Source organism: the organism of the source record quoted next, unplaced genomic scaffold, assembly GCF_019419815.1.
Source record: "Pyrus x bretschneideri cultivar Hongxiangsu unplaced genomic scaffold, Pyrus_bretschneideri_v1 Contig40, whole genome shotgun sequence".
In the NCBI taxonomy this organism is placed as follows: Eukaryota; Viridiplantae; Streptophyta; class Magnoliopsida; order Rosales; family Rosaceae; genus Pyrus; species Pyrus x bretschneideri.
In genome coordinates, this window is record NW_025999724.1 from 3,268,701 (window position 1) to 3,323,625 (window position 54,925).

The 54,925-nt window shown below is 36.3% G+C and overlaps 4 protein-coding genes, 1 long non-coding RNA gene and 1 pseudogene across 9 annotated transcripts; 2 read left to right on the plus strand and 4 right to left on the minus strand.

Annotated features, from left to right (window-relative positions):
* Positions 1 to 677: 677 nt before the first annotated feature.
* Positions 678 to 2,669, minus strand: LOC103957397. Of its 3 annotated transcripts, XM_048566195.1 has the most exons (5): positions 2,517 to 2,669; positions 1,580 to 1,717; positions 1,366 to 1,485; positions 1,213 to 1,289; positions 678 to 1,132 (listed from the first exon to the last, which is right to left on the minus strand). In XM_048566195.1, the coding sequence occupies exons 3-5, from the start codon at positions 1,379 to 1,381 to the stop codon at positions 881 to 883; spliced, it is 345 nt and encodes a 114-aa protein (XP_048422152.1). In that variant the 5' UTR covers positions 1,382 to 1,485; positions 1,580 to 1,717; positions 2,517 to 2,669; the 3' UTR covers positions 678 to 880. The 3 variants fall into 3 exon arrangements, with proteins under 3 accessions (XP_048422152.1, XP_048422153.1, XP_048422151.1); XM_048566196.1 differs by lacking the exon at positions 1,213 to 1,289; XM_048566194.1 differs by lacking the exons at positions 1,366 to 1,485; positions 1,580 to 1,717; positions 2,517 to 2,669 and having other exon boundaries at positions 1,213 to 1,359.
* Positions 2,670 to 5,005: 2,336 nt separating this feature from the next.
* Positions 5,006 to 7,414, minus strand: LOC103957395 (aquaporin PIP1-1). The gene is made up of 4 exons (XM_009369549.3): positions 6,987 to 7,414; positions 5,999 to 6,294; positions 5,395 to 5,535; positions 5,006 to 5,293 (listed from the first exon to the last, which is right to left on the minus strand). The coding sequence occupies exons 1-4, from the start codon at positions 7,312 to 7,314 to the stop codon at positions 5,198 to 5,200; spliced, it is 861 nt and encodes a 286-aa protein (XP_009367824.1). The 5' UTR covers positions 7,315 to 7,414; the 3' UTR covers positions 5,006 to 5,197.
* Positions 7,415 to 14,548: 7,134 nt separating this feature from the next.
* Positions 14,549 to 19,316, plus strand: LOC103957394 (annotated as a pseudogene).
* A 369-nt stretch (positions 19,317 to 19,685) lies between these two features.
* LOC103957392 (receptor-like protein EIX2) lies at positions 19,686 to 50,874 on the minus strand. 3 transcript variants are annotated; one of them, XM_048566159.1, is made up of 3 exons: positions 49,490 to 50,874; positions 20,048 to 22,126; positions 19,686 to 19,937 (listed from the first exon to the last, which is right to left on the minus strand). In XM_048566159.1, exons 1-2 carry the CDS (start codon positions 50,702 to 50,704, stop codon positions 20,051 to 20,053), a joined length of 3,291 nt encoding a protein of 1,096 aa, XP_048422116.1. In that variant the 5' UTR covers positions 50,705 to 50,874; the 3' UTR covers positions 19,686 to 19,937; positions 20,048 to 20,050. The 3 variants fall into 3 exon arrangements, with proteins under 3 accessions (XP_048422116.1, XP_048422115.1, XP_009367821.3); XM_048566158.1 differs by having other exon boundaries at positions 19,686 to 22,126; XM_009369546.3 differs by lacking the exons at positions 19,686 to 19,937; positions 20,048 to 22,126 and adding an exon at positions 47,334 to 47,633 and having other exon boundaries at positions 47,744 to 50,873.
* Positions 43,100 to 45,056, minus strand: LOC125469137 (receptor-like protein EIX1). Its single transcript, XM_048566163.1, has 2 exons — positions 43,505 to 45,056; positions 43,100 to 43,394 (listed from the first exon to the last, which is right to left on the minus strand). Exon 1 carries the CDS (start codon positions 45,024 to 45,026, stop codon positions 43,755 to 43,757), a length of 1,272 nt encoding a protein of 423 aa, XP_048422120.1. The 5' UTR covers positions 45,027 to 45,056; the 3' UTR covers positions 43,100 to 43,394; positions 43,505 to 43,754.
* LOC103957390 lies at positions 45,608 to 47,876 on the plus strand. The gene is made up of 3 exons (XR_007251507.1): positions 45,608 to 46,025; positions 47,571 to 47,647; positions 47,735 to 47,876. It is a non-coding gene; the product is annotated as an uncharacterized LOC103957390 (long non-coding RNA).
* Positions 50,875 to 54,925: the final 4,051 nt, after the last annotated feature.

Consider the following 54,925-nt stretch of genomic DNA (forward strand, 5'->3'; position numbering starts at 1 on the left):
TGAACTGATAGAAGTTGATTGTAATTGAATGTGTCGTTTATCAGCTGCTATTTTTTTACTTTAATATCATCACTGGTAAAAAAGCACTAGCTTCTGACGGTGAATCAGCTTATGAAATGATAAGACATGCTGATGCACAATCTTCACACATTAATGGAACGCATACAAAACACATTCATTAGCTGGATTCTTTCTGTCGTATCTATCCATTAACCATGAGAGTCGAACCAAGACGCCAAGGTGGTGGTATGTCAAGCCCATTACCCGATGTCATGTGTTTTAACTTGCTCACATGACATAACGTGATTTAGTTGGAAAACAGTCACCTTGGCGTCCCCAATTAGATGGTTCTCCAATGATATGTTCTACACTGTCCCCTTATTTACTAGCATAGAAGTTGTACCATCTTCAACAAGTTTGGATGCAAGTCTACGATAAATATGGTATGATTGATACCTAATGATTTATTGGAAATGAACCCGAAGCTCTATAACTATTGAATTGCCATACTGCAAAATAGTTAGAGAGAAGTGCAGATGGACAAAGAGTTTTTGGTCGCATATTAAAACCAAGTGGCTAACATTTCGAACGCTGGAAATGTCTATTATTGAGTATGGGATTACGAAAGACATTACCAGTGGTCTGGAAGGATAAGCAGTTCATAAAAACACACAAACTGGAAAACGGAAAATGCAGCATTCACATACGGTGATTTTCACAAATGTATAGCATTTCATCGACCATAAATGGATGCAAATGAGAAGTACCTAAGAATCATTTCCAATGCACTATGCTAATACTTGATCAAAAGCTAGAGCAAATCAGTAAAAATCTCAGGAAGCTAACCGACAAAATTATTATCAAAATACGGCACTTTAAGTTACCAGGAACCTCCTCCTGCTCTGAATCTCTCCTGCGCTTCAGCTGCCTTGTCCTCTTGCAATTGCCTTACAAGTTGAATAATTTTGGGATTGTAAAAACGGTCGCGAACATACTTCTTCTCCTCAGCTTGTATTTCCTTGATAGCGCTGGGATATGGGTTGGGAGGAGGCCTCTTCCCTTTAAGGCGTGCAATTTTCTTCAAGCGGGAATATGCCTTCTTCTTCTCTTTTCTCTCCATCCGGTATTCCATCTAGAAGACAACGTGAAACAACAGTCAGAAAACAACTTAGAAAACGCACACATTTAGGGACAGGAAATCCAAATACATACATCAGCTACTGCCATTGCTTCTTCCTCAGCAACACCTTGCTCTTTCAACTCAAGTACCCGCAAACCAAATATACGGGCTGGAGGATGACAAGACCAAACAACAGTAACAAGACAACAACTCATATTATACCAAAAAACAAAGATAAACCATACTTGATGGCATCTTCATGTTTGGAATCTGGATGCTTCTGGAAAAACTTCTTTATGTAAACATCCTCTGGGAGAGTGATTTTCTGAATTGCGTTTGCACGAGGAAACGTTACAGGCGGTGCCCTGAAAAATTCACAATACATGATGTTTTTAACAAATAAGTAAAACGAAAAGGCATTCCAAGAATTACAAAATGGTGAGAAAGAGAGGGGCAAACTTTTCCATGGCTTTGAGCCAAACAGGCTCGGCCTTGGCCAGGCCCTTCACCAGCTTTCTGGTTCTCGTAAGTAAATCTCCTTTTATGAACGACATAGTTGCCTCCCCTTAGGTTCTCCAACCAATGATTAATTTCTACCTAGAAACAAGAAAGCAGTAGATTAGCAGAATAAAAATATTCGGAATCAAGAGAACAATCAAGTATTACAACAAATTAAAGATTTAAAATTTTCCAAAACGAGTAGAATCTGTAATCCAAAGAACAACGAAAGGAAGATTAACACCGGGAATTGATTTCAACACAGAACTGAATCATTAAAAGAAGAATTCATCTTTCGAACTTGGATGACTTACAAAAACTACATCACAAGGAGAATTTGACGAAAAACAAGTTCCATTGTCTACTAAAACCTTATTTAAACTGCCCTTGACATCAATTAAATTTTATTTTGGTACTAAAAGAAAAACTAGTTCACGGATAACCCAAAGATAAACTAAACACAAAAACCAGCAAAAGCCCATTCAATCCATCATTGCTCAAAACCCATCTAATTGATAACAAACTAATCAAAACCCACCAAATCCCATATCCAGAATCCTAACATCATCTAAAATTTCAAATTTTTGGGCAAAGTTGAGGGGAACAAGAACTACCCACTTTAGCAAATTGCTCTACCAAGCTACCAAATTGAAAGAAAACAATTCAAAGACTGGAACTCAAATCAAAATTGAAGCTTTATATTATATCGGTTTTATTAACTTAGCAGAGATTGCTTCGCAGCACAAATCAAGGCAGAAAGGTTCATTTCGGAGAATTGGATATGCACTGATCGAAGCCATATGAATAGAAAAAAAATACAAAAATTGAACTTATTCCGATAAAATAGCTAGAGACTGAAAAATCAGCAAGTGCAGTGGAGGATGAGTGGCGGTGTTACCTGGTAGAGGTGGCGTGAAGGCTGACAACGGGCAGAGAGAGATGGAGAAATGTCGAGGGAGAAGTGGGAGAAATGGTGATAGGAGAGTTTGGGTTACTCGAATTTGGGCTTTTCTATGGGGAAGAATTAAAGGGCGGGCTTTGTGTCTGTTTTTGGGTGCCCTCTATTGCCACCCAATTTATCTGCCTTCAAAACAAAACAAAAAAACAACTTTTGATAGAACACGTGGATGTGGATGTGCCACTTAATATTACAGTCTAGTGGTATTCTCCGTCATCGATAAGTGATATGTTTTAGGTTCAATTCTTTCAAAAGTGAATTTGAACCACTTTCTTGCTAGCACATTATAAGGCTTAAACCACTTTCCCTCTCTGTTAGTGTAGATAATATCGTTTGTTCGAAAGAAAAAAATTGCATTGCAGTGGATCTCAGTAAAAGTCGAACTATGAAAAAGAGAGCACGACACTTATGTTTAACAAGTCAAACAAAGGATCTTGTTTATGCCAAGGTATCTTCAAATAAAATGCCTCCAGTTAAATCAACAATAGAAAGGAAAAAAAAATGCCTTAATTAAATTCGTGTAAAGGGTGCTCTCAGAATCAACTAAAGATGCAGCCTAATCTGAATTACCTGAAAATCTTATAAGTGCACCACTCGACAGCATTAACTCCAACTACCAATTACCAAAGCTCAGCCATTGAAGTCTACCGTATACTCTTAGAGTATCTCTTAAAGAAATGTTCAAATCAGTATTAACAATAAAAAAAAACTAACAACAATGTTTTCTAACGAAGAGCCAAATCTAATGTGGCATGACATTTATCATAATGCCACTAAGTACTACGATCTAGTAGTATTTCTCTTCATTTGTAAGTGAGAGGTCTTAGGTTTGATTCTCGCCAAATACGAATTTGAACCACTTTATTGTTAGCTCATTGTAAGATTAAGCCTACTCTCCTCCTCTTCAATGTTAAATATAATTTGTTAAAGAAAAAAAACATTTATTATAATAAAAATATAGTTTAATTTGACATATTGGGTGGAGAACAAAACTTTAAAAGATATCAATGTGTTATATAAGCTGTTAAATTTAAATTTACGTTTGAAATTTGACATCGTGGAGAACAAAACTTTAAAAGATATCAAGGTGTTATATAAGCTGTTAAATTTAAATTTACGTTTGAAATTTGACATCTCCTTTGAAAATGCTCATAAGCTGTCACAATGTTCGGCATTATTCGTTCTGATGTCCTTTGCTGAATCATAATTCTGATATTCTGTCATTCCCAATCGAACGCTTTATTCAATCGTTGTCTGCTGAATAGTATGGTGATATTCAATTGTCACATCCGAACAACTTTGTTGTTTTCCTTTTTTTATCATTTTATTCAAGACTATAATAGGAAGTATGAAATTCATCCATTGTGAATGAACTTCAAGAAAACTTAGGTGCCACAATAAACGAACAAACAAAACATATTTTAAGTATAAACACGGTCTAACAAGTTTTTTGACCTATTTACTTAAAATATAATATTTTTTCCTCTCTTCTTTATCCCTCTCGAACAAAACGAATCATGAAACCCTAATGTCTAACGATCTAACCTCCTTTGTAAAAATAACGAAGAAATTAAGTAAAAACTTTTTTGGAGAATCAATAACCCTTCTCTATTGTTATTAACTCGGTTTAAGCATGATTTTGTTGATTAAACAATTTAAACCAAGTCATTAATTAAATCAACCTTTCGAGGGCCAGGGATCTGCTCTCCCGAATTTGATGTCTCCTTTGTATCTCGTTCTCAATTTTTTGACACTTGTCTATTAATTTAACACCAAACTTAACACTGCTAATTTTTTATAAACTAATTGAAAAATTAAAAATTAAAGAAAATAAAAACCCACTCGATAGCTATCCACTGCAACTACAGAATCTCATCGCCGATGGCCACTGCAACCACACCAGTGACACCACCCCATCGCCGCCAACGCTACTCCTCACAGCGGAGAAGCTTTATTTCCTTTCCTTTCTCTCCTTTCAAATTCCCGTACTCTCGTCAATACGTGTGAAGTTTGAAGTTTGAAATTTGGGATATCTAATCGATCCATCTCGTCACAGCCGGCAAACAGTGTGTGAAGTTTGAAATTTGAGGATGCTAAAGGGTTTGGGGGTGGTGGCTGCGGTGATAGATTGAGAATATCTAATCTAATCGATCCATCTCGTGGCCGAAATGCATGGTGGGGAGGCTGGGTTTTCATCAGCTCTGGTGCCTTTAATTTTTCAGTTTTTTCTTTTTAATCAAATTCTATGTAAAGTAACAGTGTTAAATTTACAGTTAAGTAAAGGATCTTGTGTCAATTAAAAGGGATATAGCGGAGACACATTATCTCCCGTTATTAACTCGGTTCGAGAATAATTTTGTTGATTAGACAATTTAAATGTGGCTAACCAAGTCATTAATTAAATAAGCCTTCCAATGTAAAAACAAGGATTAACATAATAACAAAGTATAAATAAATTAAATAAAGTTTTCCACTAATGTAACAGGATAAATAACATATATGCACATTAGCACCTCAAATACTCCACTCTCGACATTAAAACACAACGAACGAAATAAACACAATCGCAGCATTTAGACAGAACAAGGCCCCGACGGGGAGACCCGAATGGGATTACTATGTCAATCCCTGGTCTTGAATGGGATGGCTCTGATGACTATCTGATGGTAGAGTGCAGCAAGTGCAGCTCCGATGAATGGTCCAACCCAGAAGATCCACTGCAAACAAAACAAAATCATTGAAAATGTAAGACACGCATCCTAGCTCGCACATTTAGATCGATGCAACTTAATGATGTAAACAATTTAGTTTTACTCACGTGATCATCCCATGCATGGCCCTTGTTGTAGATGATGGCAGCCCCGAGACTCCTAGCAGGGTTGATGCCAGTTCCGGTGATGGGGATGGTTGCCAAATGCACCAAAAATACAGCAAACCCAATGGGGAGTGGAGCCAAGATCTGCATTTCCATTCGTATATAAGAACAAGTTTATAGACATAGCTGCAAAAGGGATACCAGTTGCTACTACATGGAAGAGTTTCGTGTGATGCTCGAGTATTGTAGATAAAGTGTTCCAACAAGCACTATGTTGTAACCTTGAAGAATTTCATCACGTTCTAAATCACAGAGAAGATTGACTAATCGGCATGGTAATTTTGGCACAAAGAAAAATTTGTAATCATGTACCAGAGCCAAAAAACACTAACTTTCAACCAAAGACATTGCAATTAGCAATGACGATTGAGTGGCAGGTTAGCTAACAGTCAATCACAATATACTCAAAACTCAATGAAATCTATGCCTTAGTAACCATGGCATTACAATGATACAAGTAGACATATGCATAAATACAACATTTACAGAAAATAGTTAAGAGCGCAGCGTGTAAACAGGTACTCAAGCAAAGGTGAGATATACTTACAGGGACATGAGAGTCTCTGGCATTTCTCTTGGCATCAGTGGCAGAGAAAACAGTGTACACAAGAACAAAAGTGCCAACAATCTCAGCGCCAAGGCCGTCACCCTTGGTATAGCCATGGTTCACCACATTAGCTCCACCGCCGAGCAACTCATACTGCTTCTTTTGGAACCCCTTCACCACCCCGGCACCAGCCATTGCGCCAAGGCTTTGCATGATGATGTAGAACACGGATCTGGTCAGGGAGAGCTTCCTTGCTAGGAAGAGACCAAATGTCACAGCTGGGTTTATGTGACCACCTGCCCAACATATCAAAGGTTAATATAATGTTACGACGAAATATGAAAATTGGTGAGGAACCATATGGTTTGAATTCATTTTTGGCTGTAATTATACACTGTCAACTTTTTACAGCAAAATAAAGATGCAGATTTCATTTTTCCAGAAATTTGAATTTGTGAGGTAAAGTTATAAAAGACCAGTAAATCCAACAAGAAGATCAGGAACAAAGTTGATATCTTTAACAAGTCGAAATTTTTTTACTCTACTACTCTGATTACCAGTAAAAATCGCTAACTATACAAGAATTTAAGAAAAATAACCCTTACAGTTAATCCCAATAATCTAAAGTTCTCACTTTTTTCTTCTCTTTTTGGAAAGTGGTTTATTTATTTTTCATCAATTTTCACACACCCAAGTAAAACAGAAGTCCTCCAATCCTCCAGTTGGTTCTCTCAGAAAGCTAAAGTAAAAGAAAAAGAAACTTTCTTTCTCCACTATTACTTTTCTTTCCCTCATTTTCCTGGGAACCAAACATCAACTTAAGAAACAACTCAAAACCCAAATATTCGTGTACGTATCTGCACATATTTAACCAAAAACTTACCAAAAAACACCAAAATAAAAGGAAGCACACCAAGCAACAGATCAAGTCAAAGAAACAAAAGAAAAAACAGGAGAGAAAGAGAGAGAGAGAGAGGGAGAAGTATACCTGAGACACCAGCAGTACAATAAACAAGGGCAAAGATGGTCCCACCAAAGGCCCATGCAATACCCTGAATGCCCACAGAGGCACACTTGTTGGGTGCCCTGGAAACCCCCATGACAGTGAGGACAGTGATGTAGAGGAAGAGGAAGGTGGCCATGAACTCAGCAATCCCAGCCCTCCAGAAAGACCAGGACTTGAGCTCGCCGGGCTCGAACAGCGGCGCCGGCGGTGGCTCCTTGTAGTCCTTGTCTGTCTGTGCTGAGGTCCCTATGGGCTGCCTCTCTGAGAATTTGTTGGCTCCCAGCTTCACATCCTCTTCTTTACCCTCCATGGGTTTGTGTTTCTCTCTCTAGAACTCTCTGGTTTGGGGGGTTGTGGGGTTTCTCTCTCTTGAAATAATGCAAGGGTTTGGTTTTTGGATGATTGAGTGAGAAATGGAGTGAGATTTATAAAGGAAAATTGTTTCTGTGTGAGCTGTTAAAGTATGTTAAACAAATGAAATGATGAAAAGGCGTTTTATTCCCTTTTTTCTTTATCCACCTAAAATATATAAAATAAATAAATAAATAAATTAGATAATAACAACATTCACGCTCGAATCTTTGCGGTTTACCTTCTCCACTCTCAGTTCATTCTTAATGTCTAACCGATCGACCAAATGTTTGATCACTATTGTAAAAACATATTATTTAATTTAAAAACATGATTCGTTTATTTATTAAATAACTAAAATCTTATCACACGCATACACATGTGCAATTAGCTTTTTTATATTAGATTATGTCTTTTAAATTTTTTTAAATAACTATTTTATTAAAAAATTATTCAGAAAAAAAAAATGAAGCAAAACCATGAAACCACCCACTAACATAGACGTTTTTTTTTTAAATTAAAAATTCATTCAAAATTAAAATGTGGTGAACTACTTTAAATTCTTATGGTTCAATTGTAATTTTAAGAAGCCTTGGAAGACAATTTTTGGTATTTTGAATGTTTCATCTTTTTATCCTTCTCATTTTATATATATCTCTACTAATTAATAAAACACTCATTGTCAACCAAAATTCTATGAAATTACCAGTTTAACCCTCTAATTAAAACAGAACATGAATAAGAAATATGGGGCATAAATGTCACAATCAAATTTTGTTGTTTTTTTTAAAGCCTCACCTGCATGTAATCATAACATATCTCTAATTAATTATAATAAATATAAAAAAAAACTTCTCACTCTCACATTCTCTGTCACTCTATTCCTCTCTCTCCTTCTATTTCAAAAATAAAAATAAAAAAAAATTCCACACACTTTGTGTGTGTCCATATGCTAGTATGGATTATAAAATGACTAAATGATTTCAAACTTAATTAATTTTTTTCAAAATGATCTAGTAAATAAATAATCATTCTACAACATTATAAGATAAAATGAGGATATTCAAATCAAACAAGTCAACAGTACTCGAAAATAAAATCAGTTTCATTATATCAGAGAGATTTTCTTCTGTATTTCTTGTGTTGTTAATTAATTAATAAAATCAAACATTCAAGCATAAAACCAAGATATACATGAGTTACATCCTTTTCACATTTTGGTAGGTGAATTATTTGGAACTATTCTCAAAAGGTCTCTGCTTAATCTTAACCTCTTTGCCTTTTTCTAGTAAATACAAGTATTAGTGGTGATGGATGTTTATATGCGGATTAATTAATCAAGAGATGTTTCTGGAGAGTGCAGGAAAGATGAGGACAACGTCGCTGTCACCAATCCATGTCGTGAATGGTGGGTTGTCTTTGTCTTTCCAGAGACCCGTTGGACAATTTAATCTTATTTCCCGCCACCTTTTCTTTTCTTCTTCGCTTTGATTTATTCCTTGCCTTTTAATCCACTTTTCCAATATTTTAAAGCTAAGTTTCATTTTAGTTATTTTAATCCACTTTTCCAATATTTTAAAGCTAAGTTTCATTTTAGTTATTTAAGAAGAACGTCTATTTAAACCATATTTGATAAATTATGTAATTTAGTTATCGATAATTGAATTATTATTTAAGTATAAATTAGTGTTGGGTAATGATAGAGAGATTAAAATTTTAAACTAAATTTACAAATCAAATGATGTGTTATCAATAGAAAATAAGTACGTTAATTAACGCTTAAGTAATAATTTAATCATTAACAATCACATTTGGTTTGTAAATTTGGTTTAAAAAATTTGTTCTCCCTAGCATTACCTTTTATTTTGTATTGATGGCACATTATATAATTTATAGATATGATCTTAAAGGTTGGCCTATCGAGTACATTCACATTATGTTTCATTAATTTTATGTTTGATTCTTGTGAATGACGTTCTAATATTAAAATTTTGTGTGTTTATATCGACGATACTTTGTACATGTATTTGCATTTCTCATCATACGAATTAACGATACATAATTTTGTTATAGTATAACAATTTTTCTTCTGTAGTATTTAGTAGTATGAAAAATCGACAGTCATGATTGAATCAAGAAATTACTATCTTTCTTAACATGCTAATTAATAAATAAAAGATCGGACTATCTTGTTATCCGGACTAGTGATGATAAACTAATAGCACCCAGTTAAACTAAAAACAAAAATGCGTTGGATGATAACGATAAGTTTAAAAAGAGGGAAAAAATAAGACCCTATTACCAAGGTATTTGCTTACAAAGCAAAGGGCAACTTTGGGCAATGAGATAATTTAATCCAACGGTATAAAACTGTCCCAATTGCTAACTTTTGGTTGTGAATTAGAACACAGCCCACAGAAAGAAAAAGAGAAGTTATGAATTTTGTAGAGGTTTGAGGAAATTTGGAGGTTTTGAGGACCGTTGAGAAAGGGACGGCAGCCTAAAAAGCATCAAACGACAGGTGAGGGTCTTCTACTTCTAGTAAAGAAAAGTGGAATATTTTGCAATAGCATGGAACACAACGGTCACAATTTTATATTTTAATAATTTTTTAATTAAAATAATTTTTGAAATTAACATAATTTTTTATTTTAATTTTTAAATTTAAAATTAATATAACTGGTTCATGAATTTATCCATTATCAATTACTTTAATTATTACGTAAAAAATCTTCATTAAATAAAAATAAAATGATAAAAAAGATCAAAAAAGTATGTAATAATGAGGGTATGTCCCTCGATGCTAGAAAAATAAAGAGCGCATGCATAGTGCAAAAGTCGCTACACTATAAAACAAATAAATTATGTACTAATGAAGTTCGAATTACTTAAAGACGAAATGAAGAACGTTGTGGTTCTATCATAAAACCAATTAGCAATATGATGAACAACTCAATTATTTATCAGCATATGCAAAGTCTTTTGCAATAATTCTAAATCTTGTGCCCGTCCAATTTTTACAATTTTTATTAAATCATGCACCATGCATGGACTTATTTGACTTCTTTTTTTTTTTTTTTTTTTTAATATTGAAGCGAATAGCTTCTCATACGTTATGACTCGGTCCCTCTATGGCAGATGTTGATGCACAAACTTTATTTTTTTAATATATTGATAGAAGGATAATTAGTATTCATCTATTCGAAGCTGTCATTGGTATGTGAATGATGCATGATCATTTTCCTATCAGAGGTAGTAGCCGATCTACCTCAAGGCTGGATAGATAAATGTTTGAATTTATGCAATTATTTTTTAACAACAGTTGTTGAATATAAAAAACTTATTACACGAGGTGTGTGGACTTATTCAAATTTGTATTTAAGGGAAAAGAAATTTGAACATACCATAATACTAATTTTCAACTCATACCGTAATTCTAATTTAGTGTCACACATTCTCCCACCACTTGAGCTAAGACCAAATACTTTGGTATCCCAATATATTACTAATACGAATATAATTGATTAAACCATTGATTAATAGAATTATTATCTATCTGTATGTATATATCCACAATATCCATGCCCTATTTATATAAACAAAAAAAAAAGATAGTAGGAATGAATCATTGCTTAAAACACACACAAATGAGTAGGATCGAGGAAGAGACCATGAACGCTGAGAAATTTTTAGTTGTGAAAGAAATATAAGTGATAAATTATGTGTTTTAATATGAATAGTGAGAAATTTATTTTTTAAGTTATTAACTTTTTAGCACATATATTCTATCATTTATTTAGTGACACGTAGTGTACCATCCTGTGTACGGGTCACATTAAAAAATCTCTTCATGAATGCTTTTGTTTGAAACTCCTCTGAAAATCCTGTCTCAAAGGATTAGCCGGTCATTCACTCAATCCAACTCATACCATTGCTATGATCCTCTGGTGCCTGTGACCTAGTCACACGCCTCCGTGGGCACCATCTCGATCATGCTGACACTTCACGTTTTCAACCACCACGCACTTTTCATCGACCGTCCATTAACCCTACAGTCCACGTGGCAGCCATCGGATGTCATGTTGTAGAAGACTTACATGAAATAAGTTTATTATCATCGTAATGTCTCTGTTTAATAAGATAATGATATATTTAAGTTTATCTATACACATAACATTATATTATTAATCCAGGACGTTACGATGACGATAATCTTTTGTCTAAAATGTCACGATTACAATGAATTTGTTCCATCAATTGCTTTGCGTGGTGCATGTTTTCATGATCCATTATTCTAACAAAGCTCAGGTGCTTAGCCGACCAACACATGAAGTGTCTCACGTGTAAGTCATGTGACTTAAAGTGACAAAAATATGCGTTGGGGCCCAAAAATCTCACGTACAAGCTCAATCACATCTCGAAGCCCGATTGTCATAAAAATAGCCCTCGCCAAGCTTAAATACATGCAAATGTGCGAAATCAAGAAGGAAGTGTATTTACAATCACATCACGCCAATAAAATAATAATTTGTGAGTGGGGCGTTTGCATGATCACAACAAGCCCATGAAAATTCATGCATATCTATTGCACCATGCTTTGTCACGATGTTGTCATTGTAGACAAGTCAAGCTAACCACGCTACAAGATAAAATGAGCCCAAGCCACGTATTAGGGCTTGACAAGTGGATTGTGGTGTGGATGGTTATAGAAGATTATCAGGCCTATATGAAACCAAAATTGTGGAAGACTTTGAACTGCTTGGAGCACCAAAAGTCCAAGCTCATGATTCTTGAGTTCCACGTAGGTAGGTCTAGGAGAGAACAAACCAAGTTTTCCTTTCCCTTAGCAAGCAAACCAATCCACTTAGGAAGAAACAAGAACCCAAAGCTTCAGGATCATGTGAAATCCTAGCAAAGCTTTCCTTAATGAGGAGAGGAGATCTTTCTCTTCCAAGCTCACACAGAAAAATGAGGAAGGAAAACAAGGAGTAGCGTTGTTAAAAGTAACGCATGTGGAGAATTGACCAGGGAATAGGGCTTTATGGGTAGAGTGCGCAACTCAATCTTCAGGGAAGCAACAATGTTCATCAATGTTGAACCAAAAATGAAGGTCATAGATGTGCCAAGGGAAAGAAAGAGGAAGACTAAGCCAAAACGGGAGGAAACAAGCAAGTCAAGGGATTTCCTAAGGAAAGCAAGAAAGAGACCATGCACCTACAAAAGGGAAAGATTAACTCAATGCAAAGGAGAGACAAGGTAGAGAGGGAGAGAGATGATTCAAGATTAAATTGCACAAGGCATGGAAATTCTTCTCAAAGTGCAAAAAGCCTTGAATCCTTAGGAAATCACTTTTTTTTGGAGTTTTAGGGTTATTTGAGGTTTCCTTTGAGCTTCCTTATCCATTATAACACCTTTAGACCCTTAGGAAATCTAGATGATTCATCTTTCAAAACCATGCAACCATGCACAAGTTTGATCTTATGCTAAACTAATAAGCTTCTAGCTTCCACACCACGCCCCTCTTGGGCAAGCCATAATTTTCCTTAATCATTCATTTTTTGCGCCGCTAATACAAGTGGAGCATTTCCTAAGATGTGCTAATTCTTTTGAGGTATCTTGGGACTTGGTGTTGGAACGAACCAAGGAAAGTACAAGGGTTTCCACCAAGACTCAAGTCCAACTCAACCTAAAAGTCCCCTCAACAATATGAATAGAATAATTTTGAATCTTATAATAAAAATGAGTGTTAAGAATTTAATTTCTACTTGTGTAATAATTCAGATATCAACTCGCACAATACTCAATATATTGAGCACAAGTCTTAGAAACAAACAAGCATTAATGTCTTAGCAAATAAAGTAAAATGTTGCAGTGTGCAAGTAAAGTATGCACCCTTTAGCTAATTAAAAATTATATACAACAGGTGGTTGATTCTCTCTAGGGGATAGACACTTTTTATTTTATTTTTTCATAGATGACTAATATAGTTTGTAATATAAAAAAGAACCCTAATATGCACAGAGAAAGCCGATGGGCCAAATTTAAATCAGAGAATATGAGTATGAACTCATCCATGACCAAAGCCCACACCAAAAGGTAGTTAGTTGAGGGCCAACGAGTTCGATGATTAGGATTAGTTCAATTCCACATCAGCATTGTTATTCCTATTTTTTCATCAAAACGCATTTTCCAATCTTTAACTTCAGCAGCATTAACTCTTAAACCCAATTTAACAATTTGAATTAGTTTTTTAATTCTCCAATTTTCGCGAAGAAACTTCACACTGAGCAGCAGTTACTAAAACAACAATAATTTTTGTTTCATACATCGGTATCACAAAAGGTAAAAGCCTCCAAAAACTAGATCCGGATTCCATCCATACATGGCACGCCATCAAATTCTTCCTGATCTAGTCTCGGCAAATTAATCTTCGTGACATTCCACCAGCGACATTCTAGCACTTTGACAAATCTTGCTTCAAATCTCTTGAAAATTCTGCCTTTTTCTCTCTTTACTCCAATTGACTTACAAAATGTAAAAAACGACTAATATAAAAGAAACTAAACAAAATAGTGAAGAAAAGGGTAATAAAAGTAATGACTGATTAAACACTTAATCAACTGACTACGTGATGTATTAGTAACATGAGTCATAAGAAAATATGCCCTACGAAGGAGAATTTTTTATGTTCAGAGTCCAGACCAGGTGGCTCATACAAATGAGGATTCTCTTGGGATCCTCTTTGTGAGGATCTAAAAGATTCTTTAATTCTGTCTATTTATAATAAATCGTGCGATCAGTTTTCATCAGATACTATTTGTGTTTAATTTTAAATAAAATATTTAAAATAATTTATGAACACAAAATATACGATGATTAAAAAATTTCCTGAAATCACCATAAAGAAGATCCGAGGAAGATCCTCATTCGGCTCATACACTAATGACTCATCACCAACGATGGTCTCGCACAAAAACCTCCCACTGCATCGAGTTTTAACTCAATATTCAGTGTCCAACCATCCAAGGGGCGTACGGGCCTCAATGATAGGAACCATTTTCAATCAAAGGCTGCTAATTACCAGCTCACATTGATGATCAATATGATCCGTTGATTAAGGTGGGCCCGCACCAGGAAGTGTACAAACAAACAACACTAATCAATCAAATCAAAATAAATACAAGAGGTCAGGAAACCCTAACGAAACGCTGACGTGTGCTTTGCAGACCTTTTGATTTTTGACGCGATTTCAGTCACACAAAGAGGCTTTTTTTTATTTTTTATTTTTTTTTCTAAAATTTATTCGCAATTTTATCCATTTTTGGGATTCGCCGACAACCGCCAAATCTCTGCATTCAAAGCTCCCTCTACCTGGAATCCGTACATTTCGTATGTCTCCTTCGTGTTAATTAATTATCTATCCTTTTGCTTTTCTTTACCATGTTTTTTTTCCCCTTCTGGATGCCTGTTTGGTTGCCCAGAAAGTGCAGGAAAAATGGAAATGATTGAATGGAAAAATGAAATTGCTAAGTACCCTTTAATCCGGAGCTCGGTGAACTAAAATCTTTAGGAAAAACAATCATTTATTTGTAATAAAAGTGAGTTTAATCGAGAAATTTTGCTAATACCTATGAATTGCAATTTTTCTCACTTGATTTAGGGCAATATAATCACCAGAATGCTTTTTCATATACTTTGGAATAAATGGAATTAAGTTTAGTGGAAATATATATGTATGAAGTATAGATTTGTTAGATAAAATTGGAACTTGTATTGTTTCATGGCAAGTAAGAGCTGGGTATATGTTTTGAGAGCGATATTCTAATCTAATCTAAACGACGGAGTGGGGATTGCAAAGGGTGGTTTACTGCCCTAGCTAACTTGGGTTTATGTTAAATTTGTGTAAACTTTAATTTTGGGTAAGGATTTGCATAAAAGGGCTGCTAATTATAATTTTGTTTGACTTAACAGGGTATCAGCAAGTTGTTGCATAAGAAGCATAAAGCAGTTTTCTTTTGCCTGATGCACTCCAGTTTTTAAGCCTCAGAACTTGGGATTGTTCAAATGTCAGAAGGTGACATGACTGTTATTAAACCTGAGGTATTATCACTTTTCCGTACACGTTCTTTGGGCTTCTTTTTATGCCCCTAAATGCATTATGTTTTCTTTTCTTTGTTCTTCAAGCCATAGTCGAATCGATTGTTATCTGTTTTTCGTTTCTTTTGAATGCTTGTAGCTGCCTCTACTTGTTGAGTGTTAATTTGTTCTCTCTTTTTATTTTTGTTTATTTGGAGGGGGTGAAGGTGGGTGGGTTGTTTAACTGTTTTATATTTTTCGTCTACTTTGTAATGTTGGAATTCTAAAGCCACATCGGTGCCAAATCATTCTCAGATGATGAAGTCTTATATCTGGCTTCAGACTACCGATGGTTCAATCCAACAAGTGGAACAAGAGGTTGCCATGTATTGCCCCATGATATGCAAAGAAAATATACAGAAAGGGATGGGAGCTTCCAAGAACCATGCTATATCTCTTCCTGAAAGAGTCAGTACTGCAATGTTGAGCTTAATTCTTGATTACTGCAGGTTTCATCAAGTACCGGGTCGCTCGAACAAGGTTCTACATGTTTTTGGAATGTCATTCTGTTTTCCTTCTTTCTGAGTCTATGCCCTCTGTCTGTTTTGCATAAATTTGAGCTACTGAGGACATTAATCTCCACCTGCACACTGGATTAAATGTTTACTCTGATGCTGGCGTAAACTCGGCACAATCATATGACTCGGCACCACTCGTTTATGTAGGAGTGCAAGGCTTTTGATGAAAAATATATCCGAATGGACACAAAGTTGCTCTGTGAGTTGACTACAGCTGCTGACAGCCTCCAATTCAAACCATTGGTGGATCTTACTAGTCGTGCTCTTGCACGAATAATTGAAGGGAAAACACCTGAGGAGATACGTGAAATATTTCATCTCCCTGATGATCTTACAGAGGTCTCCGATGTTTGAGATATCTGTGTATGCTTAGCAAAAACTTGGTGTTCCTTTGTTGTTTTTAACACCACTAAGAAATCATCCAGGAAGAGAAGTTGGAGCCTTTGAAAAATTCAACTGACGATCCACGCATCCGGCTTTTGAATCGATTATATGCAAGAAAGAGGAGGGAGCTTCAGGAAAGAGAGAAATTGAAGGTGAGTTTGGTATTTGATGAATCTGAATTCAAAACGTATTCCATAATACGTTTTCTGGCCTTTATACTATGCTAAATAATATATCCTTGTTATTGGTAATCATTATTGAACCTTCCATACTTTTCAGAATGCCGAGCTTGAAGAAGAGCAAAATGATGAACGTTCAGTTGATGATCTCTTGTCATTCATTAATGGAGAAATTGGAGGTATACCTGAGTAATTGCTCTCTTATTCCTTGACTGCATAGTTATTGTTAATTGAGAAATTGGATTTATGATTGAGTAGCTTGTAGTTCCAACGAGCAAATTGCACAACGCACACTTGATACTAATTTTTTCAGGATTGCATTAGCCCACATTATACTGTACTTGGGAGTAATGGGATTTGAAGTGTAGTGTCTTAGTCGTCTATTTTTACTTTATTTCCTTTTGAAGGCCTCATTGGAGGTAAGGAAATTATGTTTCACAGATTCCAAAGGGATTAAAACTTCCAAGAACAAAAAAGAAGAATCGCAGGAGAAAAGATCAGCAGAAAAGCACATGTCTATATGAGGCTAATGAGATCCATGAGGTTTGAATCACTAATTCGGTCTTGAACTTATACATTTCCGCTTGAGTTGTTAGGTAGCTAATTTTTCTTCATTTTTCTTTTCGCCCAAATGTTGTAGGTGTCGAGCAATCTTAACTTTGCTTGCCCCAGTGATGAACTCAACAAATTTACGCCTAGCTCTAGTTTGACATTAAAGCTACAAGATCTAAAGGATGATAGGGTGCAGGATATGATTGGGTTTGATGATGGTGATATTGATGATGAGATTGATACGGCATTGAAGGAAAAAATTGATAGGTTTGCCTGCAAGTATTTTGGGTTATTACATGATTTGCAATATAATCTTATCATTTTTAATTTTAGTGGATGCAAAAAAAATATATATCACGTTGAGCAACATGTGGAAGAAAAGTTACTGAATTGAACTGAATGGTAAGAACTTTGTCGATGATGACTTTAGTTATAGAAAGCTTGAGGAAACAGAATGGTGGATCTCATTATGGTGCAACTTCGTTGCTTTTTTATTTTATTTTTTTATGAACGCAGTTCTGATATTGAAGATATGCAATTAGAAGATGAAATTTGATACCTGCAAAAGAATTTCAAATTGTCATATGTTTTTCAATGCTGCAGAGTTTGCTTAAAAACTAAATAGCTATTAATGTAGTGGTATTTCTCCACTTCTTTTTTAAACTGTCCCATGTTCAAATCCAGTCCTCACCCAGCTAAGAAAATGAAAAAGGTTGCGTAAAAAAGTTGGTCTGTGATAAAAATGAGTAAACATTGGGGACAATGTTTTGCCTTTGCTAGCTCTTTATGGTGGCTTTGAAAGATGTTGGTTTTTGATTTTCTGTGTGCAATAGTTGTTTGGACATTTTAAATAAATATTCGTTTATGTTTATAAAGAAACAGAGCTCTCATTCTGGTCATCACCATTAAGCATCTGTTGTGAAACATGGTTCCGGCCGCCCACTCTTCTGGTTCTGCAGGTCTTTTTCTCTCTAGTCAGTATTATTTTATTTTCTGATAAACTGGAATTTCAAGTTGCATCCTCCACCATGGTTCTGCATGTGAATATGCAATTTTTAGAGACAACTTGTTCTTGCTGCTGTGACATATTTTCTTAAATCGCTGTTCAGGGAGGTTGAAGATTTTGCTCGGAGGTTAAATTCAGACTGGCCTGAAAGGATGCAAGAGATCTTATCTTTCGGTCAGGAAAGGAGGCCTGTACCATTTTCCATTAATGGAAACGGTTATTTGAGAAGATATGCTTGTATGTTCTCTTTCTTCTTGCTTTTTTGTTCCCTTCCGAAAGCTTCTTCCATTGTTTTTTTCCCGATACACAATACTCTTGTCACATAAGTAAATCTGTGCTAAGATATTTTCGTTACTTTCTTTTGGTAAGTAAGGTTGCAAATGCTTTACATGTTTCTCCTTTCAAATAGCTTTTAAACCTAATGATATGCCATGTTCCTTGAGACCAAGGGTGGAGGGCGAGTGCTAATCCCGGTGGGTCTATGACACTTACCTATGCAACCCGAAAAGAAATTGTTTTCACCATTCCTCTTTACTATATGATATCCATAAAGTATATAGTTGTGGAGTGAAAGCTGGAAAGTATAATCTGTTTCCCTGTCTCCTACGTGTGGTTTTCCAAAATCTGTTTTTTTTTTTTTTTTTTTCATGGGCTGATGAATATTTTTCATTAGAATTTCTTTTCGTATTCCTGGTTATTCATAGTTGGCCGTTCTGTTTCTGTCACGTTATAATTTTACCAAGTGAGAGGAATTGATATTAATATCAATATTGCTCCCTTTCCCTGTTCACTTAGCTGGCTGTGCATTAGCTATTTGATTAGTGATATTCCCTCACTCAGACAAGCTTAATTCCAGTAGTATCGTATGTTATTCACCAACAAGAGACAAACATTAAACTCAAGAGCACTTATTCAGCATTACATTCCCTATTACTCATCTTACCACTCGTGCATACAGGAGTACATCCAGAGTGGAAACGGCTGGAACAAAACTCTTATCGGCCAAAGGCTGGAACAATTTTGGCCAGATGCTAACAGGCTACCAAGAGTTCCTATTCTCATTTATTTGGACCCCAAACATAATTATTTTTTTTCCCTTCTTCATAATTTAATCTTCTTCTTTTGTTGGGGTAATTAGCTGGAGTTGGATTTGGGGGCAACTGTTTGTATGTTAGGGCAACAAATAAATAAAAAAAAATATATAATAATTTTGCCTCTGTTTTCATGAGCCAAACTTGTTCGTTTATCACAAGCTTGTATGATGTTGCACAAATGGGAGACATTTTTAGTTGTGACGGGAACACAAGTGGTACACCACGTGTTTTAATAGGAATTGTGAGAAATTTTATTTTTTAAGTTATTAACTTTTTAGCACACATATTCCACCATTTGTTTAGGGTCGTCTCACTTATTTTGGCGTTTGTATAACAAGTTCAATGTAGTTTTGAAATTTTACCTTCGTTTAGTGCCGCTTTTTTTAGTGTCTTACACACAGCCCTTCAATCCTGGCTTTCAATTTGGAATGCAGTTTTTTTCATCCATTAATTCATACAAATTGGGAAAAATTGAAACTAAAACCATAAATACTTGTGTGAAATTACAACTCGACAATGATCCAAATACATCTACCTCTAATGTATTTGGAGAAATTCCAACTTATTGTTACAAGTAACAGTAGAGCTCTTCATTCTGTAAAATCTCTTCTTCCATAACTTTGAGTTATTGCATTCTTCTTCTCCTTCAGGCTCCTCCTAAAACCGAAAGCCGAAAGGGTTAGCATGAAGTACCAAACAAGACGATGAACGAGCTACAAAAATTCAGGTAAACCATAGGCGTTAGCCGTTAGCCGGGATTTTAAAAGAGAAGAAGACATGTATGTTAATTGTAATATTATTCATTATGTCACAGAAAACTTACAGTTTATTCATTGAGCATTCTTCGTTGCCTAAACAATGTCACCCTGACATAAAGCCAATCATTTAAACCATTCAAGAGCTTGAAGTACGTGTATCTCCATGACCGGTTGAATATCAAACTCCCACAAACTCCCCAGAATCCAATGACAAATCCAAGCCCCAAAGTCACATAAAATCCAGGTGTTATAAACCCATCATTATCTTCATCTTGATTCTCAACCACCGGTTTCTCCTTCAGGGTAGTTTCCTTAGGAGAGCACATATGTTCAAGTGGAATTCCACAAAGGAGAGGATTTCCGGCAAAAACAGAGGCGTCATAGGGTTGTAGTTGAGACCCGATGGGAATTTTTCCAGACAGGTTGTTGTTGGACAAGTCCAACTTACCAAGGCTAGATATTCCAATGAGACTTGTTGGAATTGTACCATGTATTTGGTTGTTTGACAAATCAAGCAAATCTAAAGACTGCAACTTCCCTATTTTTGGAGTTATTTGACCTGTTAAGTTGTTTCTTGATAGGTTTAAAGAAATCAACCCCACAAGATCAGTAACTTCACTAGGAATCTCTCCTGTTAATCGATTACTTGACAGATGGATACTCTTTACAAGCCCCAGAGTACTTTTGTATTTGGACATTATTCCATTCCATATCAAGGATGCTTCGTCATCATAAGCACCAATATAAGCAGTGAACAATGACGTTGGGTGAGTGATGGTTAGGCTTGAACTTCTTCTTAGAGCCAAATTAGTCAAATTGTTGAGACATTTGGGTATACTTCCGGAGATGCTATTGATCGAAAAATCTAGAATCTGAATGCTTCCCATATTACACAATTGTGATGGAATGCTTCCATAGAAGTGATTAGAGCGGAGGATAAGAATAGTCAAATTTGGAAATCCAACCCCTAACCATTCAGGTATCAAACCTGATAATTTATTTTCTCCAACATCAAAAACCACGAGACTTGAACAGTTCTTCAAAGATGAAGGCAATTCTCCCACAAGTCCATTATTGTTTAGGTTCAATGTTTGAATTGAAGATAAAGAGCCCATTGTGGCAGGAATTCTCCCCCAAAAAAGGTTGTCACTCAAATCAAGAACTAAAAGATTTTTGAAATGAGTCCAGTAATCGGGAAGTTCTCCATGTAAATGGTTGCTCGAGAGATCAAGCAATCTTAAATTACTTGCGTTAATTGGAAACAACAAAGAAAACGACCCTGAAAACTTATTGTGGGAGAGACAGAGAGATGACGAGGCTTTCAATAGGAATGGAGGGACTTCACCTTCCAATTGGTTCCAACTCAAATTTAGTTTACAAGAGAAACATACAAAATTGATTTGCGAGTTTGGAATTGTTCCTCTAATTTGGTTGTTGGAGAGATCTACATAACCAATTTCAGGAGCATGAGACAGCCTTTCCCAAAACCAACTTGGAAGGATATCAGAAATTCCTGCATTAGAAATATCAAGCCACCAATAACTTTTCTGAGTTCGAAGCCAATTTGGAAAATGTGGACCCATCTTGCAAGACCCCAAGATTATAGAATCCAATTGGAAGGGAGGAACCCATGTAGAATGGAAGTTTAAAGTTAGGGAGGTAGAGGACAGAGACAAAGATCTTAATCTGGAGAGACCCGAGAAATGACTTTCTGAAATCACCCCTTCAAATTGGTTAGAAGAGAGATCTAGATATGAAAGAGAGCTCATGTTTCCAATGACATCGGGAAATAAGCCAGTTAACTGGTTGTAAGAGACGTCAAGATGAACAAGGCTGGCATTGTATTTGGACAACCAAAGAAATATGGAAGAAGTGAGTTGGTTGGAACTGAGGTCAACATGAGCAAAAGAATTTGAAGAATTTATGTTAAAAAGAGTACTGGAATGGATTACAGGAGAAGGAAGACTGCAATAAGGCAGAGACAAGTTTGTAAGTTTAGGGAGCTTATTAACCACTTCCAGCCAGTCAGGAACATTACTGAGATTATTGAAGCTCAGGTCCAAATATGTTAAAGCAGAAAGATGAGGCAGCCATGAATTCATGTTTTCTACATTAGCAAAGTGATTGGACCTGAGATCAAGATATTGCAAGCGTGTAAGGTTTCCGACCTGGCTTGGAAATCGACCACCAAAAGCAGCAGACCAGAGATTGAGGTGTCTTAAATTGGAAAGAGAACCAATGAAATATGGAAGTTGGGTCCCAGTGAAGTTAACGGAAGAAAGGTCCAAATATTTCAAATGCTGCAACTCAATTAGTTTAGGACTCATCATTTTACCTTGAAAATAATATTCGAGATACTCTAGCTGTCCTCTCTGTTGAAGTGTGAAAGCTTCAGGCAAATAATTCCATCCAAGATTAAGTTGAGTAACATGGTTGGTTCGGTTGCTGCAGTGGATGCCTGCCCAATTGCAACAATCTTGCTTGTGTTCTTCTCTTCCCCACGAGGAGAGGAGATTGTAGTCATCCACGAGGCCCAGTTTGAAAGCAAGGAGTGCTTCTCTTTCCCTCTCAAAGCACCTCGTCACTCCTGCTGAAGAAATATTATTGACTCCAAGGGAAAGGGAAGGGTTGACAACGCATTGTAGTAAAATTACCACCACAATTAAAGCACGAAAGAGTTTGTTCAAGCATCTGATTCCGTCACCCTCCATCTTAATTGAACTAAATCAACCAAGAGACAATTGAAGAAGGAAGAAGAAAAACTGTGGATTCAGGATTTTGATTTAGGAGCAAAAGGAAAGCTGCAAGTGTAGTTCAAATGGTGAGGACTCAGGGGGTATGGAAAACAACCTGACAGTGTATTGTGTTGGGTGTGAATAAATGTTGGTTGGGAAAACTAAGTTTTATAGTTTGTTAGAATAATGTATTTGCCTTAGAGTTAGGCACGAATCTTACTTTACATGGGCTGCTTTCTCTCAAGTCAAAAACGTGTTTGTTGTTTTTTTGTGTATGTAAGAAAGAGGACTTTCGTTGAATTGGGGAGAATCCATGCGTGGGACAGGTACGGCTTCAGGCCATAACAACTCATAAAACGTCTTTTAGCTCTTGAGAGAACAAATTAACGTTTATTTCCAAAAAGTTAGAAACAGTAAAAAAAATTTGTCCGCAAATTAAATTCCACACGTGTGACTTAGTGATGAATGATTCCCACTATTCTCTCTCTTGCTCTCTCTAGTATGTAATAGAAAATAAAGCCTGCGCGATGCTGCGGGTTTAAAATTAGAAACTTTAATAAAAAACTTCCGATACTGTTCACTTTAACGAAAAACCACATATTTACACTAAAAAATCAATTTTGATACTATTCACTTTACCCTTTATTTTGTCCTTATCGTTAAAATTAAAGTTTTTAAGCCATTTTCATTAGTTTTCTGTTTAAAATTGCTAGAAAGATTATGTTTAGAAGATGTAAACATTATGTTATAGAAGAATGGAAAAAGTTGTTTAAAGAAGGTATCCTGAAAAGAAAAGGATTGAAATACATGAAACAAAAATTGTATCACAATAGAATTATATTATGAACAAAAAAGGATTGAAATACACAACCGAAAGAAACATTATAGAATCCAGAGGAAACCGTCTTAACTCATGAGAGAACAAATTTACATCTATTTTACAAACAAGTTGCAAATAGTCAGAATGCCTAATTCATGTTATTTGGACCTGACTAAAATAAACGGAAAATGCCTCAACTTTTGAGAGACAAATTCACATTTGTTGTAAAATCGACGATGTGTGTACAGTGGAATAAATAAAACAAAACACAAAATTTACGAGGTTCCTCTACAGTCAGTGTGACTGGAGTACGTCCTCGGTCAGCAGTGATGCTTTCATTATAATTTGGAATAATAGGAGTACAAAGATAACTCTATGTATTCTCTTTTCTCCTCTTCCTCTCTTTCTTTTTCTGCTCTCTCTCTACATGCGGAGTGCTCTATTTATAGAGCAACTCCAAGCACACATCTTTGACAAATGATCTCCGCATATCAATATTCTGCCAAGGTTTTCAACCCTTTGGCAATGTTTTCAACCCTTTGGCAGGTATTCAATACTGTGGGCATTCATTACCCACTAGTATTTTCAACACTCCCCCTTGGATGCCCACATATCAACATTAGTTGCCTCGTTAAAATCTTGATCTATTTTTGGATGCTCCCCCTTGATGAGTATCTCCCCCTGATTTCAAATTCTTTAGGCTGATCATTGATCCTGCTGCTTTAGTCTTTTAGCGGTGATAGTTGCCGAATGAGGTGTTTCACTTGTTGTTAACTTTCCACAGACTTGTTCTTGAACTGGGTTGGAGGGCCTTTCTGCTAGACTTCCTCCAAAGGTCTGAATTTACCTATTTTATCTGGAGCTGAATTTTATTCAAGGGTGGTGGACACTTGATCTTGAATCGGACTTGTGATTTCTTCAAAGGCCGTCTACACTTGATCTTGAATGAAATTGGATCATGAGGAGCTTCATGTGACAAATGATCTTAGACTTTGTCGGGGATGAACTGAAATGTGTTTGTTGTGCTTGTCTCCACATGCTTCAATGTATCATTTTCACTTGCCTTAGTTGCTCCCCTTGCAGAAGTGGTATTTTCCTTATGCAGGTTTGGCATCTTCTCTTGTAGTATTTGTCATCTGATACAAGAGTGGAATGCAAACCTTGTATTTGAATGGACCATCACTTCTTGGTGGCAGCGCAAGTTTGAGTGGAGGTTCCGACATATTGCTTTCTTTATCCTTGTCTTGGCAGGTAAGAACAAGGACAAAGGAAAGGACAGGGAGATTGCATGATATGAGATACTCTTGCTCTCGTCCCTGATGATATGAGATACTCTTGCTCTGGTGTGACTTGTTTGTAGAGGTATTCTCAGAGAGGAAGAAAACTGAGTATTTCGAGATACTTTGTGAAAGATGCATTCTCGGAGATGAGGAAGAGTTAGATATTTTTCAGTTCTGCCTTGCCATGGAGGACAAAGGTTGACATATATATTGATTTTCCAATAGCAGGTAGTAAAGCTGTGCCTTTACTCTTGTCAGCAACTGTGGTGTAATTAGAACAGTAAGATTCACGCGTTTTCAACTTTATCAGAAATCTTTGACAAAGTTGCACGTGATATCCAAGAGCTGAGATTGCGTCTGAGAGATGTTGACAGACGTCATGCAGGGAAATCCAGCTTTTGAAATTCGAAAATTGGTGTCTCTTTGATTTTTGAATAAGTGGTCCTGTTGCCCCTTCTATTATAGAGAGATCAATTTTGTTGAGAAACACTCAGAAAGTTGTTGCCTGCAAAAATTTCCCTTTCTTGCACTTCTGAGATTTTATCTGACTTCCTTCATCATTTCTGAAAATGGCTTGCCCATCTAACATTTGTTTAGATTTGAGTCTCAGGATTGATACAGACGAGCAGCGTCAGGATAACGTATGGCGCCCGTCCTTCTCAACTTCTAATGGTCCTCTTACGGTTGGGGACTCTGTGATGCAGAATAACATAACTGCTACAGTGGTAGCCAGGAATCTTCTCACTCCAAAGGACAATAGAATCCTTTCAAACCGGTCTGATGAGGCGGCCGTTCAAGACTCATTGGCTCTCAGTGTTCAATGTGCGGGCTCTGTATCCAATATGGGCCAGCGTCTACTTGCTCGAACTCACCAAGTTGAATCATTAATGGCTGAGGTGGCAAGTCTTAGACAAGAGATTAGAGGGCTCAAGCATGAGAATAGAATGTTACACATGCTTGCAAATAATTACTCTACGAGCATGAAAAGAAAGCTCGACCAGCTACTAGAATCCGAAGGTCGGACTCAAAATGACAATCGGGGGTTCGAGTCTTTATTCCAAAGACATCCATTGTCTTAGCTGTCTGGAGTTCCACCAGGTGTTGAGACTCCAAATAATCAACTTCTGGTGTCTTCCCCTTCTGGGGTACTTCCGAGTACTGAGGCTTCACATGAGTAACCTTTGTGAAGGTTCCCTTCTGTTTGTTTGTTTTAACTCATGTGTATGTAATTTCTCGGAGATATTAATAGATAAGCTTTATTTCATTCAGTGTATTGTGTTAAATACAATAAAGCATATATTTCACTAAGATATGGTACTTCTGGACCAAATATCAATTTATCTTTACACTTGCGAAGATAAATGATTATTCTTAGTGTCTAAATCATTTGAGTATTCAACTCATAATCTTCAATCCATACGATTCTTTAATGTCATAAACATCGTGGATAAGATTCGTGTTGGCATATTGTTCGATTCTGCAGTTCGAGACAATATTTCTCTCAACACTTTATAATCTTTCTTGACTCTTCAGGAGTCCCAATTTAATATTATCAACTCTTACAAGAGATTTTAGTATGTTGCAACAATACCATAATGAAAATACTCACTAAGGCAATTTATACCATCCATTGGTATTGAGTACATATTTTATGCTTTACCTTTCCGGGGCTTACTTCAAGCAACTTAAATCCTTCAGGGATTTTCTACACTTCATGACACATTTTCCTTTAGAATTTATACAGAGCAATTTGCTTCCATGTATATTTGAGGGATTTACTCATGGAGATATGATGTGGGCGACTCATAACCCTTCATATATAATTCTCCATTCATATGAACTCCTTTACAACCTTGTGTCATATCATGTGAATGTATTTCATGGTATTACAAATGCCCATATGTAACCTTCTAGGTTCAACATCTTTTGGCTATTTGTATTGTATCCAAGTATATAAGTCTATTTTTCCACGTTCTTACAAAATTGTAATGGAATTGCCTTTCTCCATTTTTTGCCCATAATTTTGTTGATGGAAAAAGAACGGGACTCAATATCACCACAGCTCATTGATGAATTTAGTAGCTACTTATAAAAACCAAAATTACCATTGGTTATTATCAATCTTTGATCCCATATTCTCATGTGCATGCGCATGCATAAAAACTTTTCATTTCTTTTGGGATATCCATTGCCTCTTCAAGGGCATTATACTATCTCTTCCAGGATAGTTATAATTTAGAGAATACGGATCATAACCTCCTTTTGAGCGTTATAGAGCTTGGATTTTAATCTCCACTTCGGGAGTTAAGTCATTGGAACTTATACGTCTGTCATGCTTCATGCATGAGACATCAATATTCCCATATCCGCGGATTAACCTTTTCGGGACAAGTATCCTTGCGGCAACTGTTATGTGACAGTTATGCAATAGTTCAGTAGTGCCATATTCTTCTTCTTTCGAATGACTGAACCTTTTGAGTCTGAGGATCTGCCACGCTTCAGGCGTGCAACAGATAAATCATTTGCTGCCATATTATTTTGTTCAATACGGACATTAATTCTTGTAGGCACACTTGCAGCAAGTATATGTGATTTTATCACTTTCGTTGCATCATTAAATGCATCTAGCATTTGATTTGCATATTGTTGCATCATTCAATTATTCTCACTTTGTTTGTATATTAATTGCTTCATGAATCAAAATACGACAAATTCTCTTCGTTCTTCTGGAACGGTTTTTTCTCATCATTCTTCTGGAATGATATTTGCTCATCGTTCTTCTGAAACAAAGTTATTTTCTCCCCCTAACGGCAGGAAAACTGTCTTATCAAAATGACAGTCCGCAAACCACGCGGTAAATGTATCCCCAATCAAGGGTTTTAAATATTGAATGATAGATGATGTTTAACATCAATGCCTAATCCGCAATGATGCTTCATTTCAGTATATTGTGGCAGTGCAATAGGCACATAGATAACCAAAAACTCGTAAATATATAATGTTTGGCTGGTTCCCAAACACGAGTTGTACTGAGAAGTATTGATGGTTGTCAACAGGTCTTAACCAAATCAATAATGCATCATGTAAAATGACATGTACCCATGTAAAAACGGGCAATTTTATTTTCGTGAGCAGAGCGCGGGTAATCTATTTCATCCGCTTAATAAATGCTTCTGCTAAACCATTTTTGAGTATGGACATAAGGAACTTCTGGTCCTTATTTAATAGTCTTACAGACCGAGACTCTTATGGCTTTTATTGCAATTAAGTTGAGGCACTGTGGCACTTCAAACTTAAGATACTTATCAAGGAACTTTATGTCCTAATCTTGAGGATCAAGGGACTTTATGCCCGATCTTTTTGTTTGATGGAACTTCAGGTCCAATCATTTTTATTTGATGAGGATCAAGAAACTGCAGGTTCTGATCTGATCAAGGAACTTCGAGTCCAGTATGTACTCATCGTAACAAAAAGAAGTACAATAAATAAATTAAAGCAATAGGCGGTAATTCCAGCCATAATGAATAAATTGCATTTAAGTAAATAAAGCTTGTGACAAGGGCTTTAATTCAGCACCATTCACATAAATCAAAACTTAAAGCAGTAGGCGGTAAAACCGTCCATGATAAATAAATTGCTTTAAAGGAAATAGAACTTGTGAAAGGGTTTTAAACCAACACCAATTCACATAAATAACAAGAAGTATCATATCTCCTTTTATTTATTATTTTTCTTTCTTTTGTCAGTACTTATTCAAACTTTACTTTTCTTATTTCTGTAGCATGGTGCCATGCACCAACAGAAACCATTTAAATGATTTTGACTAAATGGTGTCATGCACTATTCAAATCATTTTTTATATATATATTTTTCTTATGTTGCAGTCAACATCCCTTTTTTCTTCTTTCTCTGTCTCTGCTAGTCTCAAAACGCAGGGCCAGCTGGGTAGTTATGGAAGTTGCCCAAATTCAATTCAATCCAAAAAGGCTACAAGAGACTGGCGTTGTTCTTGCATGACCCAAGGAACATGTCATCGTTAAGCAAGAACTTCCCTACAGAGACATAGATGACAGTGGGGTTGACAGAGGCACACGAGAGGGAGGCCTGTGTGGATTCATTCTTGCCATCACCATCTCAAACAACCAAGTATTCATGGGAGTTCTCAAGATTCGTTGAAAACAACGTGATCTGGGTTTCCAAGTCTGATGAGATTCTTCTGGATCTCTGGAAACCAGTTGTCAAGTACGAGTTTTCTCATCTCGTGACGACTTCAGGTCGTAAATTTCAATTCTCACCGGAATTCGGTGGGGCGCTTCTGGCGCAGTGGGAGAGACGAAAAATGGACATACCTTTTATTCTGTGAGATTTTAGATGACGGAGGTGAGAGGTGAATAGTGCTTCATCGGATTTATGGCGTTGTGCTTTCCACTGACATAAGAGCTTTTCGTGCTGATAACGTGTTGTAAAATCGACGATGTGTGTACAGTGGAATAAATAAAACAAAACACAAAATTTACGAGGTTCCTCTACAGTCAGGGTGACTGGAGTACGTCCTCGGTCAGCAGTGATGCTTTCATTATAATTTGGAATAATAGGAGTACAAAGATAACTCTATGTATTCTCTTTTCTCCTCTTCCTCTCTTTCTTTTTCTGCTCTCTCTCTACATGCGGAGTGCTCTATTTATAGAGCAACTCCAAGCACACATCTTTGACAAATGATCTCCGCATATCAATATTCTGCCAAGGTTTTCAACCCTTTGGCAATGTTTTCAACCCTTTGGCAGGTATTCAATACTGTGGGCATTCATTACCCACTAGTATTTTCAACAACATTTTTTTTCCGAAAAAGTTGCAAACAGTCAAAAGTTGTTTTGGAGGATAAGAGGAAGGATGAATGACTCCCACGAAATAGATGATTCTTCTCCACTTTTGTTTGTTATTTGTCTTAATCACGCTTTAAAGAAAAGTAAGTTTGAGAACAACCTACAAACCAAAATTTCCACGACGCAAGTGGAAATCCATGCAATAGTTCAAGGTTATTGACTCAAATGGTCAAGCATGTAACATGTGTGAGTGGACCAAGTACTTTTCTGTAGGTAAGTGTAGCAATTAGAGGATGACTCGTCTCTCCAAGATAATGACAAAGCCTGCAACAATCAACACAATTCTGCGTTGATTGTTTCGTTCTGTTTACGTTTTAGAAGTCTTTTTATTTTTTGTGGAATTAGAAAACAACATATATACACGTTATTTGGACTAAGCTATAAATCGCGGAAACTGTCTCAAATCTTGATAAAATAAATTTACATTTATTTTCCAAACAAGTTGCAAATAGTTAGAATGCGTAATTCACATTATTTGGACCTGGCTAAAATACACGGAAAATGTCTCAACTATTGAGAGACAAATTCACATTTATTTTCCAAACAAATTGCAAAAAGTCAAAAGCCGTTTTGGAGGATGAGAGGAAGGATGAATGATTCCCACAAGATACATGATTCTTCTCCATTTTCGTTTGTCATTTGTCTTAATAACGCTTCAAAGTAAAGTACAAGTTGAGGATAATAGGGACTTGCAAACCAAAATTTCCACGATGTAAGTGGAATTGTATTGTCTTGTCTTGGACCCCGTGCGATACTCCATGCGATACTTCAAGGTTACTGACAGCAAGTTCTCAAGACTTTACGGTATTTCGAATAATTACGCTGCAACTGGGGTCTTTACAAATTTAGTCTTGGCGTTATTAGATTAGAAGACACACAATAATTGACCGACTTAAATGTATTTGCATAGAAATTATGCTAAATTGCTGTTAGTGAAGAATCATCACTGTCATTTGATCAAGACAATACTTATGGTCTTTTAGCACAACAGTTCCTTGTGTTTTATTCTCTTGTGACTGTTCGTTTATCAAGAGGACTAATTCAAAAGACATCAAGCAGATAGAGCTTCAAATCACAACTCATAACAACGAGAATAATCAAGCAAGCAAAGAGAAATAAATCAAAACCTGAGATTCTTATCAACATGCTTGTCCCTTATGAGCTCTGCAACTTCCTCAATACCATGAAAAGCCTCAAAATCCTACACATTACACACAAGAAAACAATTGAATCATAAAAAACCCATCATTGCTCTGAAACCAATCACAATAAGGGCTGTTTTCAATTGGATGTATTTTAAGCATCCACATATCTTACGTCTTCCCTTAGAATTTCGAGGGAATTGAATCAAAACTTTATATGGAATCTCTACAAATCAATAAAACTCCATAAATTTGACGCAAAACTGAAGTTTGAAGCTTTACCATTTGATTAGCTGATTAATCCAACATCATAGCAATCAAAGCATAGGGAACTTTGTAGCCTTACTTCTTTACGGAAATGGATCCTCTCTGGATCCATTCCTATCTAATCCACCTAGTTCGAGATCCGGACCGTTCAAATTTGATCCAACGGTTACAAACATAGGGCTCCTTTAAAAGTGATAATAACTTTAACCGTTGGATCAAATTTGAATGGTCCGGATTCCGGAATAGGTGGATTAGGTGGGAATGGATCCGGAGAGGATCCATTTCCCTTCTTTACTGTATTTTCATAACTTGAGTTAAGTCAGATTACAGTATAATTTTCACCTCAGTGATCAGGGAGTCAAATCCAAGCATCTAAGGCTGCAAATCAATTTAGAGAATTAAGGGATTTGTGAGATATACTTGAAGTCGAATGGTGATTATTGTATTTTGGTAAACTCTGATTTATTGTGTATTTGACTCGTATATTTAATAAATCGATTTCAAATTCATTCCAACCTATTTATTCTTCCATATCATTTTTAAATGAATTATTCTTCAAACTTGTTTCAGTTTCTTTTTATTTATTTTATTTTTATTCGCATATTGGGTGCAAGATCAATTCTTTCATCATTCCGAGTCTGGGGCGTGACAATACCTCACTCAATGAAAATAGTTGCCGGAATCGCTAGAAAAAAGCGAAACAAAATCAAAATTTCCACAATGCAAAATAAAAAATCCCACGGTATTAGAAGGAACAACTTTTTCATGCAAACTGAGACAATAAATGACAAAAAATCAAAATTTTCACAATGCAAACAGAAATGTATTGACTTGACTTAGTGATTTTTTGTCTTGAATTTATTACATGTATTTACCTTACCATTTGGCATGAATCTTTCAGTCTCCGTCTCCAATTGAATGGTAGATGCAGGCAGGGATGAAGCCAAAAAATCTGTATAGATGAGGGCATTGTTAAACAACAATCGTTTACAATATTTGAGGACTTGAAGTGTACTTGAATATCTCCATGACCTATTGAATATCAATGTCCCACAAACGCCTCAAAATCCAACAACGAACCCGATCCCTATACTGATGTAAAATCCTCTCTAGGCATCCATTGCAGGGATTCATGTGCAGCGATAAAAGCAAAATTATTTCTCCACTCATCAAGTACTAAGAGCATCTCCAATGGGAGACCCTATTGTTGGGTCTCCACCACCACTCTTGAGAACTCTTTTAGGGGCTTCAAGGTAATATTCGGGTCTCTAAATGAATATTGTCTTCAATGAAAAGTCCTTATAGTAGAATACATAAATGTAGCGACTAAAATATTAGAAAAAAAACGTTGTTAATGTCGTTGGAGCATTGCTATTGATAAAAACAAGAACAAAAAACCAAAAAGCTATCTCTAGGTATTCCAATCGTTAAAGAAGAGGATAAATGACCTCTATTCCGGCCCATTAGAAACCCTTTGTCCTTATGCTGTGGTGTCCAAGGTCCCCATCGGAGATCAATAATTCCAGTAGACAGCATAATTTGATAAATGGAGACCCTTTGATGCACCATATATGGGTTAGTCTTTACCTAATTTGCTTTCCACCAAACTTCTTTTTTCTCGATTCTACCAAGCTATTGAAATCCTAGTTTAAAGGACTTTGAAGCAGTACCTTCCTTAAAGTTCAACCATGTTCATTAGAGTCAAATTAAGACCAAGAAGCACAATTAGCTATGCAATAATTCCATCAGACAACATGATTGATAAAATGAGACTTTTTGATGCATCAGATATAGCTGATTCTTTACCAAATATACTTACCACCTAATTTACTGCTTTTTCTAGTTTGCCTTACATAATTTTGAAATGAGAAATGCTAAGATACTCTCAAAGTGCATAGACTCTCCATTACCTCATGCATTTTGCACAATATTTTATAATATTGTCATGAATTGTGTCAAAAACATGAGGTGGCGGAGTGATTATAGAGAGTCATACTTTTGAGAGAGTCTCCGCAGTATTTTTCTTTCGAAATAATTATGTATTTATATAATATTGAATTATGCCCACCCGCTAAGTTTTGATAAAATATAATTACTTTATAATAATAGGATTCACTAAATCATTAGAGATTGCAACAATGAGAGAGTATATAAGCTCACCAATGTTCCCCTCTACACGTAGAACAAAATATCTGCAAAACAAATAACATTCAGTCCACCTTGATACAAATCAAAATGCACAATTAAAACTTAAATAAGATTATACTGCTCAATAAACTTCATGTAAAGGAATCTTATTGAGAGTAATGTACGCGCATGATGAAAAACATAGTACACGAAATCATATTTTCACTTCTCCCAAGCGCTAAAGCTGAAAAACATAGTAGACTTCCAAAATCAAAATAATTGATTTTACCATCCTCAACGTGCTTGAAGCCCAAAAGAACAAAAGCAGAAATGAAAGCAAGGGGAATAACTTCAATCATAAATGGACTTAAAGCACTCAATTCAGTGAATTCATTAATCTTCTATCCTTTTTTCCCTCGATTTTCTTGGAAACCAAACAGAAAATGAGAAAAGAGTTATAATCTATTCAAAAGGGAGAAAAGTTCGAATTCCCTATCACTCAATTTCTCATATCCAATAAAAAAAATGAATCCAAACCCAAAACAACATTAACCATAAAAATTCAAACTTTACTGCCTTTTAGCTCTCTGAATTTACTCTCAAACCAAACACAGAAACTAAACCCAGTAAAAAAATCATCCATTTTTTAAAATCACTTGTCAATTCAACATAAAAAATAAAAAAAGGAACAGAAACAGTCCTAATTACTCCACGACACTGTGCTATTTTTGGTCTAGTAATGCTGCATACATGGAAAACTTAAAGCTCAAAAGTAGATATCCAAGAAAATTAAATCCTTCTGCAAGGGATACAACTATTAACAAAGATTTGGGAAATTTCAATTTTCTGAATGAAGCATCTCTTCTGAATGACAAACTCAGATCTTGGAAATAAACAATAATATTACTATAGAAAAAGAAAAAAGAAGAAAAATGTAAGCCAGTATTATAGGTGGTCCGTGGAAATGACAAATTGCACTGCGATAAATCTCCAAATTGCTCATTGTCCACCATCCCCAACTCAAACTCAAATAGAGAGAGGCACCACAGGGGTTAGAAATTTAATATTAGCGTTCAACTAAACTTCTAGAATCCCCAAAAAAAGATCCCATTTTGCTAAAGATACCCGAAACTGTGTACAATGCAATGCAAAACACAATCAAATTAAAATCCCTAATATCAAATTTAAGAATCCCAATTAAACAAAAACTGACCTAAGTAATTGGATATCCCCGCGAGTACTATTCAAATGTTTCATTACAGAAAAGAGGTAGCTGAGAAACCTCATATCTGAGAACTGAACTGAGAAGTTGGTTTACGTTGCGGAAGTGAACCGAGAAATAACTTCTCCATTTAAAGCCAGTAAATCAGAGTCTGCAGCTGTCGGATTCTCTCTGTCCCAATCAACCAAGTTCTCCATTTCAAACTTCCCATCAAATATTTGACAGCAAACAACCAATAACAATAAAAAATTTAAACCAATCCAAAAACTAAAATCCTTTTAATTTTCCATGTGTATTCAATGATTTGGTTCCTATAAAAATAGGAAATATGGAATAATTATTTGGAGATAGAATCACATATAGAGCTAGCAGAGGAAGCAAAGAAGATATGCAAAAGCAAATTAAGAGATCATCATATTACAAATTACAAAAGCTACATAAGCAAATTAAGAGATCCTCATATTTGGAGACAGACACACATATAAAGAAGCAAAAACAAATTATTATTATTGCCGCGAAAATACCTGAAAAACTTAAGGCTAGGGATTTTCACTCTCTTACTGAGGAAAAAAAAAATCCCGTTTCTGAGTAATATAACACAAACTCATCTTATACAGCAAAGATGCGTGGCACTGAGAAATCAGAGCCTAATTTCCAATATCAAAAGAGTATGAATTATTCAACTTAAACGCTAATTTCGTTAACGAAGATTAAAATAGGCGCAAAATCCATACAATTTATACGTTACCATTGATTCAAGTTCTGGTAAGGTGTGTGACGGCGATGAGAAGGCGAGGTGTGCAACAGAGATCAAATATACCTGCCATCAACCAAAACCAAATGCAAGCAAAACCCATCAACTAAAACCCAGCGCAAGGTAAACCATGAACCAAAACCAATAATTTATCAATTGCAGTAATTAGGTCAAACCCACATTGACATTTCACCCAGAAAAGTTAAAAAAGAAACGTTACCTTGAATTGGGCGGTTTCCTGGGCATTTCATGTTCAAACTCCGGGCACTTCATTGGTTGGTGAAAATACCAACGGAGATGAGAAGGCGGGGTGAACAACGGAGGTAGCAAAGCAGGGATTGAAGAGATAACGAAACAGAGATCGAAGAGATCGTCAATCACGTTGCAGGGTGAGAGTTAAGATAAGAAGATACTCAAAGCCCAAAACGGATGACATCACCAACACGTAAATCCAAATAAACCTTTTTGTTCACCTGATTATTAGGCAAGAGAAAACCATTAGGAACAATCAAGAGCCATCCACACAGCAAAGTTAATTACTAATTTGTAAACAACTCTTAAGATTTCTCAGGTCAATGCGTGTTTTCATTCTTTGAACCAAACGGTATGGATAAAAAGCGAGGAAAGCAATCAGCTGCATAAAAGTACCGAAAACATGGAAATTCATAACCCATACACCAAAAACAAAATCCGAAAGAATTCAAATTAAATTAAATAAACACGATCGAACAAAAGAAGAGTTTGAATTACTCACCATTGTCGAAAATTCGAATGCAGTAATGGAGGAGGAGTTGCAGAGAGGAACTCTGTTCAGCTAGTACTAATTCTACTTACTGAAAAATAGGATGACGATTTTTGGTGTGGAAATAACCAACCCTACACCTCTCTCTATAGCCTTCACCTCAACCCCCACACCCCCCCCCCGGCGGCGGCGCAACCACACCACCCCCCTCTCTCTGCAGCAAACACGCGTCCCTCTCCCAGAACCTTCCCCCCAAATCGATCACGACCGCACCCACCCTCTCACCTTCTCTCCCTGTAATCCCGCACCCACATCCCACTCCGTCCACCTGGAACCCCTCCCGTCACGACATCGACAGCAACCATCCCTAAATGCAGAATGACAAAAGTGCCTCCAGATACTGTCCGTTGGATCCGGATTGAAGCGGGTAAAAGAGTCATTTCGACTCTTTCGGTGCAACCCAGCCCAACACATTGGACAACCCACTCTCGAAGCTCACACTTGGCCCAAAACCAGCAACCCAAAATAGGCCCGAATCAGGCCTAGTGCACCCAAACTTACGGACAATATTACCCTCCAAACTTTTTAGTAATTACCCCAGCCCAACACAGATTTGGTGGCAGCAGTGTGTAAATAAAGAAAAATCAAGGGGCAAAATTTGACTATATCTAAGCTACAGTTAAATCCTTCATCAATTTTAGAAGGGATAATTTGATATAGATCCAATTTTGTGAGCCATTACTATAATTAGTCTATTGCATTGAAATAGGTCCAATAATTGATATTCCACGTAAGCTTATTTATAATTTGTACCATATTTATCCCTTAGACTTATAAATTGTAGTAAATATTCAAAATTTCTTAATTATATGATTATTTGTGATTTAACTAATCCCTTAATTATAGGATTAGTTCTAGCAATAAAATCTCAACCCCCAGTCCGTTTCATTCCTCCTTTTTTTTCCTTCTTCTAAACACCCCAGTCCGTTTCATCCCTCCTTTTTTTTCCTTCTTCTAAACAATTTCCTTTGTTAGATCATGGAATCAAATTCAATCATCCTCTTTCTTCTATCATATTTCATGGGTGATATTTTGTGTTCCTCCCTCCAAATTCTTTCATGACAATTTCAGTTTTTACATAGCTTTCACAATTTTTTTACATATTCGTTCGGCAATACAGTATCAATTGCAAGCAATAATACAGTATCATGCATTTATATTTGCTCTATTATATTTTTGTGCGTATCATAAAGGTAAACTGAAACTTAGTATTTGTTCCTTTTTTTTTGTTTAGTATTTGTTCCTTTAATAGAGGTATATTATATCATATTTCTATTCTAATGTTCTGCCATGGAGGTTCAGCATTTTTCTTCCTATACAATAGGTAGTTTATTTTTATTTTGTTGGTAGATTATATCTATTTTGTAGGTATAAAGCATTTTTCTTCCTATACAATAGGTAGTTTATTTTTTTTTTTGTAGGTAGATTACATCTGTTTTGTTGGTATAAAGTATTTTTCTTCCTATACAATAGGTAGTTACAAAATTATATCGGTTTTGTAGGTAAACATCATTAGGTGGTTACTAGATAATATTTTAGTTAGTATTTAAATATTCAAAATTAAAAACTGAATAAATGATACAAAAATTAAAGAATTTAAATATTTTTATCTAAAAGGGTAAAATTGATATAAAAATATGTAATTGGATAACTGGACTTAGTTAAAAAACTACCTTTGTTTTTGGACCTAGATCGAAAAGCCCCATTTTAGAATAGATAATGTTACTTCTTGAATGGAAGATATGTCAATGTATATTCCATTTATTGTACCCTCCTTGATTGGCACGGCCCACTTCCAAAATATGTAAATATACATTATTATTTATATCTTTCGGCAAAGTTGAATATTTTATATCCCCATTAGCATACTTTGCGGTCAGCCAAGAATATAAAATGCAAATTTCAAGGCATTTAATTGCTTTTGTTGATTCATAACACAGTGTGTGTGTGTGTGTGTATATACATATTTTAGAAAAAAAGATGCTTAAATGAGCTCAGTGTCATGAAAATCAGGTCCAGTATACATAGTAGTGTTTATACCTTCACTATGCACATGTACCGTTCGTGTTTCAGTCACAATGAAAAATTTCTCCATATTATAAGGTCTCATGGTAATTAATCTCAGTCACAATTGTGCTTATGACTTTTATCATCAAAGTTTGAGTAATTGGTACCAGACAGACAGTTAAAAACTATCGTTTATGACCCTTTTTGTACTAGTGGTATAATCCAGCAATTTTGGGGCATATAGGATCTAAGAAAACGGACTTTGTTTTTGGAACTAAATTCTAACTTATATCAGTTGACTCTTTAGAAATCATCTTATAGTTACAACTTGGTAAATATTTGCTATCCTCTACAACCATGACAAGTAAGGACGAGGCTTACGGTTGCAGATGGAAGTGCGGGCATTGTTAGTATGAATTGAAATTCCAATTAGATGGATTCAGAGAAGGAAGAATGCACACAGAGAAAATGAAAATGGCAATTGCTTCTCTCTCACTCTGCAAGTCACAGATGAGTGATTCACTTTGTTTTTTCATTGATGCTTGCACACATCTCTCTCTCACACAAGTCGTGGGGAGGGAATATTACTGTTAGGGAATTGCTGGATCATTCTCTCACTAGAACTTGATCACAGCCACTCATTTAGCTAATAATTAGGATCAAAAGACACATGGCACTTATGGCTTTATATGACAGAATTTTACACTTGGCAATCTTTGACACAAGTGGATACACCATTTGAAATCAAAACTTATTCTAATACTATCAACTCACAGCTTACAATTCAACACTCCTCTTTAAGTTTTGAACTGATTTCACACCAAGCATGTCTCTGAGATAGTTGAACCGATCATTGGTTAGAGCCTTAGTGAATATATCTGCCACTTGCTCATTTGTTGGACAGTACACTAAGTTAACTATCCCTTCTCGCAATGCATCTTTGATGAAATGGTATCTCCTGTCAATATGCTTCATTTTCTAGTGGAACACATGATTTTTAGTGATGGCAATTGCAGTTGTGTTGTCACACTGCAATGGTGTTGCTTCAGTTTGTAACTCCCCAAAATCTTCAAGTACGAATCTGAGCCAAATGGCTCGTGCAGTGGCTTCAGAGACACTAATGTACTCTGCCTCTGCTGTGGAAAGAGCTACATAGTTTTGTTTCATAGAGGCCCATGAAAATACTCCAATGCCAAAAGAGAAAGCATAACCAGAAGTGCTTTTACCATCATCAACATATCCTCCCTAATCATTGTCACAAAATCTGATTAGCATTGCACTCTTACCCTTCTCATACTCCAAGCCATAATCTAAAGTGCCCTTGATATACCTTAGCACTCTTTTGGCAGTACCAAAATGCTTGTTTGTAGGACTGTGCATAAACCTAGCAAGGAGAATAGCAACATACATTATATCTGGCCAAGTGGCAGTAAGGTATAACAGACTTCCCACAATTCTTCTACATTGTTCCTCACTTGCAGGTCCACTGCCATCATTCTTGCTTAGCTTATTTGATGAAAAATACATCCGAATGAACACAAAGTTGCTCTGTGAGTTGACTACAGCTGCTGACAGCCTCCAATTAAAACCATTGGTGGATCTTACTAGTCGTGCTCTTGCACGAATAATTGAAGGGAAAACACGTGAGGAGATACGTGAAATATTTCATCTCCCTGATGATCTTACAGAGGTCTCCGATGCTTGAGATATCTGTGTATGCTTAGCAAAAACTTGGTGTTTCTTTGTTGTTTTTAACACCACTAAGAAATCATCCAGGAAGAGAAGTTGGAGCCTTTGAAAATTCAACTGACGATCCACGCATCCGGCTTTTGAATCGATTATATGCAAGAAAGAGGAGGGAGCTTCAGGAAAGAGAGAAATTAAAGGTGATTTTGGTATTTGATGAATCATGAATTCAAAATGTATTTACATAATACGTTTTCTGGCTTTTATACTATGCTAAATAATATATCCTTCTTATTGGTAGTCATTATTGAACCTTCCATGCTTTTCAGAATGCCGAGCTCGAAGAAGAGCAAAACGATGATCGTTCAGTTGATGATCTCTTGTCATTCATTCATGGAGAAATTGGAGGTATACCTGAGTAATTGCTCTCTTATTCCTTGACTGCATAGTTATTGTTAATTGAGAAATTGGATTTATCATTAAGTAGCTTGTAGTTCCAACGAGCAAATTGCACAACGCACACTTGATACTAATTTTTTCAGGATTGCATTAGCCCACATTATACTGTACTTGGGAGTACTTAAGATTCCTTTAAATGGGATTTGAAGTGTAGTGTCTTAGTCGTCTATTTTTACTTTATTTCCTTTTGAAGGCCTCATTGGAGGTAAGGAAATTATGTTTCACAGATTCCAAAGGGATTAAAACTTCCAAGAACAAAAAGAAGAATCGCAGGAGAAAAGATCAGCAGAAAAGCACGTGTCTATATGAGGCCAATGAGATCCATGAGGTTTGAATCACTAATTTGGTCTTGAACTTATAATTTCCGCTTGAGTTGTTAGGTAGCTAGTTTTTCTTTTCGCCCAAATGTTGTAGGTGTCGAGAAATCTTAACTTTGCTTGCCCCAGTGATGAACTCAACAAATTTATGCCTAGTTCTAGTTTGACATTAAAGCTACAAGATCTAAAGGATGATAGGGTGGAGGATATGATTGGGTTTGATGATGGTGATATTGATGATGAGATTGATCCCGCATTGAAGGAAAAAACTGATAGGTTTGTCTGCAAGTATTTTGGGTTATTACATGATTTGCAATATAATCTTATCTTTTTTAATTTTAGTGGATGAAAAAAAAAATATATATATATATCACGTCGAGCAACATGTGAAAGAAAAAGTACGAAATTGAACTGAGCGGTAATAACTTTGTCAATGATGACTTTAGTATGAAAAGCTTAAGGAAACAGAATGGTGGATCTCATTATGGTGCAACTTCGTTGCTTTTTTATTTATTTATTTTTATTTTTATTTTTTATGAATGCAGTTCTGAAATTGAAGATATGCAATAGAAGATGAAATTTGATACCTGCAAAAGAATTTCAAATTGTGATATGTTTTTCAACGTTGAAGAGTTTGCTTATAAACTAAATAGCTATTAGTGTAGTGGTATTTCTCCACTTCTTTTTTAAACTGTCCCATGTTCAAATCCACTCCTCACCCAGCTAAGAAGATGACAAAAGTTGCATAAAAAGGTTGGTCTGTGATAGAAATGAGTAAACATTGGGGACAATGTTTTGCCTTTGCTAGCTCTTTATGGTGGCTCTGAAAGATGTTGGTTTTTGATTTTCTGTGTAATAGTTGTTTGGACATTTTAAATATATATTTGTTTATGTTTATAAAGAAAAAGAGCTCTCATTCTGGTCATCACCATTAAGCATCTGTTGTGAAACATGGTTCCACCCTCCCTCTCTTCTGGTTCTGCAAATCTTTTCTCTCTAGTCAGTATTTTTTAGTTTCAACCCGAAAAGAAATTGTTTTCTCCATTCCTCCTTACTATATGATATCCATAAAGTATGTAGTTGTGGAGTGAAAGCTGGAAAGTATAATCTGCTTCCCTGTCTCCTACGTGTGGTTTTCCATAATCTCCTTCTTTTTTTTTCCATGGGCTGATGAATATTATTCATTAGATTTTCTTTTCGTATTCCTGGTTATTCATAGTTGGCCGTTCTGTTTGTCATGTTATAATTTTATCAAGTGAAAGGAATTGATATTGATATCAATATTGCCCCCCTTCCCTGTTCACTTAGTTGGCTGTGCGTTAGCTATTTGACTAGTGATATTCCCTCACTCAGACAAGCTTAATTCCACTAGTATTGTAACAATCCTGAATGTTTGATCAACGTTTGAATACATTGTATAACATCTCTTTCTTCTGAATCGTATGTTATTCACCGAAGGATCAGAACAAGAGACAAACATTAAACTCAAGAGCACTTATTCAGCATTACATTCTCTGTTACTCATCTTACCACTCGTGCATATAGGAGTACATCCAGAATGGAAACGGCTCGAACAAAACTCTTATCGGCCAAAGGCTGGAACAATTTTGACCAGATGCTAACAGGCTACCAAGAGTTCCTATTCTCATTTATTTGGATCCAAACATAATTATTCTTTCCCTTCATAATTTAATCTTCTTCTTTTGTTGGGGTAATTAGCTGGAGTTGGATTTTGGGGGCAACTGTTTGTATGTTAGGGCAACAAATAAATCAAAAAATAATACTTCTGCCTCTATTTTTATGAGCCAAACTTGTCCGTTTATCACGAGCTTGTATGAGGTTTGTCACATCCCGGCCCGGGGCGGACCACTTCTCGGGCCCGCTCCACTACCGTAGCACGATATTGTCCGCTTTGGGCTTACCATTCCCTCACGGTTTTGTTTTTGGGAACTCACGAGCAACTTCCCAGTGGGTCACCCATCCTGGGAGTGCTCTCGCGCGCTACTCGCTTAACTTCGGAGTTCCTACGGAACCCGAAGCCAGTGAGCTCCCAAAAGGCCTCGTGCTAGGTAGGGATGGGAATATACATTTAAGGATCACTTCCCTAGGCGATGTGGGATGTCACAATCCACCCCCCTTAGGGGCCCGACGTCCTCGTCGGCACATTTCCGGCCAGGGATAGGCTCTGATACCAAATTGTCACATCCCGGCCCGGGGCGGATCACTTCCTGGGCCCGCTCCACCACCGTAGCACGATATTGTCCGCTTTGGGCTTACCATTCCCTCACGGTTTTGTTTTTGGGAACTCACGAGCAACTTCCCAGTGGGTCACCCATCATGGGATTGCTCTAGCCCCCTTCTCGCTTAACTTTGGAGTTCCTACGGAACCCGAAGCCAGTGAGCTCCCAAAAGGCCTCATGCTAGGTAGGGATGGGAATATACATTTAAGGATCACTTCCCTGGGCGATGTGGGATGTCACAAGGTTACACGAACTGGTCGTCTCACTTATTTTGGCATTTGTTTAACAAGTTCAATGTAGTTTTGAAATTTTAATTCATGTCCTTTGTTTAGTGCCATTCTTTTTAATCTCTTACACACAGCTCTTCGATCCTAACTTTCAATTTGGAATGCAGTTTATTCATCCATTAATTCATAACAAATTGAGAAAAATTGAAACTAAAACCATAAATACTTGTGTGAAATTACAACTCGACAATGATCCAAATACATCTACCTCTAATGTATTTGGAGAAATTCCAACTTATTGTTACAAGTAATAGTAGAGCTCTTCATTCTGTAAAATCTCTTCCCCCATAACTTAAAAGTTATTGCATTCTTCTTCTCCTTCAGGCTCCTCAAACCGAAAGCTGAAGGGGTTAGCATGAAGTACCAAACAAGACGATGAACGAGCTACAAAAATTCACGTAAACCACAGGCGTTAGCTGTTAGCCGGGAGTTTAAAAGAGAAGAAGACATGTATGTTAATTGCAATATTATTCATTATGTCACCGAAAACTTACAGTTTATTCATCGGGCATTCTTCGTTGCCTGAACAATGTCACCCCGACATTAAGCCAATAATTCAAACCATTCAAGAGCTTGGAGTATGTGTATCTCCATGACCTATTGAATATCAAACTCCCACAAACTCCCCAGAATCCAACAGCAAATCCAAGCCCCAAACTCACGTAAAATCCCGGAGTTATAAACCCGTCATTATTATCTTCATCCTGATTCCCAACCACCGGCTGCTCCTCTGGAGTTGTTTCCTCAGAAGAGCACGTCTGAAGTGGAATTCCACAAAGGAGAGGATTTCCGGCAAAAAACAGAGGGCTCATAAATTTGAAGCTGAGGTCCTATGGGAATCCTTCCAGACAGGTTGTTGTTGGACAAGTCCAACTTACCAAGGCCAGATATTCCAGTGAGACTCGTTGGAATTGTACCATGTATTTGGTTGTTTGACAAATCAAGCAAATCTAAGGACTGCAACTTCCCGATATTTGGAGTTATTTGACCTGTTAAGTTGTTTCTTGATAGATTTAAAGAAACCAACCCAACAAGGTCAGTGATTTCACAAGGAATCTCTCCCGTTAATCGGTTACTTGACAGATGAATACTCTTTACAAGCCCCAGAATGCTTTTGTATTTGGACATCATGCCTTTCCATATCAAGGATGCTTCGTCATCATAACTATAACTAGTGAGAGAAGTGGAGTTTACATAAATGGTATGAGTGATAGTTAGACTTGAACTTCCTCTTAGAGCCAAATTGGTCAAATTGTTGAGGCATTTGGGTATACTTCCGGAGATATTGTTCATCGATAAATCCAAAATTTGAATGCTTCTCATATTACACATTTGTAACGGAATGCTTCCATAGAAGTGATTAAAACGAAGGATAAGGATAGTCAAATTTGGAAGTCCATACCCTAACCATTCAGGTATTGGCCCTGATAAATTATTATCTACAACATCAAAAACTACTAGGCTTGAACAATTGTTCAAGGATGAAGGCAATTCCCCCACAAATCCATTATTGTTTAGGTTTAACGTTCGAATAGAAAATAAAGAGCCCATTGTGGTAGGAATTCTCCCCAAAAAATGGTTGTCACTCAAATCAAGAATTAAAAGATTTTTGAAATGAGTCCAGCAATCGGGAAGTTGTCCGTCTAAATGGTTGCTCGAGAGATCAAGCAACGTTAAATTACTTGCCTTCATTGGAAACAAGAAAGAAAAAGACCCTGAAAAATTATTGTGGGACAGATCAAGAGATGACGCTTTTAATAGGAATGGAGGGACTTGACCTTCCAATTGGTTCCAACTCAAATTTAGTAGACGAGGGTAATATAAAAAATCAATTTGCGAGTTTGGAATTGTTCCCCTAATTTGGTTGTTGGAGAGATCTACCAAACCAATTTCATGATGATGAGACAGCCTTTCCCAAAACCAACTGGGAAGAGTATCAGATATTCCTGCATTAGAAATATCAAGGACTGAATAACTTGTCTGAGTTTGAAGCCAATTTGGAAAATGTGGGCCCATCTTGCAAGACCCCAATAATATGGAATCCAATTGGAAAGGGGGAACCCATTTAGAATGGAAGTTTAAAGTTAGTGAGGCAGAGGACAGACCAAGACATCTTAATTTGGACTGAGCGGTAATAACTTTGTCACGTCGAGCAACATGTGAAAGAAAAAGTACGGAATTGAACTGAGCGGTAATAACTTTGTCAATGATGACTTTAGTATGAAAAGCTTAAGGAAACAGAATGGTGGATCTCATTATGGTGCAACTTCGTTGCTTTTTTATTTATTTATTTTTATTTTTATTTTTTATGAATGCAGTTCTGAAATTGAAGATATGCAATAGAAGATGAAATTTGATAGCTGCAAAAGAATTTCAAATTGTCATATGTTTTTCAATGTTGCAGAGTTTGCTTAAAAACTAATAGCTATTAATGTAGTGGTATTTCTCCACTTCTTTTTTAAACTGTCCCATGTTCAAATCCACTCCTCACCCAGCTAAGAAGATGAAAAAGGTTGCGTAAAAAAGTTGGTCTGTGATAAAAGTGAGTAAACATTGGGGACAATGTTTTGCCTTTGCTAGCTCTTTATGGTGGCTTTGAAAGATGTTGTTTGGACATTTTAAATAAATATTCGTTTATGTTTATAAAGAAAAAGAGCTCTCATTCTGGTCATCACCATTAAGCATCTGTTGTGAAACATGGTTCCGACTGCCCACTCTTCTGGTTCTGCAGGTCTTTTTCTCTCTAGTCAGTATTATTTTATTTTCTGATAAACTGGAATTTCAAGTTGCATCCTCCACCATGGTTCTGCATGTGAATATGCAATTTTTAGAGACAACTTGTTCTTGCTGCTGTGACATATTTTCTTAAATCGCTGTTCAGGGAGGTTGAAGATTTTGCTCGGAGGTTAAATTCAGACTGACCTGAAAGGATGCAAGAGATCTTATCTTTCAGTTAGGAAAGGAGGCCTGTACCATTTTCCATTAATGGAAACGGTTATTTGAGAAGATATGCTTGTATGTTCTCTTTCTTCTTGCTTTTTTGTTCCCCTCCGAAAGCTTCTTCCATTGTTTTTTTCCTGATACACAATACTCTTGTCACATAAGTAAATCTGTGCTAAGATATTTTCGTTACTTTCTTTTGGTAAGTAAGGTTGCAAATGCTTTACATGTTTCTCCTTTCAAATAGCTTTTAAACCTAACGATATGCCATGTTCCTTGAGACCAAGGGTGGAGGGCGAGTGCTAATCCCGGTGGGTCTATGAAACTTAGCTATGCAACCCGAAAAGAAATTGTTTTCACCATTCCTCTTTACTATATGATATCCATAAAGTATATAGTTGTGGAGTGAAAGCTGGAAAGTATAATCTTTTTCCCTGTCTCCTACGTGTGGTTTTCCAAAATCTTTTTTATTTTTTTTTCATGAGCTGATGAATATTTTTCATTAGAATTTCTTTTCGTATTCCTGGTTATTCATAGTTGGCCGTTCTGTTTCTGTCACGTTATAATTTTACCCAGTGAGAGGAATTGATATTGATATCAATATTGCTCCCTTTCCCTGTTCACTTAGCTGGCTGTGCATTAGCTATTTGATTAGTGATATTCCCTCACTCAGACAAGCTTAATTCCACTAGTATTGTACCAATCCCGAGTGTGTATCTGTTTTATCCGCTTCTGAATCGTATGTTATTCACCAACAAGAGACAGACATTAAACTCAATAGCACTTATTCAGCATTACATTCCCTGTTACTCATCTTACCACTCGTGCATACAGGAGTACATCCAGGGTGGAAACGGCTCGAACAAAACTCTTATCGGCCAAAGGCTGGAACAATTTTGGCCAGATGCTAACAGGCTACCAAGAGTTCCTATTCTCATTTATTTGAATCCCAAACATAATTATTTTTTTTCCCTTCTTCATAATTTAATCTTCTTCTTTTGTTGGGGCAATTAGCTGGAGTTGGATTTGGGGGCAACTGTTTGTATGTTAGGGCAACAAATAAATAAAAAAAAAATATAATAATTTTGCCTCTGTTTTCATGAGCCAAACTTGTTCGTTTATCACAAGCTTGTATGATGTTGCACAAATGGGAGAAATTTTTAGTTGTGACAGGAACACAAGTGGTACACCACGTGTTTTAATAGGAATGGTGGGAAATTTTATTTTTTAAGTTATTAACTTTTTAGCACACATATTCCACCATTTGTTTAGGGTCGTCTCACTTATTTTGACGTTTGTATAACAAGTTCAATGTAGTTTTGAAATTTTATACCTTCGTTTAGTGCCGCTTTTTTTAGTCTCTTACACACAGCTCTTCAATCCTGGCTTTCAATTTGGAATGCAGTTTATTCATCCATTAATTCATACAAATTGGGAAAAATTGAAACTAAAACCATAAATACTTGTGTGAAATTACAACTCGACAATGATCCAAATACATCTACCTCTAATGTATTTGGAGAAATTCCAACTTATTGTTACAAGTAACAGTAGAGCTCTTCATTCTGTAAAATCTCTTCTTCCATAACTTTAAGTTATTGCATTCTTCTTCTCCTTCAGGCTCCTCCTCAAACCGAAAGCCGAAAGGGTTAGCATGAAGTACCAAACAAGACGATGAACGAGCTACAAAAATTCAGGTAAACCACAGGCATTAGCCGTTAGCCGGGATTTTAAAAGAGAAGAAGACATGTATGTTAATTGTAATATTATTCATTATGTCACAGAAAACTTACAGTTTATTCATCGAGCATTCTTCGTTGCCTGAACAATGTCACCCTGACATAAAGCCAATCATTTAAATCATTCAAGAGCTTGAAGTACGTGTATCTCCATGACCGGTTGAATATCAAACTCCCACAAACTCCCCAGAATCCAATGACAAATCCAAGCCCCAAAGTCACATAAAATCCAGGTGTTATAAACCCATCATTATCTTCATCTTGATTCTCAACCACCGGTTTCTCCTTCAGGGTTGTTTCCTTAGGAGAGCACATATGTTCAAGTGGAATTCCACAAAGGAGAGGATTTCCGGCAAAAACAGAGGCGTCATAGGGTTGTAGTTGAGACCCGATGGGAATTTTTCCAGACAGGTTGTTGTTGGACAAGTCCAACTTACCAAGGCTAGATATTCCAATGAGACTTGTTGGAATTGTACCATGTATTTGGTTGTTTGACAAATCAAGCAAATCTAAAGACTGCAACTTCCCTATTTTTGGAGTTATTTGACCTGTTAAGTTGTTTCTTGATAGGTTTAAAGAAATCAACCCCACAAGATCAGTAACTTCACTAGGAATCTCTCCTGTTAATCGATTACTTGACAGATGGATACTCTTTACAAGCCCCAGAGTACTTTTGTATTTGGACATTATTCCATTCCATATCAAGGATGCTTCGTCATCATAACCATCAATAGCAGTGAAGAATGAATTTGGGTGAGTGATGGTTAGACTTGAACTTCCTCTTAGAGCCAAATTGGTCAAATTGTTGAGACATTTGGGTATACTTCCGGAGATGCTATTGATCGAAAAATCTAGAATCTGAATGCTTCCCATATTACACAATTGTGATGGAATGCTTCCATAGAAGTGATTAGAACGGAGGATAAGAATAGTCAAATTTGGAAGTCCAACCCCTAACCATTCAGGTATCAAACCTGATAATTCATTTTCTCCAACATCAAAAACCACGAGACTTGTACAGTTCTTCAAAGATGAAGGCAATTCTCCCACAAGTCCATTATTGTTTAGGTTCAATGTTTGAATTGAAGATAAAGAGCCCATTGTGGCAGGAATTCTCCCCAAAAAAAGGTTGTCACTCAAATCAAGAACTAAAAGATTTTTGAAATGAGTCCAGTAATCGGGAAGTTCTCCATGTAAATGGTTGCTCGAGAGATCAAGCAATCTTAAATTACTTGCGTTAATTGGAAACAACCCTGAAAACTTATTGTGGGAGAGAAAGAGAGATGACGAGGCTTTCAATAGGAATGGAGGGACTTCACCTTCCAATTGGTTCCAACTCAAATTTAGTCGCTGAGAGAAACATACAAAATTGATTTGCGAGTTTGGAATTGTTCCTCTAATTTGGTTGTTGGAGAGATCTGCATAACCAATTTCAGTAGCATGAGACAGCCTTTCCCAAAACCAACTTGGAAGGATGTCAGAAATTCCTGCATTAGAAATATCAAGCCTCCAATAACTTTTCTGAGTTCGAAGCCAATTTGGAAAATGTGGACCCATCTTGCAAGACCCCAAGTTTATATAATCCAATTGGAAGGGAGGAACCCATGTAGAATGGAAGTGTAAAGTTAGGGAGGTAGAGGACAGAGACAAATATCTTAATGTGGAGAGACCCGAGAAATGACTTTCTGAAATCACCCCTTCAAATTGGTTAGAAGAGAGATCTAGATATGCAAGAGAGCTCATGTTTCCAATGACATCGGGAAATAAGCCAGTTAACTGGTTGTAAGAGACGTCAAGATGAACAAGGCTGGCATTGTATTTGGACAACCAAAGAAATATGGAAGAAGTGAGTTGGTTGGAATTGAGGTCAACATGAGCAAGAGATCTAGAAGAATTTATGTTAAAAAGAGTACTGGAATGAATTGCAAGAGAAGGAAGACCACATCCAGCCAATGTCAAGTTTGTAAGTTTAGGGAGCTTACTAACTATTTCCAGCCAGTCAGGAACATTACTAAGATTATTGTAACTCAGGTCCAAATATGTTAAAGCAGAAAGATGAGGCAGCCATGAATTCAGATTTTCTACATTAGCAAAGTTATTGGATCTGAGATTGGATCTGAGATCAAGATGAACAAGGCTGGCATTGTATTTGGACAACCAAAGAAATATGGAAGAAGTGAGTTGGTTGTAATTGAGGTCAACATGAGCAAGAGATCTGGAAGAATTTTTGTTAAAAAGAGTACTGGAATGAATTAGAGGAGAAGGAAGACTGCAATCAGACAGAGACAAGTTTGTAAGTTTAGGGAGCTTATTAACCACTTCCAGCCAGTCAGGAACATTACTGAGATTATTGTAACTCAGATCCAAATATGTTAAAGCAGAAAGATGAGGCAGCCATGAATTCATGTTTTCTACATTAGCAAAGTGATTGTAGCTGAGATCAAGATATTGCAAGCGTGTAAGGTTGCCGACCTGGCTTGGAAATCGACCACCAAAAGCAGCAGACCAGAGATTGAGGTGTCTTAAATTGGAAAGAGAACCAATGAAATATGGAAGTTGGGTCCCAGTGAAGTTAACGGAAGAAAGGTCCAAATATTTCAAATGCTGCACCTCAATTAGTTTAGGACTCATCATTTTACCTTGAAAATAATAATCGAGAGACTCCAGCTGTCCTTTCAGTTGAAGTGCGTAAGCTTCACGCAAATAATACCATCCAAGATTAAGTTGAGTAACATGGTTGGTTCGGTTGCTGCAGTGGATGCCTGCCCAATTGCAACAATCTTGCTTGTGTTCTTCTCTTCCCCACGAGGAGAGGAGATTGTAGTCATCCACGAGGCCTAGTTTGAAAGCAAGGAGTGCTTCTCTTTCCCTCTCAAAGCACCTCGTCACTCCTGCTGAAGAAATATTATTGACTCCAAGGGAAAGGGAAGGGTTGACAACACATTGTAGTAAAATTACCACCACAATTAAAGCACGAAAGAGTTTGTTCAAGCATCTGATTCCGTCACCCTCCATCTTAATTGAACTAAATCAACCAAGAGACAATTGAAGAAGGAAGAAGAAAAACTGTGGATTCAGGATTTTGATTTAGGAGCAAAAGGAAAGCTGCAAGTGTAGTTCAAATGGTGAGGACTCAGGGGGTATGGAAAACAAGCTGACAGTGTATTGTGTTGGGTGTGAATAAATGTTGGTTGGGAAAACTAGGTTTTATAGTCTGTTAGAATAATGTATTTGCCTTAGAGTTAGGCATGAATCTTACTTTACATGGGCTGCTTTCTTTCAAGTCAAAAACGTGTTTGTTGTTTTTTTGTGTATGTAAGAAAGAGGACTTACGTTGAATTGGGGAGAATCCATGCGTGGTAAAGGGACGGCTTCAGGCCATAACAACTCATAAAACGTCTTTTAGCTCTTGAGAGAACAAATTAACGTTTATTTTCAAAAAGTTAAAAACAGTAAAAAAATTTGTCCGCAAATTAAATTCCACACGTGTGACTTAGTGATGAATGATTCCCACTATTCTCTCTCTTGCTCCCTCTAGTATGTACTGGAAAGTAAAGTCTGCGCGATGCTGCTGATTTAAAATTAGAAACTTTAATAAAAAACTTCCGATATTGTTTACTTTAACAAAAAACCACATTTTTACACTAAAAAGTCAATTTTGATACTATTCACTTTACTCTTTATTTTGTCCTTATCGTTAAAACTCAAAGTTTGTAAGCCATTTTCATTAGTTTTCCGTTTCAAATTGCTAGAAAGATTATGTTTAGAAGATGTAAACATTATGTTATTGAAGAATGGGAAAAGTTGTTTGAAGGAGGTATCCTGAAACGAAAAGGATTGAAATACATGAAACAAAAATTGTATCACAATAGAATTATATTATGAACAAAAAAGGATTGAAATACACAACCGAAAGAAACATTATAGAATCCAGAGGATAGGGAAGGGTTGAAACATTGTAGAAAAAGTAGCACCACAATGGAATTATGAAAGAGTTTCTTCAAGCACCTGATTCCGTCATTCTCCATCTTAATTCAACAAAATCAAGGCAAAGACGATTGAAGAATGAAGAAGAAGTGTACAATTAAAGCTGCGAGTGTATTACAATGCTGGGTGAGTACGCAATAGTTCACAATACAATCCACACACTGAGTCGTCTTGACTCAAATGATCAAGAATGGAACATGTGTGAGTGGATCAGCTACTTTTCTGTAGGTAGGTGCAGTAATTAGAGGATGACTTGTCCCTTCAAAATAATGACAAAGCCTACAACAATCAACACAATTCCGCGTTGGTTGTTTTGTTCTGTTTATGTTTTAGAAGTTTTTTTTTTGTTTTTTGTGAAATTAGAAAACAACATATATGCGTGTAATTCACGTTATTTGGATCAAGCTAAAAAGCACGGAAACCATCTTAACTCATGAGAGAACAAATTTACATTTATTTTACAAACAAGTTGCAAATAGTCAGAATGCCTAATTCATGTTATTTGGACCAGACTAAAATAAACGGAAAATGCCTCAACTTTTGAGAGACAAATTCACATTTTTTTTTTTCCGAAAAAGTTGCAAACAGTCAAAAGTTGTTTTGGAGGATAAGAGGAAGGATGAATGACTCCCACGAAATAGATGATTCTTCTCCACTTTTGTTTGTTATTTGTCTTAATCACGCTTTAAAGAAAAGTACAAGTTTGAGAACAACCTACAAACCAAAATTTCCACGATGCAAGTGGAAATCCATGCAATAGTTCAAGGTTATTGACTCAAATGGTCAAGCATGTAACATGTGTGAGTGGACCAACTACTTTTCTGTAGGTAGGTGTAGCAATTAGAGGATGACTCGTCTATCCAAGATAATGACAAAGCCTGCAACAATCAACACAATTCTGCGTTGATTGTTTCGTTCTGTTTACGTTTTAGAAGTCTTTTTATTTTTTGTGGAATTAGAAAACAACATATATGCACGTTATTTAGACTAAGCTAAAAATCGCGGAAACCGTCTCAACTCTTGAGAAAATAAATTTACATTTATTTTCCAAACAAATTGCAAATAGTCAGAATGCGTAATTCACATTATTTGTACCTGGCTAAAATACACGGAAAACGTCTCAACTCTTGAGAGACAAATTCACATTTATTTTCCAAACAAATTGCAAAAAGTCAAAAGTCGTTTTGGAGGATAAGAGGAAGGATGAATGATTCCCACAAGATAGATGATTCTTCTCCACTTTCGTTTGTCATTAGTAAAGTACAAGTTGAGGATAATAGGGACTTGCAAACCAAAATTTCCACGACGTAAGTGGAATTGTATTGTATTGTCTTGTCTTGGACCCCGTGCGATACTCCATGCGATACTTCAAGGTTATTGACAGCAAGTTCTCAAGAGTTTACGGTATTTCGAATAATTACGCTGCAACTGGGGTCTTTACAAATTTAGTCTTGGCGTTATTAGATTAGAAGACACACAATAATTGACCGACTTAAATGTATTTGCATAGAAATTATGCTAAATTGCTGTTAGAGAAGAATCATCACTGTCATTTGATCAAGACAATACTTATGGTCTTTTAGCACAACAGATCCTTGCGTTTTATTCACTTGTGACTATTCGTTTATCAAGAGGACTAATTCAAAAGACATTAAGCAGATAGAGCTTCAAATCACAACTCATGACAACGAGAATCAAGCAAGCAAAAAGAAATAAATCAAAACCTGAGATTCTTATCAACATGCTTGTCCCTTATGAGCTCTGCAACTTCCTCAATACCATGAAAAGCCTCAAAATCCTACACATTACACACAAGAAAACAATTGAATCATAAAAAACCCATCATTGCTCTGAAACCAATCACAATAAGGGGTGTTTTCAATTGGATGTATTTTAAGCATCCACATATCTTACGTCTTCCCTTAAGATTTCGAGAAAATTGAATCAAAACTTTATATGGAATCTCTACAAATCAATAAAACTCCATAAATTTGACGCAAAACCGAAGTTTGAAGCTTTACCATTTGATTAGCTGATGAATCCAACATCATAGCAATCAAAGTATAGGGAACTTTGTAGCCTTCCAACTTCTTTACGGAAATGGAACCTCTCTGGATCCATTCCTATCTAATCCACCTAGTTCGAGATCTGGATCGTTCAAATTTGATCCAACGGTTACAAACATGGGGCTCCTTTAAAAGTGATAATAACGTTAGCCGTTATATCAAATTTAAACGGTCCGGATTCCGGAATAGGTGGATTAGGTGGGAATGGATTCCCTTCTTTACTGTATTTTCATAACTTGAGTTAAGTCAAATTACAGTATAATTTTCACCTCAGTGATCAGGGAGTCGAATCCAAGCATCTAAGGCTGCAAATCAATTTAGAGAATTAAGGGATTTGTGAGATATACGTGAAGTTGAATGGTGATTATTGTATTTTGGTAAACTCTGATTTATTGTGTATTTGACTTGTATATTTAATACATCGATTTCCAATTCATTCCAACCTATTTATTCTTCCGTATCATTTTTAAATGGATTATACTTCAAACTTGTTTCAGTTTCTTTTTATTTATTTTATTTTTATTCGCGTATCGGGTGCAGGATCAATTCTTTTATCATTCTGAGTCTGGGGCGTGACAATACCTCACTCGATGAAAATAGTTGTCAGAATCACTGGAAAAAAGCGGAACAAAATCAAAATTTCCACAATGCAAAATAAAAAATCCCACGATATTAGAAGGAACAACTTTTTCATACAAACTGAGACAATGAATGACAGAAAAAATCAAAATTTTCACAATGCAAACAGAAATGTATTGACTTGACTTGGTGAATTTCTGTCTTGAATTTATTACATGTATTTGCCTTACCATTTGGCATGAATCTTTCAATCTCCGTCTCCAATTGAATCGTAGATGCAGGCAGGGATGAAGCCAAAAAATCTGTATAGTTAAACAACAATCGTTTACAATATTTGAGAACTTGAAGTGTACTTGAATATCTCCACGACCTGTTGAATATCAATGTGCCAAGAACGCCTCAAAATCCAACAACGAACCCGATCCCTATACTGCTGTAAAATCCTCTCTAGGCATCCATTGCAGGGATTCATGTGCAGCGATAAAAGCAAAATTATTTCTCCACTCATCAAGTACTAAGAGCATCTCCAAATTGTTGGGTCTCCACCACCACTCTTGAGAACTCTTTTAAGGGCTTCAAGGTAATATTCGAGTCTCTAAATGAA

What these genes read in the sequence shown, in the direction of transcription:
- LOC103957397 (XM_048566194.1), bottom strand. Translation starts at nt 1,335, where the DNA reads ATGAGTTGTTGTCTTGTTACTGTTGTTTGGTCTTGTCATCCTCCAGCC. An exon ending in AAGCAATGGCAGTAGCTGAT is followed by an intron (nt 1,133 to 1,212) that starts GTATGTATTTGG and finishes GTTGTCTTCTAG; the next exon opens with ATGGAATACCGGATGGAGAG.
- LOC103957395 (XM_009369549.3), bottom strand. Translation starts at nt 7,314, where the DNA reads ATGGAGGGTAAAGAAGAGGATGTGAAGCTGGGAGCCAACAAATTCTCA. An exon ending in TTGTACTGCTGGTGTCTCAG is followed by an intron (nt 6,295 to 6,986) that starts GTATACTTCTCC and finishes TATGTTGGGCAG; the next exon opens with GTGGTCACATAAACCCAGCT. An exon ending in CCAGAGACTCTCATGTCCCT is followed by an intron (nt 5,536 to 5,998) that starts GTAAGTATATCT and finishes ATGGAAATGCAG; the next exon opens with ATCTTGGCTCCACTCCCCAT.
- LOC125469137 (XM_048566163.1), bottom strand. Translation starts at nt 45,026, where the DNA reads ATGGGCCCACATTTTCCAAATTGGCTTCAAACTCAGACAAGTTATTCA.
- LOC103957392 (XM_048566159.1), bottom strand. Translation starts at nt 50,704, where the DNA reads ATGGAGGGTGACGGAATCAGATGCTTGAACAAACTCTTTCGTGCTTTA. An exon ending in AATACAATGCCAGCCTTGTT is followed by an intron (nt 22,127 to 49,489) that starts CATCTTGACGTC and finishes ACACGCTTGCAA; the next exon opens with TATCTTGATCTCAGGTCCAA.